Source organism: Triticum urartu, chromosome 2A (assembly GCF_056163025.1).
Source record: "Triticum urartu cultivar PI428250 chromosome 2A, HENAU_Tu73, whole genome shotgun sequence".
Lineage (NCBI taxonomy): Eukaryota > Viridiplantae > Streptophyta > Magnoliopsida > Poales > Poaceae > Triticum > Triticum urartu.
The window spans coordinates 679,981,157-680,053,245 of NC_141874.1; the positions used below are offsets into that span (position 1 = coordinate 679,981,157).

At 41.3% G+C, this 72,089-nt stretch overlaps 2 protein-coding genes and 1 non-coding gene across 3 annotated transcripts; 2 read left to right on the forward strand and 1 right to left on the reverse strand.

The window, feature by feature from the left end:
* Positions 1-28,870: 28,870 nt before the first annotated feature.
* LOC125531532 (receptor-like protein kinase FERONIA) lies at positions 28,871-30,553 on the reverse strand. The gene has a single exon (XM_048695909.2). It carries the CDS (start codon positions 30,443-30,445, stop codon positions 28,934-28,936), a length of 1,512 nt encoding a protein of 503 aa, XP_048551866.2. The 5' UTR covers positions 30,446-30,553; the 3' UTR covers positions 28,871-28,933.
* A 2,181-nt stretch (positions 30,554-32,734) lies between these two features.
* Positions 32,735-32,840, forward strand: LOC125531533 (U6 spliceosomal RNA). Its single transcript, XR_007293311.2, has one exon. It is a non-coding gene; the product is annotated as a U6 spliceosomal RNA (small nuclear RNA).
* An 8,247-nt stretch (positions 32,841-41,087) lies between these two features.
* LOC147986672 (uncharacterized) lies at positions 41,088-42,440 on the forward strand. Its single transcript, XM_087540116.1, has 4 exons — positions 41,088-41,283; positions 41,404-41,486; positions 41,572-41,704; positions 41,800-42,440. Exons 1-4 carry the CDS (start codon positions 41,100-41,102, stop codon positions 42,438-42,440), a joined length of 1,041 nt encoding a protein of 346 aa, XP_087396242.1. The 5' UTR covers positions 41,088-41,099.
* Positions 42,441-72,089: the final 29,649 nt, after the last annotated feature.

Here is a 72,089-nt window from a genome sequence, read left to right on the forward strand (position 1 = left end):
ATATCATATCACTTATTTTGATTGCATGTGATGTTTATCTTTTATGCATCTTATTTTTCATAGTACAGCGGTAGCATTATAAGATGATCTCTCACTAAATTTCAAGGTATAAGTGTTCTCCCTGAGTATGCACCGTTGCTACAGTTCATCATGCCGAGACACCACGTGATGATCGGGTGTGATAAGCTCTACGTTCACATACAACGGGTGCAAGCCAGTTTTGCAGACGCAGAATACTCGGGTTAAACTTGACAAGCCTAGCATATGCAGATATGGCCTCGGAACACTGAGACCGAAAGGTCGAATGTGAATCATATAGTAGATATGATCAACATAGTGATGTTCACCATTGAAAGCTACTCCATCTCACGTGATGATCGGACATGATTTAGTTGATATGGATCACGTGATCATTTAGATGACTAGAGGGATGTCTATCTAAGTGGGAGTTCTTAAGTAATATGATAAATTGAACTTTAATTTATCATGAACTTAGTCCTGATAGTATTTACAAATTATGTTGTAGATCAATAGCTCGCGTTATAGCTCCCCGTTTATTTTTGATATGTTCCTAGAGAAAAATAATTTGAAAGATGATAGTAGCAATGATGCAGACTGGGTCCGTGATCTGAGGATTATCCTCATTGCTACACAGAAGAATTAAGTCCTTGATGCACTGCTAGGTGACAGACCTATTGTAGGAGCAGATGCAGACGTTATGAACGTTTGGCAAGCTCGGTATGATGGCTACTTGATAGTTTAGTGCGCCATACTTTACGGCTTAGAACCGGGACTTCAAAAACATTTTGAACGCCACAGAGCATATAAGATGTTCCAAGAGCTAAAATTGGTATTTCAGACTCATGCCCAAGTCGAGAGGTATGAGACCTCTCACAAGTATTTTGCCTACAAGATGGAGGAGAATAACTCAACCAGTGAGCATGTGCACAAAACGTCTGAGTACTACAATCGCTTGAATCAAGTGGGAGTTAATATTCCAGATAAGATAGTGATTGACGGAGTTCTTGATACGTCTCCAACGTATCTATAATTTTTAAGTGTTACATGCTATTATATTATCTGTTTTGGATGTTTAATGGGCTTTAATATGCACTTTTATATTATTTTTGGGACTAACCTATTAACCGAAGGCCCAGTGCAAATTGCTGTTTTTTGCCTATTTCGGTATTTCGCACAAAAGGATAATCAAACGGAACGAAACCTTCACGAGGATCTTTCTTGGAACAAATGCAACCTAGCAGACTTGGAGTGGAAGTTAGAGGCGCAACAAGGCGGCCACGAGGCAGGAGGGCGCGCCCCCACCCTCGTGGGCCCCTCGTAGCTCCACCGACCTACTTATTTCGCCTATATATACTCTTATACCCTGAAAACATCCAGGGGAGCCACAAAACCACTTTTCCACTGCCGCAACCTTCTGTATCCGTGAGATCCCATCTTGGGGCCTTTTCCGGCGATCCACCGGAGGGGGATTCGATCATGGAGGGCTTCTACATCAACACCATAGCCTCTCTGATGATGCGTGAGTAGTTTACCACAGACCTTCGGGTCCATAGTTATTAGCTAGATGGCTTCTTCTCTCTCTTTGGTTCTCAATACAAAGTTCTCCTCGATGTTCTTGGAGATCTATTTGATGTAATACTTTTTGCGGTGTGTTTGCCAAGATCCGATGAATTGTGGGTTTATGATCAAGATTATCTATGAACAATATTTGGTTCTTCTCTGAATTCTTATATGCATGACTTGATATCTTTGCAAGTATCTTCGAATTATCGGTTTAGTTTAGTTTGGCCTACTAGATTGATCTTTCTTGCAATGGGAGAAGAGCTTAGCTTTGGGTTCAATCTTGCTGTGTCCTTTCCCAGTGACAGCAGGGGCAGCAAGGCACGTATTGTATTGTTGCCATCGAGGATAAAAAGATGGTGTTTATATCATATTGCTTGAGTTTATCCCTCTACATCATGTCATCTTGCCTAATGTGTTACTCTGTTCTTATGAACTTAATACTCTAGATGCATGCTGGATAGCGGTCGATGTGTGGAATAATAGTAGTAGATGCAGAATCGTTTCGGTCTACTTGACACGGACGTGATGCCTATGTTCATGATCATGCCTAGATATTCTCATAACTATGCGCTTTTCTATCAATTGCTCGGCAGTAATTTGTTCACCCACCGTAATATATGCTTATCATGAGAGAAGCCACTAGTGAAACCTATGGCCCCCGGGTCTATTTTACATCATATTAGTTTCCCGTCAACTTGCCAATTTCTATCGCCATTTATTTTGCAATCTTTACTTTCCAATCTATATAGTAAAAATACCAAAAATATTTATCTTATTATCTTTATCAGATCTCACTTTTGCAAGTGGCCGTGAAGGGATTGACAACCCCTTTATCGCGTTGGTTGCAAGGTTCTTAATTGTTTGTGCAGGCACTAGGCGATTTGCATGTAGTCTCCTACTGGATTGATACCTTGGTTCTCAAAAACTGAGGGAAATACCTATGCTACTTTGCTGCATCACCCTTTCCTCTTCAAGGGAAAACCAATGCATGCTCAAGAGGTAGCAAGAAGGATTTCGGGCGTCGTTGCCGGGGAGATCTACGCTCAAGTCAAGACATACCAAGTACCCATCACAAACTCTTATCCCTCGCATTACATTATTTTCCATTTGCCTCTCATTTTCCTCTCCCCCACTTCACCTTTGCCGTTTTATTCGCCTTTTTTCATTCGTCTCTTTTCGCTCGCCTCTTGTGTGCTTGTGTGTTGGATTGATTGTTTGTCACGATGGCTCAAGATAATACTAAATTATGTGACTTTTCCAATACCAACAACAATGATTTTTTAGCACTCTGGTTGCTCCTATTACCGATGTTGAATCTTGTGAAATTAATGCTCCTTTGTTGAATCTTGTCATGAAAGATCAATTTTCCGGCCTTCCTAGTGAAGATGCCTCTACCCATCTAAACAACTTTGTTGATTTGTGCAATATGCAAAAGAAGAAAGATGTGGATAATGATATTGTTAAATTGAAGCTATTTCCGTTTTTGCTTAGAGATCGTGCTAAAACTAGGTTCTCTTCTTTGCCTAAAAATAGTATTGATTCATGGAATAAGTGCAAAGATGATTTTATCCCTAAGTATTTTCCTCCCGCTAAGATCATCTCTCTTAGAAACGATATTATGAATTTTAAGCAACTTGATCATGAGCATGTTTCACAAGCTTGGGAGAGGATGAAATTAATGATACGTAATTGCCCTACACATGGTTTGAATTTATGGATGATTATACAGAATTTTTATGCTGGATTGAATTTTGCTTCTAGAAATCTTTTAGATTCGGCCGTGGGAGGCACTTTTATGGAAATCACTTTAGGAGAAGCTACTAAACTCCTAGATAATATTATGGTTAATTATTCTCAATGGCATACCGAAAGATCCACTAGTAAAAAAGTTCATGCTATTGAAGAGATTAATGTGTTGAGTGGAAAGATGGATGAACTTATGAAATTGTTTGCTAATAAGAGTGTTTCTTCTGATCCTAATGATATGCCTTTGTCCACTTTGATTGATAATAATGAATCTATGGATGTGAATTTTGTTGGTAGGAACAACTTTGATAATAATGCGTATAGAGGAAACTTTAATTCTAGGCCGTTCCCTAGTAATTCCTCTAATAATTATGGTAATTTCTAAAACAACTCTTATGGAAATTTTAATAAGATGCCCTATGATTTTGAGACTAGTATTAAAGAATTTATGAATTCGCAAAAGAATTTCAATGCTTTGCTTCAAGAAAAATTGCTTAAGATTGATGAGTTGGCTAGGAACGTGGATAGAATTGCTCTTGATGTTGATTCTTTGAAGCTTAGATCTATTACACCTAAGCATGACATCAATGAGTCTCTCAAAACCATGAGAATTTCCATTGATGAGTGCAAAGAAAGAACCGCTAGGATGCGTGCTAAAAAGGATTGCTTTGTGAAAGCGTGTTCTTCTAGTTTTCATGATAATAATGATGAAGATCTAAAAGTGATTGATGTGTCTCCTATTAAATATTTGTTTTCCAATTTGAATCTTTATAAATATGGGACTGGAGATGAGTCAAATTTAGTTAAAAGCCATCCCAATGATTCGGAGTTTTTAGATCTTGATGCTAAAATTAATAAAACTGGGATTGAAGAGGTCAAAACTTTACTTAGCGATGAACCCACTATTTTGGATTTCAAGGAATTTAATTATGATAATTGCTATTTGATAGATTGTATTTCCTTGTTGCAACACGTGTTAAATTCTCCTCATGCTTATGATCAAAATAAGGCCTTTACTAAACATATCGTTGATACTTTAATGCAATCTTATGAAGAAAAGCTTGAATTATAAGTTTCTATTCCTAGAAAACTTTATGATGAGTGGGAACCTACTATTAAAATTAAGATTAAATATCATGAATGTTATGCTTTATGTGATTTGGGTGCTAGTGTTTCCACAATTCCAAAAACTTTGTGTGATGTGCTAGGTTTCCGTGAATTTGATGATTGTTCTTTAAATTTGCATCTTGCGGATTCCACCATTAAGAAAACTATGGGAAGGATTAATGTTGTTCTTATTGTTGCAAATAGGAATTATGTGCCCGTAGATTTCATTGTTCTTTATATAGATTGCAATACTACATGTCCTATTATTCTTGGTAGACCTTTCCTTAGAACGATTGGTGCAAATATTGACATGAAAGAAGGAAATATTATATTCCAATTTCTGTTAAGGAAAGGCATGGAACACTTTCCTAGAAAGAAAATTAAATTACCTTATGAATCTATTATGAGAGCCACATATGGATTGCATACCAAAGATGATAATACCTAGATCTATTCTTGTTTTTATGCCTAGCTAGGGGCATTAAACGATACCGCTTGTTGGGAGGCAACCCAATTTTATTTTTGTTCCTTGATTTTTGTTCCTGTTTAGTAATAAATAAATCATCTATCCTCTGTTATGATTGTGTGTTTTATGTTTTAATTAGTGTTTGTGCCAAGTAAAGCCTTTAGGATCTTCTTGGGTGATTGTTATTTGATCTTGCTGATAAAAACAGAAAGTATGCGCTCACGAGAATAATTTCCATTTTTTACCAGAGAGTGATAAAGTACCAATTAAAAATTCAGTAGATCAATATACAAATTATTTAGGTCGTCCTAATTTTTCAGAATTTTTGGAGATACAGAAATATTCGAAACCTCCATACTGCTACAGTCTGTTCTGTTTTTGACAGATTCTGTTTTTCGTGTGTTGTTTGCTTATTTTGATGAATCTATGGCTAGTATCGGGGGGTATGAACCATAGAGAAGTTGGAATACAGTAGGTTTAACACCAATATAAATAAAGAATGATTTCATTACAGTACATTAAAGTGGTGGTTTGTTTTCTTATACTAACGGAGCTCATGAGATTTTCTGTTGAGTTTTGTGTTGTGAAGTTTTCAAATTTTGGGGTAAAGATTTGATAGATTTTGGAACAAGTACTAGCAAGAGCCTAAGCTTGGGGATGCCCAAGGCAACCCAAGGTAAAATTCAAGGACAACCAAAAGCCTAAGCTTGGGGATGCCCCGAAATCCATCCCCTCTTTCGTCTTCGTCTATCGGTAACTTTACTTGAGGCTATATTTTTATTCACCACATGATATGTGTTCTTCTTGGAGCGTCTTGTATGACTTGAGTCTTTGATTTTTAGTTTACCACAATCATCCTTTTTGTACACACCTTTTTGAGAGACACACATGAATCGGAATTTATTAGAATACTCTATGTGCTTCACTTATATCTTTTGAGCTAGATAATTTTGCTCTAGTGCTTCACTTATATCTTTTAGAGCACGGTGGTGGTTTTATTTTATAGAAATTATTGATCTCTCATGCTTCACTTACATTATTTTGAGAGTCTTTTAGAACATCATGGTAATTTTCTTTGGCTATAAAATTAGTCCTAATACGATAGGCATCTAAGATGGGTATAATAAAAACTTTCATATAGAGTGCATTAAATACTATGAGAAGTTGGATACTTGATAATTGTTTCGAGATATAAAGATGGTAATATTAGAGTCGTGCTAGTTGAGTAATTGTGAAATTGATAAATACTTATGTTGACGTTTGCGAGTCCCTTAGCATGCACATATGGTAACCGTTGTGTGACAAATTTGAAGCATGAGGTGTTCTTTGATTGCTTTCCTTATGAGTGGCGGTCGGGGACGAGCGATGGTCTTTTCCTACCAATCTATTCCCCTAGGAGCATGCGCGTAGTGCTTTGGGTTTTATGACTTGTAGACTTTTGCAATAAGTATGTGAGTTCTTTATGACTAATGTTGAGTCCATGGATTATACGCACTCTCACCCTTCCATCATTGCTAGCCTCTTCAGTACCGTGCATTGCCCTTTCTCACCTCGAGAGTTGGTGCAAACTTCTCCGGTGCATCCAAACCCCGTGATATGATACGCTCTATCACACACAAGCCTCCTTATATCTTCCTCAAAAGAGCCACCATACCTACCTATTATGGCATTTCCATAGCCATTCCGAGATATATTGCCATGCAACTTTCCACCATTCCGTTTATTATGACACGCTCCATCATTGTCATCTTGCCTTGCATGATCATGTAGTTGACATCGTATTTGTGGCAAGGCCACCATTCATTTTTCATACATGTCACTCTTGATTCATTGCATATCCCGGTACACCGCCAGAGGCATTCACATAGAGTCATATTTTCTTCTAAGTATCGAGTTGTAATCCTTGAGTTATAAGTAAATAAAAGTGTGATGATCTTCATTATTAGAGCATTGTCCCATGTGAGGAAAGGATGATTGAGACTATGATTCCCCCATAAGTCGGGATGAGACTCCGGACAAAAAAATAAAAGAGGCCAAAGAAGCCCGAATAAAAAAAAGAGGCCAAAGAAGCCCACCAAAAAATGAGAGAAAAAGAGAGAAGGGACAATGTTACTATCCTTTTTCCACACTTGTGCTTCAAACTAGCACCATGATCTTCATAATAGAGAGTCTCCTATTTTTTCACTTTCATATACTAGTGGGATTTTTTATTATAGAACTTGGCTTGTATATTCCTATGATGGGCTTCCTCAAAATGCCCTAGGTCTTCGTCAGCAAGCGAGTTGGATGCGCACCCACTTAGTTTATTTTGTTGAGCTTTCATACATTTATAGCTCTAGTGCATCTATTGCATGGCAATCCCTACTCCTTGCATTGACATCAATTGATGGGCATCTCCATAGCCTGTTGATTAGCCGCGTCGATGTGAGACTTTCTCCCTTTTTGTCTTCTCCACACAACCTCCATCATCATATTCTATTCCACCCATAGTGCTATGTCCATGGCTCGCGCTCATATATTGCGTGAAAGTTAAAAAAAGTTTGAGTGTAGCGACCCGACCTCAATTGGTCAAGCCTCTGTGTATCCGTGCCATCCCTGGATCGGTATGCTGGCACACACAGTACATCAATGTATATATCAAAGTGCAATCACATGTATAAATAACGTAAAACTGATATATACCTCATAAGTCTCAGCGAAAACAAACATAAGGGTGTGGAGTCCATCAACGCCAACGGCAAGTTGAGTGTAGACCGTAACCCTACAACATAACTCTTACTCGTCGTAGAAAATTCCTGCAACATAACACGTTGCATCCCTGTAGGTCAGTACATTGATTGTACTGGCAAGTCACATCATAAGAATAATGAACCTATTTTTACATGCAATTTGGCTATTGGAAAGCTCTAAGTTTAGTTTTTTTTTGCATAACGCTAGTTTTTTCCCTAGAATAAAAGATATAATTCTACCACTACTGTATAGCATAGGATGAGTTGGTAAACCCAACTTAATCCATTCCCAAAGTTTCATTTAAAACCCAACTATTTAATTAAAAGTGATGAGATCTCCCAACATTTCCACTACTAGATGCTCAAGTTGTCCGTAACCGGGGACACGACTAATCGATTAGGTTTTAACACTCTGCAGAGGTTTGCGCACTTTTCCCCACAAGACTGGATCGCCTCCCTTGAAGTTCTCGCACTGCCTGGCGTTTGAGAACAGGATGACCGAGACATAGTCTTTCAAAAATGTTCCCCCTTAACCCACGGATAGGCCGGTACACCTACATCATTCTACATCTGCTAGCCCATCCCAGAAGGGGTCACACTAACTACTCAACTAAGCCAGAGCCCATATTGGCTTGTGGCTGCACACGTAAGCTTCTAGACATGAGAATACGATTGATCTCTTTGAGCCTGGGCGGCCGACCACTAGTGGTGCACCACCATGGATTAACCATGCATGCTCCCACTGTACTTCGCCACCATTCAAACCAAATACCGCCCAGGTAGTTCATTTACAAATCTTGGTCCTGATTACTACTTTGTCACTCATGTCTCACCATGTTCGCTTCCCAAACCACGTCTACATTTAGCGAGGCAAGAATAAACTTACATGACGGTGACAAGGATGTATAGATCAGACCTACCTCAAATGAACTACTAGGTAACGGCATAGCCATCTGGCAACAATAAATCCTACCATGCAATCCTACCACAAAAGGACTAGGTGGATAATATAAAACATAGGTAATTGGAAGAATGGTCAAATGTGAACTTGCCTGGTAATAGTTGATGAAGATTATATCACTCTCAGAAATTTACTTAATAGAACTATTCGTCACTCTCCGATGAAAATCTATAAAGTCAACATTGCATTCACATAAGCAATCATTTCAAAGAACCAAGAAGAACATGCAAAGTAAAAAGTCTTGGAAAAACCAAATGAACATACAACACACTTAACTATCACAAAATACTCTAAGTGCAACATAACCTAGGCATGTGGTTCAGAATTTGTGACGTGAAGCATAGTGCATACAAGGCATACGAGTAAAACTACTATGGACAGATCCTAAGTGTGTGAAAATTAGTGTGACAATGGTCCAGGTGATAGGGTTTGGCAACGGTGACACGATGCAAAAAGAATCACATCAATTGGAGCTACGGTTTAGGAGATATGGCCATTTGAAGTTCGAATTCAAATCTGAATAAAGTTCAAATTTTAAATTGGCCAAAAGTTTTCAAAGTTGGTTCTCTGGATAAAGCTATTCGAGACGAACATTTTGCCGCTGGTTTCGTCGAATTTGGAGTTACGGTTAAAAAGATACGGCTATCCAAAGTTCAGCGACTAATCTGTAAAACTCAGGGACTAAACAGAAAAAGAAATAACTACAAACAGGCCCTTGGCCACGTGGCGGCTGGTGGCTGGCTGAGCAGCGTTCGTTGCGGTGGCTATACGGCAAACGACCACTAAATAGGAAAAACAGCTACCGTGGCTAAAATAAAAAAACCGGAGACCGGTTTAACTAAAACCACGGTTAACTGAACTAAAACAAACCTATCTATAAATACAAAAAAACTAAACGAACGGGGAGGGGTCGCCTTACCGAAGCGACGACGACGAGCAGGAGACGGCGGCGCTGGCTTTAGGTGGCGGACGGCGGACTGGGCGGCGTCTCCGGCGGTCCTCAGCGGCGGCGAAGGGGTCGGGGAGACCGGGCGCGGCGTGGGCGGCGTGCTGGTGGGGTCGACGGGCAGTGGGGTGGCCAGCGATGAGCGGAGGGAGGCGGCGGAGCTCCGGTGCTCCGGCAAGAGCGTGACGTGTTGGGGCGGCGTCTCCGGTGACCTAGAAGGTAAAAGAAGGTGTCAAATCGACGCGTGCGGACTCGGGCAACAAAAATACGTAGTCGATGGAGGCCGGGGTGGCTCACGGGCGATGAAATCCTCCGGTGAACTAGCACGGCTCCGGCGAGATCCAAGTGGCTACGGCGAGCGATGCGAGGGGCGTGGTGACGAACGGGTTAGCTGAATGGAGGGAGGGGTTCGAGGGCTTCTTATAGGCGCGGAAAGAGGGCCCGGGAGTGAGGGATAAGCTCTATCCCTAGAGCTTCGGCCAGCGGTTGCGTGCGCGTGCTCATCCAGCGGGACGAGCGGGAGGTTGGGGACGACGGGGTGGGGCCCTCTTGGCAGCTGTGTGCGAGCGAGATGGAGACGTCGGGCGTGCGAGGGCGCTCGGGCGCTTGCCCTGGGCCGAATTGGCCACCAGCTGGCTGGGCCGCGGGGTGCTCCTGGGCCGAGCTGGCCACGGTCCAGCTGGTGTGTGTGTGTGTGTGTGTGTGTTTAGGAAAAACACAAAGGAACTATAGCAGAATAAAAAAACATAGGCATATTATATACCGAAATGTTCAGAAAATTGCCAAGAATAAGATGAACTATTTTTAAAGTTCAAATAAATTCCATAAAATTCATAAAAGTCAAACAGTGCTACTATTGCATTTAAAATCAATAAAAAACATTTTTAAAATAGCAAAATGATATCAAATTTATTTTCTCCTAATTTTCCATTGAAGGGAATCATTTTACCCTTATTTCCATTTATTTATTTTTAGGAGAAAAATAATTTGAATTAAAACTAAATAACTCCCAAAAGGATTTGAAATTTGGAAATTCAAATAACTTCAAAGTGACTTCAAATTATCCCTTTGAAACTTCCAATTCTCTTTCTTCAAATATGAAGAAGTCATTTTATGAACTCATTGAGTTGCTTAAAGTTTCTAAATTTGAAATTTTTCAAATGGAATTCAAATCATTTTCAAACCCCTTTTCGTTTCTTTAAATGGAAGAAGTCATATTATCTTCACTCTAGGGTTTTGTGATGAAATGAATTTGAATTATTGGAGATCAAAATGCAAGATGAAAGTTTTGGGAAAGTCCTTTTATTCCCTCTCATTCGACTTTCAAAAAGTTTCAATTTCCACTCAGTTTCACACAATCAATCACACAAAAATCAAGCAAACAATCACAATTATTTATTTAATATAACATTCCAAAATTTAGAATTTTGGGATGTTACAAACTACCACCCTTAAAATGAATCCCGTCCTCGAGATTCGGAGAGGCTAGAAAGAAGGTTAGGTTTGGGGGGTCTCCTTGAAAATCCATTAATTAACACATGGTATGGGTTGCTACCACCCTTAGAATCATGGTTACGGTTCCGACAAAACTCATGCACTCCATCCTTGGTGTTAACGGTGTCGGTCTTCTCATATTCTCTGAGATAACTCCTTCACTTTTGCTCTTCTGGTAAGGGCATGGCCTTTTCCTCAAAATCTGGAGTCCTTGCATCAAATAAGATCCTTCCGGGTCGGGGTCTTATTTGCTGTCAGGCCGTTGCCAGTGCTAAACAATTATCGAAAACCTCATGGTGGTCAACAGTTACTGGTTCCTCCTGCAGGAAATGGGTCTGGGTTGAATGTCACCGTAGAACCTACAATGGGCAACGATTGCTTGTAAAGGGTTCCATCGTCCTACCATTCTAAGGCTTTTGGTTTATCGTGTCAACACTTCTAGGGTTTTAAGGCTCTCTGATTTTCCATCAACATATGATAGTTCATGATAGAAGTCTCCAGTATGGGGGCCAATCCATCCCGTACTTGAATCATTACCACATACGCAGATAGTGAATCACGTATTCTAACACTTGGGCATCCTCACAAGCATTGCAGAACTTCTCTTCTCCACGAACTGGGTTCGGGTAAATCCATTTGTCCTGCAAGCCAAACAAAACCTCTATCGTTTCTTCACAACTCTCGGGTTTACGTAACCTCCTATGGAACGTCTGCTGATGAACTCACAGCTTCCTTCAGAATTCTTTTCATCAACAAGATTGTGCATGTTTCCTTATCAAATCCTGGGTCCTGTGGGTTATGAGCCCACTTAAAACTTGTATATCCTTAACTCATCCTTGGAGTTACTATTGCTCCATATTCCAACATTACATCTCCTTTAAATCCAATAGTACTTCATTACTTCATACTCTTGGGTAACCATCATAACTAAAACCAAACTCCAACTCATTTGTCCAAACTCCACTCTATGGAATACATTTTCCTTTCTAATGGTCTAGTGTTCACACAGACAAGTATCGCCAAAAAAATGCACTGGTTCATTCATAATTCTCTTCATATCAAATCCTTTATTACACCCGTAACCACTACTCAAAATTCAAATTTCACAAGTACTGTATTACAGAAGCTGCCATCCACAAGTTTGGTATGGTCAAGCATTACATCCATCTTTATTCATTTGCCCTTCTTGAAGATACTTTAGTCCCACTAGAATTGTGCGATGTGATCCTTCAAATCATCGATGTTTTGCTTCATCGTGGTGGCTATGAGCTTCATCTCCATCATCTCTGCATGCACCTCCCTCAGGAATTCTTGAGTGTGACGGAGTCTTGCTTCTAGTATTTCCCCAATCTGACGTATGGCTTCCATAGCAGCTTCACGAACAGAGTCGAAGAATGTTGCTCGTGGTACTTGAGAGATGAAAAAGTATTGACCCATAGTCTTTGGGCAAACTCCCTTCACACGGTGGAGGTGTACCTCCACGTACCAAAGTTCAACTCCATTCTCCATGAAAGGATAACCCTTGTAGACTGCATCTCCTTCAAGATGAATATGCTTCATCATGTCCTTTAGGATTTTTGGGTAATCCTGATCACTGGTCAGGGTCATGATCGTTTCTGGGCCCTTCAGAAAAGACTCCTAAAAGGTTGTCATCTGCAGGCATAAGATAGAAGGGGTACTCAGGATACTGTATGTATTTCCTTTGGTGAAATGTGGTTGTTTTTCTGGGAAAAGTTTGGGGTCAGCTTGTCCATGGGTTCGAGGTTTTAGTCTGGGTGAGATAATGAGAGAGGCATTCACAATCAACAACAACTCATTTCACATGAGATTCCAACACCTCAACTTTTATTGCTTCACGAGCTATTACAATTTCCATTTCATAACTCAACTCAACATCCCCAACGAAAATAAAAGTGCATTCCAACTTTATTACATGCTTTATTCCAATATCAAGATCTCAACTACTCTGCTCAAGCTCTCCTCGGGTCTGAACATTCTCTGGCAAAATTTCCTACTCCTTTGCACCATAAACAAATGACTTCAGACAAACCCAGGGGCTTCCTGGTGGTTATCTTGCCTCCTTGGGTTCTTGGCTTCCTTGCTGGGCATTTGCTAGCGTAATGACCTAAATCCTTGCACCTGTAACAAGTGATTTGACTCGGGTCCTTTTCTGCAGAAATCGGGTTGTTCTGGGGATACATGCTCTTTCTCTTCCTGGACTTCTTCGTTCTGATCAATTCTTCTATCTCATGTGGATCAAACTCCACTTCTTCTATCGGGAAGTCTCCCAGATACTCTTGGTTTTCCTTCATGCAATATTGTGAAAAATGTCCTTCTTCTCCACATGAATAGCAAGCATTGGAGTAAAATCGGTTTAGGCTTTCTCCATCAGGGTCTTCAACATCTTCATCACATGTTCTTTCAAACTTTCCCTGAGGGCTTCTTTCATTGCTCCCTTCTGCTACTTGGTAATTTCTTGTACCTTGGGGTAAATATGACACTGGGAAGGGTAGTGCGTAGTTCCTTCCCGCAAGAAACAAGTAACCTGCCTAGTTGGACATTCTTCACCTTGGTGATTTCCTTCACAATGAGGGCATCCATCCTTGTGTTCTTCATGGGTATGTCCTATCTCACCACAAATCTTGCATGCACAAGGTTTCTTCATTTTATTGCCATAGGGCTTCTGAATAAGACGAGACCTCAGTAGAGTCATCTTGAATTCCTCCCAAGTTTTTGCTCCATTACATCCTTGTATGGCCTGATGCATTTTCCACTAGGTTGCGGCACTTTTTGTGAAGTACTGAAGAGCGTATTGAACCTCATACTTCCTTGCAACCAAATTGCTCCTGAAATGATTCTCCATGCTTTGAATCCATAGCTCTGCCTCCAACTGAGTGATCGGTTCAGAGAATGCAAGTCCATCTTCATTCATCATCTATTGGGTCCAAGGGTTTCGGGATGAGATACGAGAGATAGAGATATACACACAATATAGTTTTGAAAATAAGTTTTATTTGTGGATGTCAGGAAAACATCAAACAATGACAGCTCACAAACATCGCATCTAACGTAAGTATACAACAGGGGTTTGGTCCTCTAAAGTTCATATAAATCTTGGAATTCTTCCGTGTCTTCAAATTCTTCAATTCTTCGGAGGCTTCGACTATTGTAGCTTCAACTCTCCTAGTGTATGGTGAAGTCTGATATCTTGTCCGTTCTCGGAGTGGCTTCAATTCATCCTCCGTGTGGTCCAAAGGGAACGGGGTTTGTCTAACTAAAAGGGAATATTTGATAAAGCTCAGAAAAGAAGAGAGGTAAAGGATCTTTTTGAAAATAAAGTTTTAGAGAAATCCTTTCCTAAGGGCTTTCCAGTTTCTAGGGTTACGTCCTACAGTCAACCTGGCTCTGATACCATCTCTGTAGCGACCCGACCTCAATCGGTCAAGCCTCTGTGTATCCGTGCCATCCCTGGATCGGTATGCTGGCACACACAGTACATCAATGTATATATCAAAGTGCAATCACATGTATAAATAACGTAAAACTGATATATACCTCATAAGTCTCAGCGGAAACAAACATAAGGGTGTGGAGTCCATCAACGCCAACGGCAAGTTGAGTGTAGACTGTAACCCTACAACGTAACTCTTACTCGTCGTAGAAAATTCCTGCAACATAACACGTTGCAGCCCTGTAGGTTAGTACATTGATTGTATTGGCAAGTCACATCATAAGAATAATGAACCTATTTGTACATGCAATTTGGTTGTTGGAAAGCTCTAAGTTTAGTTTTTTTTGCATAAAGCTAGTTTTTTCCCTAGAATAAAAGATATTATTCTACCACTACTGTATAGCATAGGATGAGTTGGTAAACCCAACTTAATCCATTCCCAAAGTTTCATTTAAAACCCAACTGTTTAATTAAAAGTGATGAGATCTCCCAGCATTTCCACTACTAGATGCTCAAGTTGTCCGTAACCGGGGACATGGCTAATCGATTAGGTTTTAACACTCTGCAGAGGTTTGCGCACTTTTCCCCACAAGACTCGATCGCCTCCCATGAAGTTCTCGCACTGCCTGGCATTTGAGAACAGGATGACCGAGACATAGTCTTTCAAAAATGTTCCCCCTTAACCCACGGATAGGCCGGTACACCTACATCATTCTACATCTGCTAGCCCATCCAAGAAGGGGTCACACTAACTACTCAACTAAGCCAGAGCCCATATTGGCTTGTGGCTGCACACGTAAGCTTCTAGACATGAGAATACGATTGATCTCTTTGAGCCTGGGCGGCCGACCACTAGTGGTGCACCACCATGGATTAACCATGCATGCTCCCACTGTACTTCGCCACCATTCAAACCAAATACCGCCCAGGTAGTTCATTTACAAATCTTGGTCCTGATTACTACTTTGTCACTCATGTCTCACCATGTTCACTTCTCAAACCACGTCTACATTTAGCGAGGCAAGAATAAACTTACATGACGGTGACAAGGATGTATAGATCAGACCTACCTCAAATGAACTACTAGGTAATGGCATAGCCATCTAGCAACAATAAATCCTACCATGCAATCCTACCACAAAAGGACTAAGTGCATAATATAAAACATAGGTAATTGGAAGAATGGTCAAATGTGAACTTGCCTGGTAATAGTTGATGAAGATTATATCACTCTCAGAAATTTACTTAATAGAACTATTCGTCACTCTCCGATGAAAATCTATAAAGTCAACATTGCATTCACATAAGCAATCATTTCAAAGAACCAAGAAGAACATGCAAAGTAAAAAGTCTTGGAAAAACCAAATGAACATACAACACACTTAACTATCACAAAATACTCTAAGTGCAACACAACCTAGGCATGTGGTTCAGAATTTGTGACGTGAAGCATAGTGCATACAAGGCATACGAGTAAAACTACTATGGACAGATCCTAAGTGTGTGAAAATTAGTGTGACAATGGTCCAGGTGATAGGGTTTGGCAACGGTGACACGGTGCAAAAAGAATCACATCAATCGGAGCTACGGTTTAGGAGATATGGCCATTTGAAGTTCGAATTCAAATCTGAATAAAGTTCAAATTTGAAATTGGCCAAAAGTTTTCAAAGTTGGTTCTCTGGATAAAGCTATTCGAGACGAACATTTTGCCGCTGGTTTCATCGAATTTGGAGTTACGGTTAAAAAGATACGGCTATCCAAAGTTCAGCGACTAATCTGTAAAACTCAGGGACTAAACAGAAAAAGAAATAACTGCAAACAGGCCCTTGGCCACGTGGCGGCTGGTGGCTGGCTGAGCAGCGTTCATTGCGGTGGCTATACGGCAAACGACCACTAAATAGGAAAAACAGCTACCGTGGCTAAAATAAAAAAACCGGAGACCGGTTTAACTAAAACCACGATTAACCAAACTAAAACAAACCGATCTATAAATACAAAAAACTAAACAAACGGGGAGGGGTCGCCTTACAGAAGCGACGACGACGAGCAGGAGACGGCGGCGCTGGCTTCAGGCGGCGGACTGGGCGGCGTCTCCGGCGGTCCTCAGCGGCGGCGAAGGGGTCGGGGAGACCGGGCGCGGCATGGGCGGCGTGCTGGTGGGGTCGGCGGGCAGTGGGGTGGCCAGCGACGAGCGGAGGGAGGTCAAAATGCAAGATGAAAGTTTTGGGAAAGTCCTTTTATTCCCTCTCATTCGACTTTCAAAAAGTTTCAATTTCCACTCAGTTTCACACAATCAATCACACAAAAATTAAACAAACAATCACAATTATTTATTTAATATAACATTCCAAAATTTAGAATTTTGGGATGTTACATTGAGAATACTGAAGTATGAAACAATTGCTTGGCTTGTCATCGGGGTTGTGCATGATGAGAGCATTTTGTGTAACGAAAATGAAGCATGGCCAAACTATATGATTTTGTAGGGATGAGCTTTCTTTGGCTATGTTATTTTGAGGAGACATAATTGCTTGGTTAGTATGCTTGAAGTATTATTATTTTTATGTCAATATTAAACTTTTGTCTTGAATCTTTTGGATCTGAACATTCATGCCACAATAAAGAAAATTACATTGTAAATTATGTTAGGTAGCATTCCACATCAAAAATTCTGTTTTTTATCTTTTACCTACTCGAGGACGAGCATGAATTAAGCTTGGGGATGCTGATACGTCTCCAACGTATCTATAATTTTTTATTGTTCCATGCTATTATATTATCTATTTTGGATGTTTAATGGGCTTTAATATGCACTTTTATATTATTTTTGGGACTAACCTATTAACTGAAGGCCCAGTGCAAATTGTTGTTTTTTGCCTATTTCAGTGTTTCACAGAAAAGAAATATCAAACAGAACGAAACCTTTGCGAGGATCTTTCTTGGAACAAACGCAATCCAGGAGATTTGGAGTCGAAGTCAGAGATGCAGCGAGGCGGCCACGAGGCAGGAGGGCGCGCCCAGGGGGTAGGCGCGCCCCCACCCTCATGGGCCCCTTGTAGCTCCAGTGGCCTACTTCTTTCGCCTATATATACTCTTATACCCTGAAAACATCCAGAGGAGCCACGAAACCACTTTTCCACTGCCGCAACCTTCTGTACTCATGAGATCCCATCTTGGGGCCTTTTCCGACGATCTGCCATAGGGGGACTTAATCACGGAGGGCTTCTACATCAACACCATAGTCTCTTCGATGATGTGTGAGTAGTTTACCACAGACCTTCGGGTCCATAGCTATTAGCTAGATGGCTTCTTCTCTCTCTTTGGTTCTCAATACAAAGTTCTCCTCGATGTTCTTGGAGATCTATTCGATGTAATACTTTTTGCGGTGTGTTTGCTGAGATCCGATGAATTGTGGGTTTATGATCAAGATTATCTATGAACAATATTTGGTTCTTCTCTGAATTCTTATATGCATGATTTGATATATTTGCAAGTCTCTTCGAATTATCGGTTTAGTTTGGCCTACTAGATTGATCTTTCTTGCAACGGGAGAAGTGCTTAGCGTTGGGTTCAATCTTGCGGTGTCCTTTCCTAGTGACAGCAGGTGCAGCAAGGCACGTATTGTATTGTTGCCATCGAGGATAAAAAGATGGGGCTTATATCATATTGCTTGAGTTTATCCCTCTACATCCTGTCATCTTGCCTAATGTGTTACTCTGTTCTTATGAACTTAATACTCTAGATGCATGCTGGATAGCGGTCGATATGTGGAGTAATAGTAGTAGATGCAGAATCGTTTCGGTCTACTTGACACAGACGTGATGCCTATGTTCATGATCATGCCTAGATATTCTCATAACTATGCGCTTTTCTATAAATTGCTCGGCAGTAATTTGTTCACCCACCATAATATATGCTATCATGGGAGAATCCACTAGTGAAACCTATGGCCCCCGGGTCTATTTTACATCATATTAGTTTCCCGTCAACTTGCCAATTTCTATCGCCGTTTATTTTGCAATCTTTACTTTCCAATCTATACAACAAAAATACCAAAAATATTTATCTTATTATCTTTATCAGATCTCACTTTCGCAAGTGGCCGTGAAGGGATTGACAACCCCTTTATCGCGTTGATTGCAAGGTTCTTAATTGTTTGTGTAGGTACTAGGCAATTTGCGTGTAGTCTCCTACTGGATTGATACCTTGGTTCTCAAAAACCGAGGGAAATACTTACGCTACTTTGCTGCATCACCCTTTCCTCTTCAAGGGAAAACCAACGCATGTTGAAGAGGTAGCAGTTCTCTAGTCACTATCACCAAGTTACTGGAACTTCGTGATGAACTATCATACGCAAGGGATGACGAAAACAATTCCCGAGCTCTGCGTGATGCTAAAAGCGGCGAAGGTAGAAATCAAGAAAGAGCATCAAGTGTTGATGGTTAACAAGACCACTAGTTTCACATAAAAGAGCGAGGGAAAGAAATGGAACTTCAAGAAGAATGGCAAGCAAGTTGCCACTCCCGTGAAGAAGCCCAAAGCTAGACATAAGCCTGAAACTGAGTGCTTCTACTACAAAGGGTATGGTCACTGAAGCGAAACTACCCCAAACATTTGGCGGATAAGAAGGATGGCAAAGAGAACAAAGGTAAATTTGATATACAGATTATTGATGTGTACTTTACTAGTGTTCATAGTAACCCCTAGGTATTTGATACCGGTTCAGTTGCTAAGATTAGTAACTCAAAATAGGAGTTGCAAAATGAATAGAGGCTAGTTAAGGGCAAGGTCACGATGTGTGTTGGAAATTATTCCAAGGTTGATACGATCACCATCGCACACTCCTTTTACCTTTGGGATTAGTGTTGAACCTAAAATAAATGTTATCTGGTGTTTGTGTTGAGCATGAATATGATTGGATCATGTTTATTGCAATACAGTTATTCATTTAACTCAAAGAATAATTGTTGTTCTGTTTACATCAATAAAACCTTCTATGGTCATACACTTAATATAAATGGTTTGTTGAGTCTTGATCGTAGTGAAACACATATTCATAATATTGATAACAAAAGATGCAAAGTTGATAATGATATTGCAACATACTTGTGGCACTACCGTTTAGGTCATATTGGTATAAAGCGCATGAAGAAACTCCATGCGGATGGACTTTTCGAATCACTTGATTATGAATCATTTGATGCTTGCGAACCATGCCTCATGGGAAAGATGACTAAAACTCCGTTCTCCGGAACAATGGAGCGAGCCACTAACTTATTGGAAATAATACATACTGATGTATGCGGTCCGATGAGTGTTGAGGCTTGCGACGAGTATCGTTACTTTCTGACCTTCACAGATGATTTGAACAGATATGGGTATATCTACTTGATGAAACATACGTCTGAAACATTTGAAAAGTTCAAAGAATTTCATAGTGAAGTGGAAAATCATCATAATAAGAAAATAAAGTTTCTACGATCTGATCGTGGAGGTGAATATTTGAGTTACGAGTTTGGCCTTCATTTAAAACAATGTGGAATAGTTTCACAATTCACGCCACTTGGAACACCACAACATAATGGTGTGTCCGAACGTCGTAACCGTACTTTATTAGATATGGTGCGATCTATGATGTCTCTTACCGATTTACCACTATCATTTTGGGGTTATGCATTAGAGATAGTTGCATTCACGTTAAATAGGGCACCATCTAAATCCACTGAGACGACACCGTATGAACTATGGTTTGGCAAGAAACCAAAGCTGTCGTTTCTTAAAGTTTGGGGTTGCAATGCTTATGTGAAAAAGTTTCAGCCTGATAAGCTCGAACCCAAATTGGAGAAATGCGTATTCATAGGATACCCAAAGGAAACTATTGGGTACACCTTCTATCACAGATCCAAAAGCAAGATATTTGTTGCTAAGAATGGATACTTTCTAGAGAAGGAGTTTCTCTCGAATGAAGTGAGTGAGAGGAAAGTAGAACTTGATGAGGTAATTTTACCTTCTCTCGAATTGGAAAATAGCTCATCACTGAAATCAGTTCTAGTGATGCCTACACCAATTAGTGAGGAAGTTAATGATGATGATCATGAAACTTCAGATCAAGTTACTACCGAACCTCGTAGGTCAACCAGAGTATGATCCGCACGAGAGTGGTACGGTAATCCTGTTCTGGAAGTCGTGTTACTAGACCATGATGAACCTACGAACTATGAGGAAGCGATGATGAGCCCAGATTCTGACAGATGGCTTGAGGCCATGAAATCTGAGATAGAATCCATGTATGAGAACAAAGTATGGACTTTGGTGGACTTGCCCGATGATCAGCAAGCCATTGAGAATAAATGGATCTTCAAGAGGAAGACGGACACTGATGGTAGTGTTACTGTCTACAAAGCTCGACTTATCGCAAAATGTTTTCAACAAGTTCAAGGTGTTGACTACAATGAGATTATCTCACTTGTAGCAATGCTTAAGTCTGTCTGAATCATGTTAGCAATTGCCACATTTTATGAAATCTATCAAATGGATGTCAAAACTGAATTCCTTAATGGATTTATTAAAGAAGAGTTGTATATGATACAACCAGAAGGTTTTTTGTCGATCCTAAAGGTGCTAACAAAATGTGCAAGCTCCAGCGATCCATCTATGGACTGGTGCAAGCGTCTCGGAGTTGGAATATACGCTTTGATGAGTTGATCAAAGCATATAGTGCTATACAAACTTGCGGTGAAGCCTGTATTTACAAGAAAGTGAGTGGGAGGACTACAGCCTTTCTGATAAGTATATGTGAATGATATATTGTTGATCGGAAATGATGTAGAATTTTCTGGAAAGCATAAAGGAGTGTTTGAAAGGAGTTTTTCAAAGAAAGACATCGGTGAAGCTGCTTACATATTGAGCATCAAGATCTATAGAGATAGATCAAGATGCTTGATAATATTTTTCAATGAGTATATACCTTGACAAGATTTTGTAGTTCAAAATGGAACAGTCAAAGAAGGAGTTCTTGCCTGTGTTGCAAGGTTGAGTAAAGACTCAAAACCCGACCACGGCAGAAAATAGAAAGAGAATGAAAAATCATTCCCTGTGCCTCGGTCATAGGTTCTATAAAGTATGCTATGTTGTGTACCAGACCTATTGTGTACCTCACCATGAGTTTGGCAAGAGGGTACAGTAGTGGAATAAGGACATGTTTCTCGGTTATGGAGGTGACAAAAAGTTCATCGTAAAGGGTTACGTCGATGCAAGCTTTGACACTGATCCGGATGACTCTATTTCTCAATCTGGATACATATTGAAAGTGGGAGCAATTAGCTAGAGTAGCTCCGTGCAGGGCATTGTAGACGTAGAAAAATTGCAAAATACATACGGCTCTGAATGTGGCAGACCCGTTGACTAAACTTCTCTCACAAGCAAAACATGATCACACCTTAGTACTCTTTGGGTGTTAATCACATGGTGCTGTGAACTAGATTATTGACTCTAGTAAACCCTTTGGGTGTTGGTCACATGGTGATGTGAACTATTGGTGTTAAATCACATGGCGATGTGAACTAGATTATTGACTCTAGTGCAAGTGGGAGACTGAAGGAAATATGCCCTAGAGGCAATAATAAAGTTTTTATTTATATTTCCTTATATCATGATAAATGTTTATTATTCATGCTAGAATTGTATTAACCGGAAACTTAGTACATGTGTAGATATATAGAAAAACAAAGTGTCCCTAGTATGCCTCTACTTAACTAGCTCATTAATCAAAGATGGTCAAGTTTCCTAGCCATAGACATGTGTTGTCATTTGATGAACGGGGTCACATCATTAGAGAATGATGTGATGGACAAGACCCATCCATTAGCTTAGCACTATGATTGTTTAGTTTATTGCTATTGGATTATTCATGACTTATACATGTTCCTATAACTATGAGATTATGCAACTCCCGAATATCGGAGGAACACCTTGTGTGCTATCAAACATCACAACATAACCGGGTGATTATAAAGATGCTCTACAGGTGTCTCCGATGGTGTTTGTTGGGTTGGCATAGATCGAGATTAGGATTTGTCACTCCGTGTATCGGAGAGGTATCTCTGCGCCCTCTCGGTAATGCACATCACTATAAGCCTTGCAAGCAATGTGACTAATGAGTTAGTGACGGGATGATGCATTATAGAATGAGTAAAGAGACTTGCCGGTGACGAGATTGAACTAGGTATGATGATACCGATGATCGAAAATCGGGCAAGTCACATACCAATGACAAAGGGAACAATGTATGTTGTTATGCGGTTTGACCGACAAAGATCTTCATAGAATATGTAGGAACCAATATGAGCACCCAGGTTCCGCTATTGGTTATTGACCGGAGATGTGTCTCGATCATGTCTACATAGTTCTCGAACCCGTAGGGTCCCACGCTTAACGTTCGATGATGATTTCTATTCTGAGTTATGTGTTTTGATGAACCGAAGTTTGTTCAAAGTCCCGGATGAGATCATAGACATGACGAGGAGTCTCGAAATGGTCGAGACATGAATAATTATATATTGGACGATGTTATTCAGACACCGGATGAGTTCCGAGGGGTACCGGATGACTACCGTAGTGCCGGGGGGTTATCAGAACCCCCAGGGGAACTAATGGGCTTTCACGGGCCTTATGGGAGAGAGAGGAAGGTCCACAAGGGCAAGCCACGCACACCCCCCATGGGCTAGTCCGAATTGGACTAGGGAGGGGGCGGCGCCCCCTCCTTCCTTCTCCTTCTCTCTCTCTCTCCTTCCTTCCCCCTCTCTCCCTTTTGGTGGAATCCTACTAGGACTAGGAGTCCTAGTAGGACTCCCCTCTTGGGTGCGCCCTAGGGGCCGGACGGCCCTTCCCTCCTCCCTCCTTTATATACATGGGGAGGGGGCACCCCAGAACACACAAGTTGATCTTTTAGCCGTGTGCGGTGCCCCCCTCCGCAGTTACACAGCTCGGTCATATCGTCGTAGTGCTTAGGCGAAGTGCTGCACCGGTAACTTCATCATCACCGTCGCCACGCCGTCGTGCTGATGGAACTCTCCCTCGTCGTCAACTGGATCAAGAGATCGAGGGACGTCACTGAGCTGAACGTGTGTTGAACGCGGAGGTCCCGTGCGTTCGGTGCTTGGATCGGTTGGATCGCGAAGACGTTCAACTACATCAACTGCGTTAATAAATGCTTCCGCTTTCGGTCTACGAGGGTACGTAGACACGCTCTCCTCTCTCGTTGTTATGCATCTCCTAGATAGATCTTGCATGATCGTAGGAATTGTTTTTGAAATACTGTGTTCCCCAACATATACTTGTTGCTCTAGAATGAATGCTCCACATCTTCCCTTTTCATGCAAATTTAATGATAATGAAACCTTAGCTTCTTATGCTAATGGTATATATGATTACTATGATGTGGAACGAATAGAATAATTTGTTGCTTTTAAGGGTGCGTATGAAATTGAATCTTTGTTTGAAAAGTTTGAAGATTTTGATGATTCAGTTTATAGACCTGAAAATCTTGCTATCCTTAAATATTGCTATGATAATTAAATACAATTACGATATTGATGTATTTATTGAGAATAACTCCGTTGTCCAAGAAAAGACTCATATTTTGGAGGAGTATGGAAGAAGAAATTGATGAAACTGCGAGCTCATTGGATGAAAAAGATGATGAGTGGAGCGAAGAACAAATGGAGGAAGAGCGGATTGATCACCTGTTCCCACCTTCTAATGAGAGTAACTCTTCAACTCATACATTGTTTAATTTCCCTTCATTCTTACCGAAGGATGAATGCCATGATAATTGCTATGATCATGTTGATTCGTTTGAAATATCCCTTTTTGATGAACTTGATGCTTGCTATGCTTGTGGCCAAGATGCCAATATTAATTATGCTTATGGAGATGAACTTGCTATAGTTCCTTATGTTAAGAATGAAATTATTGCTATTGCACCCATACATGATAGTCCTATTATCTTTTTGAATTCTCCAGACTACACTATATCGGAGAAGTTTGCACTTATTAAGGATTATATTGATGGGTTGCATTTTGCTACTACACATGGTGATTTTGATGAATATAATATGCATGTGCTTGATGCTCCTACTTGCAATTATTATGAGAGAGAAACTACATCTTTGCTTCTCTATGTTTCCAACATGATAAAATTGCAAGAAACCGCTTATGCTATGTATTGGCCTTTACTTGATGTGCATGAATTGTTCTTGTATGACATGCCGATGCATAGGAAGAGAGTTAGACTTTGTCATTGCATGATATATGTTGCTTTGTGCTCAGTTCTAAATGCCAAATCATTGTTAATTAAAATTGGCTTTGATATACCTTGGGATCCGGGTGGATCCATTACTTAAGCACTTTGTGCCTAGCTTAATGGCTTTAAAAAAAGCGCTGCCAAGGAGATAACTCGGAAGTTTTAGAGAGTCATTTATTTCTGTTGAGTGCTTTTATAAAGTTTAAAAACAAAAACACCTAGAGGGGAACATAAAACTTTTCAAAAAGGAAAGTGAAAGTGAGAGAGACAAGCATTGTTGAAGTGGGGGAGCTCCTTGAACTTTGTTCATGCTCACGAAAACTTTGTGAATCTTAAATTACAGAAACTTTTCAACAAAAATAATTATCCTCTTGTACAATTCCATTGTATTATGAAAATAATGTGTCAAGGTTTTCCTTTCGGATGATTAAATTGCTTGTTGGTTTGTGCGGTGCAAAACAGAAACTTTGGCTGTAGTGCTCGATTTTACATTTTTTACTGGAACGTCAAACGGTTCCGAAACTTTTTGCACACTCCTTCTATACAAAATGTTTATTTTTTCCTAATTTTTCAGAATTTTACTAAACACCTAACTTTTATTATCTTGCAAAGTACTTCTAGTTTTATTCTTGCAAAGTAGTTCTAGCATCACACCTACAAATTAGATTCATACTTGTTTTCGGTAAAGCAGACGTCAAGTGTGCGTAGAGTTGTATCGGTGGTCGATACAACTTGAGAGAATATTTGTTCTGCCTTTAGCTCCTCGTTGGGTCCGACACTCTTATTTATCAAAAAAGGCTACAAACGATCCCCTATACTTGTGGGTTATCACTTAACTTTCAGGTTCTATCTCCCCTAGTTTCCAAGTCTGCACTTGTTATTTTCCTTACAACAGTAAGCTATCAATCCTGTTAACCCTTAGGTCTTGATGTCACATGATTTATTTATTTTTGAATTCCAAACAATTATTAAAATAAACAACAATGATTAACAAACAACAATGATTAATTTAAAACTTCAAAAAGGAAAAAATTACAAAAAAATCAAAAATTCTCAAAGAAATAAATCCAAAATAATACAAAAAGTTCAAAAACGACATAAGTAATAATAATATTGAATTTCAATGAAAATAAAATAAGTAATATTATTATTATGCCATTTATTCATTTAATATCTTTAAATCTGTAAATCAAAATTCGACAAATAATATATCCATTATTATCAGAAAAATGGGACCATGATGTCACACCTTCACTATTTGAGTTTGAAATTATTATTATAAAAACAATAATTATTTAGTAACACTAATATTTATTGAATAAGTTGTTTGACCAGAGTTTGACCATATTTCATTTTTTTAAACTTATATTAACTAAAGAATTTTTGTGTGTTCAATATGAACCATTCAAAGCCATATCCTTAAATTTCAACCATTTTTGACTTCATTTGTTATTTTTTCATGCATTTAATGATTCTTTGAGCTAAATTAGTCTGAAATTGAAAAGCACTACAAATGAACTTTGAAACCCTAAACCCGGGACATAAAACATTTGAAACTCTATTCTAAACAGAAAACACTAAAGGTTCAAACCCTAAAACCTAACGCTAAACTTGGAAATCTAAACCCTAGCCCTAAACCCTAAAACGTCTAAAACGTCCAAAAACTCTATTTTCCCTTTGGAATTTTGTGATTTAAAAAAATTGTCCTAAACCCTAAACCCAGGACTTAAAACGTCTGAAACTCTATTCTAAACAGTAAACACTAAAGGTTCAAACCATAAAACCTAACCCTAAACTCTGAAATCTAAACCCTAGCCCTAAACCCTAAAAACATCTAAAACGTCCAAAAACACTATTTTCCCTTTGGAATTTTGTGATTTTAAAAAATTGTCGAAACGGAAAACTTGATATATTATTTGTATTTTTCTGAATTAGGATGATTTAGTTATGATTTTTCCAAGTTTAATGTGGTAAAAGGCTTTAGTCCCGGTTGGTGTCTCTAACCGGGACTAAAGATAGACCTTTAGTCCCGGTTAAAGACACCAACCTGGACTAAAGGGCCGGCAGAAAAAAAAATTAAAAAAAATTAAAATTTTTCCCGGTTGGAGATACCAACCGGGACTAAAAGGGCTTGCACCGTTCGAAGCCGGTCGCAAACCCTTTAGTCCCTGTTGGTGTCTCCAACTGGGACTAAAGGTCCCGTTCGAACTGGGACTAATGCGGACACCAATAGGGACTAAAGGGTTTACGACCGGCTTCGAACGGTGCGAGCCCTTTTAGTCCCGGTTCGTAACGCGGCCGGGACTATTGCTCCGATCCGTCTGGGACGAAAGACATGTTTTGTACTAGTGAAGGCAGGTGAGGTTAGTTCATCGCTGCTCGGTGATCCAAACGTTGTCACTTCTAAATTAGTCCTGCCATAAAACAAAGCGGCTGGACAAATTTGGAATATACATGAATGACTCACGTACACCCCCCCCCCCCCCCCCCTCCCCCGGTTTGGCACATCTATAATGATTATTTTAGAGAGCATAGATTAGGGGGGATGGTGTTTTTTCCCACAACATCAAACTCAACTTTTTTTTGTTGTGAAGCTCCAACGCTGATAAAAAAAAAGCACCACATGTGTATGTATCAACTAAACCGATGATCTGGAGATGGTTGTCCATTGTCGTCAACTCTTTAGTGAAGTCTTAAAGCACTTACCAAGAAGTTGAAGAAAGCTTGGGCAAGCAATAGTGAAGGAAATAAGAAGACTTCAGGACGTGCATCCTACTTGCAACGCACGGGAATGAGAAATCTAGATACATGGACCACTCCTAGCTTATTCCAAGATTTGCGATGAGTCCATAAAAACATCATCGCATGACCCAACACATGGAGCCGGCGAGTCGGTGTATGTGGGTGTTGGGCCTGTTTGGTTGCAGCCCTGGGTTAGATTTGCCCGCCTGAAACTTGCCTGGGATCTACCTGAGATGTGTTTGGTTTGCTTCCTGAATAATCTAACGCTGCCTGGCCTGAGAAATCTCATAGTGTCATTCGCCTGGTACAAAACCGTGGAGGGCCATTAGCCTGGCCCAGGCTAAGCGGATAGGACGCTTGGACTGCTGCCTGGCTTGCTATTTTGTTGTCCTATCCGAACTGAAGAAGGCATGCATGATGTGACATGCTTTATTAAACATAACCTGTGGCCAGGCGTGGCCATGAACCAAACGACACTAGCCTGATTAGGCGCTCGATTTTGTCAGGCACAATGTTGATGACATGAACCAAACAGGCCTGTTATCTTGGAAAAAATGACAGCACACTATGCACACTACTCCCTTCGTTTTAAATTACTCGTAGTAGAAATAAATGTATCTAGAACTAAAATATATTTAGATACATTCATTTCCACGACGAGTAATTCGGAAGGGAGGGAGTACTTGTGGTGACAGTAGTCATGTGGGTCGACTTGCCAGTGCCATGTCAAGTGTATCATATTTCTTCCTCCATTCTATTTGTTCTTTCTTCGATGTACTCTATTTGATGATTATTTTGTAAGGTTTAGTCTATTTGATGCCTATACTGTAAAGTTTACACTTCACGTACCCTCATCAATGACTACCAGAAAACCAAATAGGGACTAAATGTACAGGTTTTATAGTTGTGGCACTTTTGAATAATATACCTAACAGCTGCGAGAATGATTTCATATTTTGTCTATTATTTTCTTTTCTACCTACTTTTTCTTCATTTATTTATTTTTTTTCCGCTGTGATCTATCCAAAATTACATAAAATATTTAATACACGATATAATATATGATATACATTTTTATTAAACATAAGACAGTTATTTTATAAAATATGTAAAATAATTATAACACATGGATTTAACTGTGTACATGAACTTTTTTTTAATAAAAATACGATCTTTTAAAGAAAATATATACATAAAAAGTTTAATGCGTGAATATATTTTTATAGATTTTTTAGGGGACTATATGTTTATAGATAAACAAAAAAATTAGATGAATAAATTACTTTATATATATGCAATGAGCCTTTTCTGAGATGCACGAACTTTTGTATTCCCGCAGCGTAAATAAAGGAACTTTATTTCTCACAATATGGGTGCATTTATAACTTCATTGGGAAGGCCCATTTATGTCTGGCCCGACTTAAACAAAGCAGAGCTTTTTGTTGAGCTAAGGAGACCATGGTGGGCTGGTTGCTCAGGAACGGCTTCTGGCTCGCACACGACCACCGACGTGGCCTTTCTGCCCCGTCTGCAAATGCCGCACGCGCATAGGCAGCCGATCAGCACCGCAAGGAGGCCACCGGCGACCGCTCCACCCACGGCCGCGGCGACGGCACTCTTCCTCTTGAACTCTCCTTGGTAGGGCTGCTTCTGTGGGATCGGCAGGTTGGCCCCGGCGAGGTTGTTGCTGCCGTACGTCTGGAGCTTGAACACCTCGAGGCCGTTGAGTATCGCGTCGAAGTACTCCGGCCTGCTGCTGAGGTCCGGGTGCAGCGCGACCCACATGTCCGTCTGGCCGGAGCCCGTCGTGACGACTAGGTAGTCGGTGTACACCGGAACCCCGATCCCCCCGCTCCGCCCGATAACGTCCATCTGCTCCTGCGCCGTCTGGTTGTTGATGTAGATGAAGAAGGAGCGCTGGTTCACCTTGGTGATCGGGTACAGGACCTCGCAGAAGTGGAACCTCAGGAGGTAGTAGAACCCCGCGTCCACGGGCAGGATCCAGGTGAGGTTGTAGTTCAGGTTGATCTGCGCATACGGGCCCATGGACCTCGCCGACGCGTACACGCCCTCCGGCGCGATGTGCGGCGGCACGGACGGCGGGTACCGGATGGTGACGTTGCTGTCCTTCTCGAAAGAGACCCCGACGGCCGCGCCGAATATGTAAGGGATGTCGGTGTTCCAGGTGCGGTAGAAGCGGCCGGAGTCGTCAGCCGGGGAGACGGCCTCGCCGCCGACGTTGAGACGGTACATGGTCTGGAAGGCCGTGTCGGCGCGGATGGGCATCCGGTCAGGGCGCCCCCCGTTGGCGAAGGTCGGCACCGGCGCCGTGAAGACGTCCGGCGTGGGCACGATCTCGATGCCGTTCACGAACGCGTAGTGGGAGGAGGCGCCGGGGGACGGGGCGAACGTGACGTCGAGCTTCCCGCCCGAGCTGACGTTGAGGGAGAACTCGCGGACGAGGTAGGCGGCGTCGAGCGCGAGCGCGGCCTGGGACGCGTTGAAGTCGCGCAGCAGCGTGACGCCGCCGGCCGTGACGCCGAAGAGGGCGCCGGAGGCGCTGCGGTTGCCGTAGTCGGCCGGGTAGAAGTAGAGGCGGAGGAACACGCGGCCTGGGCTGACGAGGAAGGTGTACGTGTGGCTCGACGCGAACACGCGCGCCGTCACGTAAGGCACGGAAGAAGGCAGCGATGGGTCTTGATACGACGCACGGGCCGCGACGCCGGCGTTCGTCGATGCCAAGAACTTGGACGTCGAGTCACCTTCCCACGCACGGCCGTCGGAGTCGGTGGCCGGGGCGGACGCGCCGCAGCTCAGGCGGACCTGCCCGGCAGAGTCGGTGGAGTTGTTTCCGCCGCCTTCCGCGGCGGCAAGGGACACGATGGCTAGCAGCAAGAGGCATCTGGCCATGGCCATGGGACTACTAGCTCCTAGGAAAGCTAGTGCAGTGGGGTGGCTGGCTGGTCGGCCCGTCAGTTCGAATCACGATTCTTTGGCGTGTAATGGGCTGTGCAGAGCGTGGTGGTGGTGGGGGGCGATATTTATGGGCTGTGGAGCACAAATGATTTCTGTCGCTGTCCATGTCTAGTGTCTACTGCCCTGCTGAACACGGTGTGATAATGGTAGTATCATGCGTTTTTACCCGCGAATGACACACTGAAAATGTTCTGTTTCCTCTCACAGGTGGAAGTGGAGCGGGAGGAGAGGAGGAAAACGTGTTCGGCCTCGGTGGATCCAAGCTGGCTGGCGGCCTATTTCTCCAACGCGCTATGGGCAATGGCAAGCAACCAGCTCCAGACGCGAACCACCGACCGACGCCCGCTCTCGTCGAATCTCGAATGGGTCAAAGACGCCTCCAATCCTCGACGAAAACAACAGCCCACCCGCCCCGCAGTCACCATGTCAATTCACGTCATACAGGATTCGGCTATTTACAGGTCATCTCCAGCGCTTCAAACGATCTCCTCTCATGGTCGCCGAGCTTGACTGCTCTGCTCTAGTGCTCCTAAGCGTTCAGCGTTTGAAGCCACGTCGGGGGGTTTTTGCTTGCCGACTTCGATCGCCGTCACTTAATTATCGCGTCATCTTTTCCGGTAAAACAAATGCTTTGCTAAGAATGGTGGGTGCGTCAGCCGGAGCCAAGCTCATTTAGGTAACAAGGGTGCAAACGCAAGAATCTACCGTATTAATTAAGAACACACGCATCAAACAGAGGACTGGAAAACATATCGGTTGTGCTAATTCTCAGTCGACTAAGAATTAGCTATGTCTCAGTCGACGAGTTTTTTTTGGGTACACTTTGATTGATCAGTGATTTGTGGCTGAGGTAGGTATTCCTCTCGTCCAAAAACGTACTGGGCTTTGTCCACTGGGCAGAGCGTACCTTCAGGGGCTTTGCTCTGTATCTAGCCGTGGGCTGCGGCTTGAGGTCCTTTCCAAATTCTCTTTTTTGTTTTTTTATTTTCTCACTCATAGGTCTCCCATGCCAACATTTTGTATTTTTCTTTTTTGATGTTGGGCTTGTGTGTACAGTACGAATCACACTGGTGCAGCTCACTGTGTGTATACATGTACCTTTTTCTTTTTTATATTTCCTTTTTCCTTTTGTATTTTAGTGTTGTTTTATTTATCATTTTATTTGTATAAAACTGTTTTCACTTGTATTTCTATTTTTATTTTTTTAATTTCTTATTTTATAAAAAATGGAAGAACTAATTTCTTTTAGAATGGACATTTTGACAAGCATTTTGCATTTTTTAAGTTTCGGTACTGTTAAATCTCAAACGGCTTAGACTTCACAAAGTCGTCAACCGTCTGCGTTACTTGCTTTAAGAATCGCATTGGATTGTGAGTTTTCTCATTTTGGCATGCTAAGGCGTGCGACCAACTCGCTTTTTTTCTGTTTCTTTTCGGCTTGGGCTCTTTCTTTTTTGTTCTTTTAGATTCTTTTTTTTTTGTCGGGCCTGTTGTTGGTTGGGGCGTGCTGGACGGGCCTAAAGTTTTTTTTGCCTTTTGTTCCTTCCATTTTTGCATTTTTTCCCTTTATTTGTTGTTGACTGCCTTTTGTAGTAAACCGGGGTTGTTTGACTGCAAGGAGTTAGGGGGCTGGGGGTTGAACATGTGGATTCTCTTACAATGTGCAATAGTTTTAACATATGTAGACTTTTTTATTGGACATTTTTTGTGCATAATTTATTTTAATATGGGATAATATGTTTATTTCACACGTATGTATGTACATATGCAAATATATTTTCCATTTTGGTATATCCTTCCTCCATACACTTTTTTAAATTTGTTTCGTTCATATCGTTTGACATGATATTTTTCAAAATATTCGTTTTTGTTCGTTACTGTTGTCAATTCATCTTCCCTATTTTTTATATTCATTTATTTTGTTCCCTTTTATATTCTGTTTTCGCGTATTCTTATTTTTTATTCCAATTATATGTTCCTTTTATTTTCTTCACATTTACTTTTTTTTGTGATAGTTTTCTCCATTTTATGTAAAACTATTTTTTATTTTGTCGTCTTTTCGGTAGATGGAGAATTAGTGATATCTCGGTTGATTCGGTAGCCATGCATTCTAGACACTAAGATGACGTGTCGTCGTGTGTATTTGTTTTTATGGTCTTGTTTGTCTTTATATATACTATCACCTCTTTCTTTTATTATCTTTTTAGTTAAACTGAAACGGATATTGTTGTCCCCTCGGGGACATCTGATAAAATTGTAACAATATAGAGAAGTTTAATATGGCCCCTGTGTAAGGATGACACACACAAATTTGGAAAGAAAGAAAAAGATATTTGGACTAGTAGGGGGGTGCCGGCTAGTTGCATGTTCATCACTATACATGCAACTGCAAGTGTTGAAATTGGACTGCAACTGCATGCCCCCCAAGGCGACTGTAACTAGGCTAGTAGGGGGTGTCGACCAATTGCATGTCCATCACTAGACATGCAACTGCAAGTATTGGAACCAGACTGCATGTGCGTGGCCCCAACGCGATTGCAGCTGGGCTAGTTGGGAGGTTGTCGGCTAGTTGCATGCCCATCACTAGACATATAACTCCAAGTGTTAGAACCGGATCACAATTGCATGCCTCCAACCCGACTTCAACTACACTAGTAGGGGTTGTTGACCAATTGCTTGTCCATCACTACACATGCAACTGCAAGTGTGAACCAGATTGCAACTACATGCCCCCAATCTGACTGCAACCGGGCTAGTAGGGGGGTTGTCGGCCAGTTGCATGTCCATCACAAGACATGCGATTACAAGCGTTGAAACATGAATGTGATTGCATGCCCCTCAACGCATCTGCAACTGGGCTAGTAGGGGGTTATCGTCCAGTTGCATGTCCATCACTAGTCATTGCAACTACAAGTGTTGGGACCGGACTCAACTACATGGCCCCCAACACGACTGCAACTGAGCTAGTAGGGGGTTATCGTCCAGTTGCATGCCAATCAATGGACATGCAACTGCATGGACCCCAATGCGGTTGCAACTGGGATAGTAGGGGAGTTATCAACCAGTTGCCTGTCCATCACTAGACATGCAACTGCAAGTGTTGGAACCCAATTGCAACCGCATGCCCCCAACGTGACTGCAAATGGGCTAGTAGGGGGGTTGTCGACCAGTTGATGTCCATCACTAGGCGATGCAAATTCAAGTGTTGAAACCCGGCTGCAACTGCATGGCCCTCAATGTGACTCTAACTGAGCTAGTAGGGGGTTGTCGGCCAATTGCATGTCCAACATGAGACATGCAACTATACGACCCTAGTGCGACAGCAACTGCATATCCCACAGTGCGACAACAACTAGGTCGATATGTGGTTTATCAGCCAATCGCATGTCCATCCCTAGACATGCAATTAGAAGTGTTGTAACCCGACAACAATTGTATGACTCCCAAAGCAACTGCAACTCATGGTGAGAGGGGATTGTCTTCAGTTACCTTTTCACAACATTTTTAAATATTCATGCGTTTTCTTTCTTTTTATTTTCATTTTTTGTTCTCAATTTTTAAGACAAAAACATGAATTTTATTTAAATTGTGATCTTTTTAAAAACATGTAATATTTGTCAAATTTTAAAAATTGTGAACTCTTTTCAAATTTGCGATCAACTTTTGAATTCATGAGCAATTTTTCAAATTCATAAATATTTCTTAACTTTTTTTGTGCAATCAGTACATACAAACACCACATACACCATGCGTGCAATATGTCTTCTTGTTTTTTTATACATCTTATTTTTTAAAGTATCACCACTCGGTTACGCGCGCGCACACACACACATACACATAGACTAACCCACGTTGTTGCATTTCCATTGTTAGGGCGTAACTTAATTTAGAAAAACAGTGTACATGGTTTTCTTTTTTACTATCTATTGTTTGTTTTTTTACTCGTTTGTTAGATAAATGATTTTTTAATGATACAGAATGATTCAACTCGTACATCCTTTTCCTCTAGTTTTTTCTCCATTGTTTACCTTTTTCTTCAGCTTCTATGTAGTGAGCGAATATTTTGTGGTCCTCCGATGGTTTGTCAACAAAACAAGAAAAATCACAAAGAAAAATACAAGAAAACCCAACAAATAGACAAAACAGCCTAAAGAAACTATGCAGCGAGACAAGTCCATTGAAAAAATAAAAGAAGAAAAAGGTAGAGAGAGAGACGAGCCCAGCTCAAGACAAGAATTGAAAGCAACGGGCAGTACAGGTGCATGGATAATACGCTGCTTACAAAGGTGGAGGGCGCTGCTATGGAAAAAAAAGATGGACGACGTCATCGACTTAAACTTCGTGAAGTCTAAGTCGACTGAGATCTAGACACACCCAAAACATATAGGCTATTATAATTTGGGTCTCTCGGTCATAGGCATGGGACAAAACATAAAAATCCTAACTAACATAGTCAAATAAGAACCAAGCTGTATTAAAAAAAGGAAAAATAGAAGAGTCATTAATGTTATCGTGCTGTTAAGGACCTTGGTCTCAGTTTTCATGTGTAGGGTAATTTGAAAACAAAGGTTCAAGTGGATTGTAAAACTTCTGCATTTTTTCCGTTGGAATTGAGATTAGCAGAATTTTTCACACTCTCCATTCCTTTGAACCAAACATATGAATAGCCCCAACATATAATAGTTTCCTATTCCTGTGTTTTTTTTTCACTTTTTCATTGAACAAAAGATACCCTTGGTTGTCACATATTTTTTTAAAGAGCTTCCTCTTCGATTTTAACGAAACCATCATGTCTTATCTTACAAGCTACCGAAAGAAAGCAACAAGTAGCAGGTACCTAGAGCAAATGAGGAACTTGTGCTTTTGGGCATCCACAGACTGGATCCTCAACAACATGAGCACAGACTGCCTATTAACATGCAATAATTTAAGCACACGCTGCCTATTAACAACCCTGTGAAAGGTTCAACACACAACAAAAGGAACTTCAACACATCGGGGTGTTGTGGCAAACCAAGCACGAAGAGACAACAACACAATCACCCCCTTACCATGTTCATCTCTATCCGCCAACACTTTGAAGACTTCGTTTGCTATCATTTGAACATTTTTACCCCACATCGCAGTGTTTCTTGTCTTTCCAATTTATGCAAAAGGACCCAATCGTTAAGCCATCGAGCAATCATATAACATGAACACATGGATCAATACTATTTTTGTTTTCGAACACAATACTATTCCTTAGTTTCTAGATTGTCTCGATCAAAGCAGAAACGCCAACTATCATCCAATGTTTCTCAAAAAAATTCAAATTTTAACAATCCAGACATAAAATAAGTCATGGATGTTATTAGGCACATCCAACGAATTGAAGACACATTTGAAAATGTTTCAAAACATCCTAGAAATAGAACATTGCATGAAAAGATGGTCAATTGACTCATCTCTTCTACAAAAGGGACAAGTTTTGTTACCAACCCACTCCCTTCTACTCAAATTGTCTTTAGTTAGGACACTTTTCCTAAGTACTAGCCATGCGAATACCTTAATCCTAGGCGGCATCTTAACCCTCCACAGAAACCTATGAGGGAACATGACTCCATTCTAAAATCTTATTTCTATAGTAAGATTTGATTAAATATACAAATCACCTTTGTCATCAAAAAAGGTTTTTTTATCAAAATTTGATCAGATCATAGAAATATTGATAGAATTCATCTCTAAATCCATCTGTGCCTAGGGATTTATTATGGTCCATAGTAGAAACAACATTTTTTCCTCCAGGGAGAAGTCTGCAGTTAATTTACTTGCAACTTCAACAAGTTTAGTCTTGGGTCATCAGTATCTAAAGAGCTATTTTGAGACCTTGGGGTGTCCAAAGAGCCTTTTATAAAAGGCAATAATACAAGTGACTAGTTCCTTTTGTCACCCTCAACGTTCACCTCATATGATCCATATAATTCATGGTATTTTTTCTATGTCTCCATTAGCTTTAGTATGAAAGTATCTAGGTTTGATATCTCCCTCAAGGAATTCTTTAATTTTCACCCTCATGTTAGTTCCTCGTGTTTCATAAGCATGTCTAGTTGTGATCTCAATTCTTTTTGTTCATGTCTCGTCTCAGTCGTAAGCCCATGTATCTCACAATTTTATCAATGTTATCAAGTTTGATCAGGATATCCTTATTCATGTCCCTACATCAAGCATTCATGTTTCTATGCCATCCTTTCGGCTTAGCCCTGAGTTTTCTCAATTTATTTTTCCATCTATCTAGGTTAGATCCCCTCAAAGCAGGCCCTAACCAGGTTTCATAGACGACCTTCTGAATACCCTACATTAGAAACTAGGAGTTTTCAAATCTAAAGATAGGATAAATACTGGCATATTCCCTAAGTCTTCATGACTAATGATAACAATGGTTATTTTCTTGTTTTCTTTAGCAACCTTTTTATTATTAGCATATTTTCTCCACGCATGTTTCTTTACAACATAGATATGTTTATACTCGATGTACATGCCAAAATTGTGAACTTATTTATGGTTGTATCACTAAGATACATTTTCAAAAATGAGTAATATACAACTTGCACTGCAAAAAAAGAGCAATCAAACCACGGGGTGTTCGATGATCGTCGACTTACATTTGATTTATGGTAAATGATTTAGAACAATATTCACATGTGCTCGCGTATTTCAATTTCTTCCTTTTTGTTAAGTCTGTAACGACCTTATGCTTCCCTCCATTGTATCTATCTTCCCATGTTCCACCAGAAGCATCTACTTCATCTTTAACACCCTCCCTCCACAAAATTTCTCTACTAAACAAAAAGGGTGATGCTTTCTCCACGTCTACCACCCCATTCTATCTCTCTTAAGCATTACAATGTTCTCTCTTTCTCTACCTTGCAAGCTCCTACATATACGTTGTTGCCTGTCTAAGATGTCTCATCATACCTCCCGAAGTGATGTGGCACCGAGGAAAAATATGCAGAGCCTCTTCAATCCATGTGATTTTAAGAACACGGAATAGAAAAATGTTGAATTGCGGTGGTGTGCCCACTTGAATCCTACATGGTTGTATTTCTCCCAAAAAAATCGGATGCACTACATGAAAAACAAATGATCTTTCCTCATAAGGTTTGAGCGCACATACAATTTTCTCTAAGTAATAGTGCAAGGGAATCCTTAACAACATTATGCGGGGTTCGATAAAAAAGGACAACCATGTCGAAAAATTCCCTAAGGACTATAATTCTCCAAAATTTCAATGGGGATCCTCTGAATCAAATAGGCTCTATATTTATCACTAACCATCCTAGATCATAGTGTAATCTATGAATCAAATTCTGCCCGAAAAGGGAAGGTGCTCATGACTAGTGAAAGATGACTATGAAGGGTCTACTTCCAACCATGCAGAATGGTAAATACGGACTAAAGGATGCCAAAATGAATTCGGTTACAAGTTCCGACAAGACACTTGGGAAAGCAAGCATCAACAAGAAGTTGAAGTACTCGCTTTTATCAAGGGATCTAAACTGCCACTAGAGTGGATTTATATACCAATCCTATTGGACTTAGAATGTGTTCTTGTGTTGAAATATGTTCAGGCCATATGGCACAGGCCCAGGGGTCCTCATAGCCTGGATTATGGGGATATATTTGTTGGGACTGATACCAAGATTTTTTTTATCTCACATGAGAGAGTGTGATACGGTGAATCACAAACTTGAACAATTAGGCCAACAATCTTTACATAATCTCTCCCGGTCATGGAAGAAAAAAAAGATACATGTAAGACCACATAGTCAAGAAAGTGTCAAATGGATGGTGCTCTACATGGCCATTTCAACTGGTGAAACGACTGTCATGGGAAATCTAATGAAATTAGGGTAACATTCATCTCTCTTACACCAATATACAGTTTTATTGCGACCATGCTTAGACTGTTGGATTCGTCATTTTTTTGCTCTAACTGTGTTACTTTTTATATTGTTGTGTTGCAACGGTCAGTGTATAATGCGCAAGCTTGTGTCACAAACTCACATCACATTTTTGGCAGGAGTGTGTATGTGGTTGATAACTCCAAAATTTATGTTATTTTTACCTCTTGTTTTGTGCTCCAGCATTAGCCTTTGTCCGATTTTACTCCGTTGGAGCACCTCTTTTTGCCTGTTAGAATGCCAATTATAGACGTCTTTGGGAGTTTAAGAAATAAACGCCAAGATATGGTGATAAAATCGCTTCAATTAACGTGATATAATATTACCATAAAAGAACAAAGCAAAAGGAAGAAGAGAGAGGCTTCACGGAGGAGTCTAGAGCGCTTGACGAGGCATAGTACGAGTGTGTGCTCGTACCGCACGTCACCGTCTGGTCCAGTATTTCACCCCTGTGAGGTCATATCAATCGTCAGATGTTCATAGCCACCAGAAACCACTCCAGAACGTAAAATCTTAGCTCTCGGAAGGCATCCAAAGGTTGAATCGGCAAGGACTCTGTCATCGCCATCATCGTGTGCAAGGAGGTGACGACACCAACCATCTTCATCACCATACCATCTCCATTTTGTTGTAATATAGAACCCTAGTGAATCCCTATGTGTATTGCTCTAATTTATCATCCATGCTTGTCACTGCTATTCATGTGATGTTCGTCATCTCCATGTGTGAATAGTTCCCTTAGTTATCGGGATATGGATGAACCTTGGTATGTATAGGTGTTGAACGCTTATAAGGATATGATATTCCATGTTGAATGTCTGATTTATTAGCCTTCGTGAATGTCGTGAAGGAGCCCCACTCAAACATTTTCGGCTTGTATGGCCACAAAGCATATTACTATCATTGTAAAGGTTAGGATGTTGAGTTAATTCAAGGTGACAGTAAAATACTCTCTACCTCGTCTTTGCAATTTTGATAGGGGAATAACAAAGATCCCTTAGTATGGCCGCGTCCACGGGGAAACCCTTAATTACTTTAGTGAGAATCGAAGTTGGGGAAACTATGGTAGTGGCATGCGTGGTACGGACTACCTCGAGTAGACCGTATATTATGACCGGACCCGCCCAATTACAAACATCAAGAGCAGCTCAAGTATCCAACCTAGAACTATGCAATAGCATACATTATATTGGACACCTACCGATGGGAATTCTAGACTCCCTGGGAACGGTTTAATCCTTTTGTTGGTTTCATCGGTTTATTCACCTCACTATGTTCTTTTATTTCTTTTATGCTATTTACTTTTGTCAGTGCTATGCTCAAAATCCTTACAACCTTTCGCCTTTATTTTGCTTTGCATCTACCATTAACTTACAGGCACATATATACCACTATATAGTGTCACAATAACTTTGAAAATCAGCCATTGGGTATGCTCCGTCCAAGAGTTGAGAGACGATAAATCCAAACAATATCATCCGTTGAATAAAGTTTTCATATCACTAGGAATGTCATGTGGCTTTTTAATCGAATCCCCACTAGCGTCTCATATTATTCTAGAAGTATCTTTTTCCCATCCCAGGAATTTGATTCTCTAATAAAAAGAAAGTAATCGAACAATCTAGATTCTATAGAGTAGGGACATGTCTAATATGATTCGTATGGAAGGAAATAAAATTTCGAGAATGCCTTTCACCCTGCTATTATATATGTCCTGATGTGAAAAGCACATATAATTTACTAGTTCCAATAAGTCTCTATAAGGGGCAAATTCCAATTCATGCACTCCCTGTGGGATTGATACTCCTACTTCGAGAATGCCACAACTAAACTCTATCCACTTGCAGACCATTGTTGGTGTTGTAATTTGCAAATAAATGATTATGTTACTTAAGATCTTGATATGTTGCGATCCTGTAAATTTTCAATAGAAGTGTTCGAAGAGTTGCATTGGTGCGCAAGTGTTTGGGTTCTATTACAACAACACACACAATATGTTACAAGCCTAAAGACAACAGAGTTGACATCTTAGTGGGAGCAGCTGTGCTTGGAAGAATAACTAGAAAAAAACACAATATAACATTGATGCAGACGAAGAGATCGAACATATCAACATGATGAATGCAGCGCGCAAAAAAAACATGACGAATACAGAAAACAAGATTAGATGGTCAAATATGTTGTATCACACAACAGGGTCTGTCCAAATGATCACCAATGCCACGTACATGAACATGGTACTCACAAGCTGAAGTTTGTATCTTATTTTCAATTTTTCGAGGGAAGAGGGGAATAAGCAGCTTTATTCATGAATTTCCTTTATTCCGAGAGAGTCTGTTCTCCCATCAGAAAAAAAAGACTCTGTCCTAACAGGCCGGCTCCGCGACCCAAGGTAACTGGATCTCTCCGGGTAGGCTCGTACCGCAAAGCCATTCTGGGCCGACCCCTAAAAAAAAGCCATTCTGGGCCGTAATTGGCCCAGTCTAAGTCAAATAAATAGAACAACGGCTCTCCATCCACAACTTCCCCAAATCCAGCTTCTCTGCTTCTCGCGAGCACAAAGGTTGGGGGCGCACGGCCAGCATATATACACCGGCGACGTTCGATCGTTGGCCTCGTAGCATCTTGGCGTGCGGTGTTCCCGGAGACGCGAGATGGGCGACTGGAAGAGGAAGTCCATTGCTGGCGGACCGTCGCCGTCGATGGGCGACTGGAAAAGGAGGTCCATTGCTGGCGGACCGTCGCCGGAGACGCCCAACGAAATCATCTCCGGCGCCTTGCACCTGGATTTCTTCTACCGCCCCGGCGCCGCCCGCGTCGCCTTCCCCATCGGCAGAGGTAGATGACCAAGAAGACAGCACGCCCTGTTCTTTACTTCTTTCAGGCCCGCACGGTTCTTGATTTAGGCCGCGGTTCTTGAATTCTGCTCTGAAAGTTTCCGTTCTTGGTTTCTTGCAGCCGATCAGAACGGTGGCCAAAGGAGGATGGCGGTGACGCCGCCGGCGACCATGGCGCCACCGTCGCAGGCGCAGCAATGCCAAGTTAGCGCTCCGTGCTCGTCGTCTACTCAGCTACCGCCGCCTTCTGAATTGCTGCGTTGAAATTGGATTTCTTGGTTTCTTTCAGCCGGCTGGAACGGCGCCGACAGGAGGGAGCGGGTTGCGCCCTGGTGGCCGCCGGCTCAGAATCAAGGTCCGGTCGGCTTCTCAGCTACCTCCCCTTCCCGAGGATCTCGCTTACCTCTTCACCAACGTTGAATGTAGGTTCCCGCTGCCCAGGAAATATTCATGTTTCTGTCATTGGCTTAAGGTTCTTTGATTGGTGATGGAAGCTTGGCTTGGTTGTTTCTTGCAGTCTACAGCGATGACGGCGAGGAGGCCGGCGAGGACGAGGATGAGGCCATGTTGTTATGGAGCAGCGAGGAGGAGGAGGATGGGGAGACCATGTCGTCAGGGCGCAGCGATGAGGAGGGGGAGGAAGATGGGGAGGACATGTCGTCAGGGCGCAGCGGGGAGGGGGAGGATTTGGAGGACATGTCGTCAGGGCGCAGTGAGGAGGAGGGGGGTGGGGAGGCCATGTCGTCAGGGCGCAGTGAGGAGGAGGAGGCCGGCCAGGAGGAGATGGAGGAGGAGGCCGGCCAGGACGAGATGGAGCAGGAGGCCGGCCAGGAGGAGGCCATGTTGTCAGGGCACAACGAGGATGATCAGGTGAACGTGGACGCCATGCTGTATTGCCATGAAGCATTTCTGTCACAGAGGGAGGAAGAGGAGGAGGAGCCTGAAGAAGTCCAGGCCATGTGCGTGCGATGCGACTCCCTGGAGAGGTTGGTGACGCTCTTACCGTGCAGGCACGCCTCCTACTGCGAACGCTGCTTCGCCATCGTCGACCGCCGCCAGGGAGCAGGGCGGCTGTGCGCGGTTTGCTGGCAGCCCTATGCGCGGGGGCACCCTCAGTCCGGAGGTCTGCAGCCCAAGCCGAAGAAGAGCTCCAAGTAAGGCAAGCGCCACTGTCGCCTGTTCGAACGTCGAACTCCTCTGTTCCTGTTTCAGTTCGGGCAGTCTCCTGTTTCATTCATCTCGGGTGCAGTAACAGGTCGCCTAAATCGATCCCAGTTCTCATTCTTTTGTGTTTGGTTGATGGGGAATTATACTTGCAGTTTTTCGTTGCTTGTATGATGCACAGTTCTCACATGTGTTGGTACTCCATCACTTGTGGAGTTATGGTTGATTGGTAACTGTGTAAAGTTCTGTTCTAGCTTTTGATGAATTCATAGCAATTCTGAATTTCTGATGATTTATCTGCAAATAAATGCTAGCCAGTTCTGTCATTTCAGTTTTGATGGTCAGGTTTAAATTGCTGCTTGCTGCCTGCTGATGATCAGATTGAAGATCTCGATTTTCAATTTAAGCAAACAGAGCCATTTTTAGCTTGGAGATATGAATCAGAGAAATTTTGTCGTGGCGAATTATACTTGCAGTTTTTCATTGCGTGAATAATTCACAGTTCTCATATGTGATAGTATTCCATCACTTGTGGAGTTATGGTTGATTGGTAACTGTGTAAACTTCTGTTCTAGCTTTTGATGAATGGATAGCAATTCTGCATTTCTGATGATTTATCTGAAAATAAATGCTAGAAAGTTCTGTCATTTCAGTTCTGATGGTTAGGTGAAAATAAATGCTAGAAAGTTCTGTCATTTCACCAGACGGGTCATACGTACGAGTATTTGGTTTTATTTTTCAATGATTGAAGAACTGTAGTTCAAGTTTACGCAGACAGAGCCATTTTTAGGTTGGAGATATGAATCAGAGAAACTAGTTTGGCCAGATTTAGAAAATAGTACTGATGTCCAGTTTTCAGTTCAGACAAAAAGGGCAGTTTTACATACTGGATTTGACTGAAATTCAATCGATTTTTGGGGAATTTTGACGGAAAATGAAGTATTTTCGAATTTGGCTTGAGTTGAGGTTTCACTATTTTTTCACTAAATGTAAATACCTAGGTAATAACGGAAATCATAGGAATTTCTTATTCTCTTGAATAAAGTTTCTGGGCAAAAGAGACCCCTGGTTCAGTCCAGTTCAGCATCCAGAAAGACAGGGCAATGTTCAGAGTTCAGTGAAAATGGTACCGAACATAGCAATGTGAGTTCAATGTTCAGATTTTGGCACTAGGATCTCCAAATGGGATGACGCCCCTCTGCACATGGCAACAATTGCCAAGATCCCATGACAGTATCTAGGGTCTACGATAGTAACCTAATTTTTCTGTAATGCACAAAAACCTATATTTTAATTAGTTGCGTGGTCTGCAGACAGTACGATTTATCAAAAGACCAACATTGCTTCGAGGTGTAGTACTAACTAATAAGGTGTTGTCAATTAAACCGGGAGACTGAAGGCCTAGCTCTGTTCTGAGAACACCCCAAAACATCAACTCAGAACGACTAGCCTTGGAACGGATAACTGATTAACTATTGGTCTTGGAACGACCATGAGATGCTGAGTCTTGGAACGGATAACGGCTAAGAGAATTTGAGTCCGGAGTGACCATGCGAACTTAAGCATTATAATCATGAGCTATACTTGAACTATCCTCGCCCCTTTCGACAGGTAAGGATGGGGAAGTTTATCTGGTATAGTTTGCAGTTTGCACTTGGCTCAGTATCAGCAAGCCTTACACCCCGTGATGCCCCTTTTTTTGCTTATGTTGTTGATGACTTTTGAGTAGATTCACAATACTTACTTAACATATTATGTGGCCAGATGTAGGAGCTGATCTTTGTGACGTATCCCAGCAGTATCCCCGTGGGCTTGGAGTCAAACCTTTGTTATGTTTCCCGCATAAGCATTATATTTCGTCGCTTGTTTTTAGGCATTTGTTTGATAAATAGTGTAAGATAGCCGCTACACTAGATATGTCGATCACGACCTCATCGTCATTGTAATAACCGAGGGCCACTATGTTTTTGTAGGCTAGTCTAACCTATAAAAACGTTTTACATTTTGAGACAGAGGTAGTAATATATTGTGAAATATTTTTTTTTAATTTGGCGGCTTTATTTAAACAATAATAATGCCTTTTTCAATAATGGGAACCAGGAACTGAGGCGGCTAATCCATCCATAGCTCATCTGTCCTTAGTCTGGCGCTATAGCGAGGAGCTTGTAATATTAAGTTGCACCATGGGACTGGAAAAATTTAATTCTAGGTCTTTTTTTAGGCAATTGTAATTCTAGGTTGGTTCATTAGGTGTCTTTATTATTTTTGAGTCAAAGACTCAAAGTGCCGCAGCTCTTCGGTATGGCCCGCTTTGGTCGTGGGCTAGGCTCCCGAGGGCCGAGCCGAGCCCGAGCCTTCTTTTTAGAATTTTTTTTAAGATCATGTTCCGAGCAAGGCCGCAAGAGCTATACGTCGCCGGTACAGATTCCTATTAGTGCTCGACTACGGCTCACTTTCACGCGTTTGTTCCCTCGCTCGCTGTCGCTGGCTGCATTCGCTTCACTCGGTTGCTTGTTCGTTCGGTTTTTCAGAAGCCCCTCCGGTTTTGGGGAACTTCTAGAAGCTTCCCAATCAGTTTTTTCTTTATGTGTTTTTGTTTTCTAGTTTCACTCAGTTTGGTTTTCCTTTTTCTTTTATTTCCTTTTTGTTCCCTTTTACTTTTTTGTTTCTTCCCGTTTTTCATTTCTTTTTTTCCAAATGCGTGATTTTTTTTCAAATTTTTATACATTTCATGAATTCGTGAACATTTTTCATCAGGAAAATTTTCCAAATTTCGTGAACGAACTTTTACCCCAATTACATTTTTCCCTAAAACAGGTGCGAACTTTTTTTCAAATTCGTGATTTTTTTCCAATTTGTGAACTTTTCAGATCTTGAACTTTTTCATAAATAGTAAACTTTATCTAAAATTCGTGAACTTTTTCCACAAATTTCATGAACTTTTAAGCCACCCCCCACCCCCCGCGCGGTAAGAAAGCTATGGATGGCACATTCATGGAAGTCGAGGCTCCGTACATGGGCCCCTTTTGTCACCCTTTCTTGGGCATAGAGGGCCCAAATAGGAAGGCACATTACAACAAAGTGGGGACGACGTGTATAGCCATGGCGCCGGTCACGCAGCGATGTGACCTTCTCTATCTTTGGCTGTGTTCACCGTCGGTCCAAAGGGATCTAGTCGGTGGGTGTTGCCTCGCGGTGGCTTCCCGACGGCTGATCAACTTGAGGAGGAGATGGTGGCCTAGCTGCTGAAGTGGGTGAGGATGCCACCGCCGTCGGCGGCACCCGTGGGTGTTGTTTTCCTCGTTGGAGGCAATGGTGGGGTGTCCCTCGCTCCATTGTTTCCTGGGGAAACCTCAGATCCGGAGGAGACTACCATTGATGGCGGCGCATGTGGGCATCATAGCCCTAGTTGGAGGCGTTAAGGGGCCCTCCTGGATCGGATGATGACGACGTCTTCATCGTCACCCCCGTTGGGGCATCATCTTTGGAGACATTCATCGGCTCGACGGACATGTGGACGGCTTGGTGGTTGGGCGTTGGTAGGTGGTTGAGTGGTGCTTCATCGTACACATCGATGGCGGCGGATCTCGGCGGCGTGGCGCGGCGGAGACTCGGCGTCCGCTGGGTGGCGATGGACTTGTGTAGGAGTGCTACCTCTTGGGCACTGTGTTGGTTTTTCCTTGAAGAGAAAAGGGTGGTGCAGTAAAGCAGCGTAAGTATTTCCCTTAGTTTTTGAGAACCAAGGTATCAATCCAGTAGGAGACCACGCGCGAGTCACCTCGTACCTACACAAACAAATAAGAACCTCGCAACCAGCGCGATAAAGGGGTTGTCAAGTCCTTCATGGCCAGTTGCAAGAGTGAGATCTGATAGAGATGAAATATTTTTGGTATTTTTATGATATAGATTGAAAGTAAAAGATAGCAAAATAAAGTAGATTGGAAACTTATATGATGGAGAATAGACCCGGGGGCCATAGGTTTCACTAGTGGCTTCTCTCAAGATAGCATAAGTATTACGGTGGGTGAACAAATTATTATCGAGCAATTGATAGAAAAGCGAATAATTATGAGAATATCTAGGCATGATCATGTATATAGGCATCACGTCCGAGACAAGTAGACCAAAATGATTATGCATCTACTACTATTACTCCACACATCGACCGCTATCCAGCATGCATGTAGAGTATTAAGTTCATAAGAACAGAGTAACGCCTTAAGCAAGATGACATGATGTAGAGGGATAAACTCATGCAATATGATATGAACCCTATCTTTTTATCCTCGATGGCAACAATACAATACAATACAATACATGTCGTTTCCCTTTCTGTCACTGGGATCGAGCACCGCAAGATTGAACCCAAAGCTAAGCACTTCTCCCATTGCAAGAAAGATCAATCTAGTAGGTCAAACCAAACTGATAATTCGAAGAGACTTGCAAAGATAAACCAATCATACATAAAAGAATTCAGAGAAGATTCAAATATTGTTCATAGATAAACTTGATCATAAACCCACAATTCATCGGATCTCGACAAACACACCGCAAAAGAAGATTACATCGAATAGATCTCCAAGAGAATCGAGGAGAACTTTGTATTGAGATCCAAAGAGAGAGAAGAAGCCATCTAGCTACTAGCTATGGACCCGAAGGTCTGAAGTAAACTACTCACACATCATCGGAGGGGCCATGGAGTTGATGTAGAGGCCCTCCGTGATCAATGCCCCCTCCGACGGAGCTCCGGAAAAGGCCCCAAGATGGGATCTCTTGGGTACAGAAGGATGCGGCGGTGGAATTAGGTTTCCGTGGTGCTCCTGGATGTTTGCGGGGTACATGGATATATATAGGAGGAGGAAGTAGGTTGGTGGAGCAACGTGGTGCCCACGAGGGTGGAGGGCGTGCCCAGGGGGGTGGGCGCGCCCCCCTGCCTCGTGGCCTCCTCGATTGATTCTTGACGTCCACTCCAAGTCTCCTGGATCACGTTTGTTTCAAAAATAACGCTCCCGAAGGTTTCATTCCGTTTGGACTCCGTTTGATATTCCTTTTCGGCAAAACTCTAAAATAGGCAAAAAAACATCAATTTGGGTTGGGCCTCCGGTCAATAGGTTAGTCCCAAAAATAATATAAAAGTGTAAAAATAAGCCCATTAACATCCAAAATAGATAATATAGTAGCATGGAACAATCAAAAATTATAGATACGTTGGAGACGTATCAAGGAGGACGACACTGTCTGGCGTCGTGGTGGCGTTGATGGCAGAGAGTCCTGGCAAGGTCGATGCGTCAGTATCTGATCTAAGGATGGATCGATGGATGAAGGAGGAGATGACCCTTGCAGCGTGTGCATGTGGTGCCCACTGAAAGTGTGTTGGGCCAGTTTGTAACCCAGTCCAAGTATTGTGGCTTGGATGGGGCATTCAGCATTGGATGTTAGGTGTTGGTGCGATGTCTGTTTGGTATTAGGCTCGGACATTCGGCACCCCTTCATCATGGGGATAGGAGTGGTGACATGTGTTACCAAGATGGTGGCTTCAGGCTTACTGATGTATTACCTTGTAAGGACTTTGTCAATAATTAATAAAATGGATGCATGCATTGCCCATATGCAGAGGCCGGGGGTACATCCTCCTTTTCAAAAAACAAAGTGGGGAAAACAACTCCCTCGACACATGTGAAACATAGAATATTCTCCTAAGAGGTTTGTGCAAATAGAAAATTTTCTCTATAATGTAGTACAACGGGATCTTTTAAAAACATACGGGGTCCAATCTTACAAATTAAGAACACACACTAACCAAATTTCTTAAGGATTATAATCCTCTAAAATTCGTATGTAAATCCTTCTAAATTAGATAGGTCATGAATTGTGGGTTGTCTATCACTAACTATGGGAGATCATCGTGTAGTCTATCGTATGAACCTCATTCTACCTCAAAATGGAATGTGCTTGTGGCTAGTAAAAGCCGACTGCCAGGGGGACACTTCAAGTCCTTGCGAAATGACTGACACTATCAAAAGGATTGGAGAAAATGAAGTTGGACACAAGTTCAAACAAAATGTCTTAGAAGGCGAGCTTCAACGTGGTTGGGCACAGTTGTCACGCGGAAGTTCTCTCGGCTTGGCACTAAGATGACTCTATGTGAATGCCTCCGGTGGTGTACCAGGAAATTCAATGAATCAAGAGTGACATGTATGAAAAAATTATGAACGGTGGCTTTGCCACAAATACGATGTCAACTACATGATCATGCAAAGCAATATGACAATGATGAAGCGTGTCATAGCAAACGAAACGGCGGAAAGTTGTATGGCAATATATCTCGGAATGACTATGGAAATGCCATAATAGGTAGGTATGGTGGCTGTTTTGAGGAAGGTATATGATGGGTTTATGGTACCGGCGGAAGTTGCGTGGTACTAGAGAGGTTAGCAATTGTGGAAGGGTGAGGGTGCGTGTAATCCATGGACTCAACATTAGTCATAAAGAACTCACATACTTATTGCAAAAATCTATTAGTTATCGAAACAAAGTACTACACGCATGCTCCTAGGGGGATAGATTGGTAGGAAAAGACCACCGCTCGTCCCCGACCACCACTCATAAGGAAGGCAATAAATAAATAAATCATGCTCCGACTTCATCACATAACGGTTCACCATACATGCATGCTACGGGAATCACAAACTTCAACACAAGTATTTCTCAAATTCACAACTACTCAACTAGCATGACTCTAATATCACCATCTCCATATCTCAAAACAATCATCAAGTATCAAACTTCTCTTAGTATTCAATGCACTTATATGAAAGTTTTTATTATGCCTAAAAGAAAATTGCCATGTTGTTCTAAAGGAATCTCAAAATAATATAAGTGAGTCATGAGAGATTAATTATTTCTATAAAATAAAACCACTGCGGTGCTCTAAAAGATATAAGTGAAGCACTAGAGCAAAAACTATATAGCTCAAAAGATATAAGTGAAGCACATAGAGTATTCTAATAAGTTCTAATTCATGTGTGTCTCTCTCAAAAGGTGTGTACAGCAAGGATGATTGTGGTAAATTAAAAAGCAAAGACTCAAATCATACAAGACGCTCCAAGAAAAACACATATCATGTGGCGAATACAAATATAGTTCCAAGTAAAGTTACCGATGAACGAAGGCAAAAGAGGGGATGTCTTCCGGGGCATCCCCAAGCTTAGGATTTTTGGTGTCCTTGTATTTTACCTTGGGGTTCCATGGGCATACCCAAGCTTAGGCTCTTGCCACTCTTTGTTCCATAATCCATCAAATCTTTACCCAAAACTTGAAAACTTCACAACACAAAACTTAACAAGAGAATCTCGTGAGCTCCGTTAGCGAAAGAAAACAAAAGACCACTTCAGGGTACTATAATGAACTCATTATCTATTTATATTGGTGTTAAAACTACTGTATTCCAACATCTCTATGGTTTATAAACTCTTTTACTAGCCATAGATTCATTAAAATAAGCAAACAACACACGAAAAACAGAATTTGTCAAAAACAGAACAGTTTGTAGTTATCTGTAACTAACGCAAACTTCTGGGACCCCAAAAATTCTAAAATAAATTTCTGTATGTGAGTAATTTATCTATTAATCATATTCAAAAAGAATTAACTAAATATCACTCTCCAATAAAAATGTCGGCAATTCTTGTGAGTGCTAAAGTTCCTGTTTTTACAGCAAGATCAAAAAGACTTTCCCCAAGTCTTCCAACGGTTCTACTTGGCACAAACACTAATTAAACACAAAAAACACAACCAAAACAGAGGATATATAAATTTTTCATTACTAAACAGGAGAAAAAAGCAAAAAATAAAAATAAAATTGGGTTGCCTCCCAACAAGCGCTATCGTTTAACGCCCTTAGCTAGGCATAAAAGCAAGGATAGATCTAGGTATTGCCATCTTTGGTAGGCAATCCATAAGTGGCTCTCATAATAGATTCATATGGTAATTTAACTTTCTTTCTAGGGAAGTGTTCCATGCATTTCCTTAATGGAAATTGGAATTTAATATTCCCTTCCTTCATATCAATAATTGCACCAATCGTTCTAAGGAAAGGTCTACCAAGGATAATAGGACACGAAGGATTGCAATCTATATCAAGAACAATGAAATCTATGGGCACATAATTCCTGAACATCATTAATCTTTCCCATAGGTTTCTTAATAGTGGAATCCGCAAGGTGCAAGTTTAGAGAACAATCATCAAATTCACGGAAACCTAGCAAATCACACAAAGTTTTTGGAATCGTGGAAACACTAGCACCCTGCTACCTCTTTTAGCACTGCGTTGGTTTTCCCCGAAGAGGAAGGGATGATGCAGCAAAGTAGCGTAAGTATTTCCTCAGTTTTTAAGAACCAAGGTATCAATCCAGTAGGAGGCTACGCGCGAGTCCCCCGTACCTGCACAAAACAAATAAATCCTCGCAACCAACGCAAATAGGGGTTGTCAATCCCTATAGGGCCACTTACGAGAGTGAGATCTGATAGATATGATAAGATAATACTTTCGGTATTTTTATGATAAAGATGCACAGTAAAATAAAGGCCAAGTAAAATAGCAAAGTAAATAACTAAGTAGTAGGAGATTTATATGATAAAGATAGACCCGGGGGCCATAGGTTTCACTAGTGGCTTCTCTCGAGAGCATAAGTATTCTACGGTGGGTGAACAAATTACTGTTGAGCAATTGACAGAATTAAGCATAGTTATGAGAATATCTAGGTATGATCATGTATATAGGCATCACGTCCGAGACAAGTAGACCGACTCATGCCTGCATCTACTACTATTACTCCACTCATCGACCGCTATCCAGCATGCATCTAGAGTATTAAGTTAAAAAGAGAGTAACGCCTTAAGCAAGATGACATGATGTAGAGGGATAGGCTCATGCAATATGAAGAAAACCCCATCTTGTTATCCTCGATGGCAACAATACAATACGTGCCTTGCTGCCCTTACTGTCACCGGGAAAGGACACCGCAAGATTGAACCCAAAGCTAAGCACTTCTCCCATTGCAAGAAAGATCAATCTAGTAGGCCAACCAAACTGATAATTCGAAGAGACTTGCAAAGATAACCAATCATACATAAAAGAATTCAGAGAAGATTCAAATATTATTCATAGATAGACTTGATCATAAACCCACAATTCATCGGTCTCAACAAGCACACCCCAAAAAGAAGATTACATCGAATAGATCTCCACAAGAGAGGGGGAGAACATTGTATTGAGATCTAAAAAGAGAGAAGAAGCCATCTAGATACTAACTATGGACCCGTAGGTCTGAAGTAAACTACTCACACTTCATCGGAGAGGCTATGGTGTTGATGTAGAAGCCCTCCGTGATCGATGCCCCCTCCGGCGGAGCTCCGGAACAGGCCCCAATATGGGATCTCGTGGATACAGAAAATTACGGCGGTGGAATTAGGGTTTTGGCTCCTGGTCTGATCGTTTGGGGGTACGTGGATATATATAGGAGGAAGAAGTACGTCGGTGGAGCAACAGGGGCCCCACGAGGGTGGAGGGCGCGCCTGGGGAGGGGGGGGTAGGCGTGCCCCCTACCTCGTGGGCTCCTGTTACGTTTCTTGACGTAGGGTCCAAGTCTCCTGAGTCTTATCTGATGAGAAAATCACATTCCCGAAGGTTTCATTCCGTTTGGACTCCGTTTGATATTCCTTTTCTTCGAAACCCTAAAACAGGCAAAAAAATAGCAATTCTGGGCTGGGCCTCCGGTTAATAGGTTAGTCCCAAAAATAATATAAAAGTGGATAATAAAGCCCAATAATGTCCAAAACAGTAGATAATATAGCATGGAGCAATCAAAAATTATAGATACGTTGGAGACGTATCAAGCATCCCCAAGCTTAATTCTTGCTCGTCCTCGAGTAGGTAAATGATAAAAACAGAATTTTTGATGCGGAGTGCTACTTGGCATAATTTTAATGTAATTCTTCTTAATTGTGGTATGAATATTCAGATCCGAAAGATTCAAGACAAAAGTTCATATTTGACATAAAAATGATAATACTTCAAGCATACTAAATAAGCAATTATGTCTTCTCAAAATAACATGGCCAAAGAAAGTTCATCCCTACAAAATCATATGGTTTAGTCATGTTTCATTTTCGTCACACAAGAATGCTATCATCATGCACAACCCCGATGACAAGCCAAGCAATTGTTTCATACTTTAGTAATCTCTAACCTATAAACTTTCACGCAATATATGAGCGCGAGCCATGGACATAGCACTATAGGTGGAATAGAATATAATGAGGGGGGTTATGTGGAGAAGACAAAAAGGAGAAAGTCTCACATCAACGAGGATAATCAATGGGCTATGGAGATGCCCACCGATTGATGTTAATGTAAGGAGTAGGGATTGCCATGCAACGGATGCACTAGAGCTATAAATGTATGAAAGCTCAACAAAAGAAACTAGTGGGTGTGCATCCAACTTGCTTGCTCACGAAGACCTAGGGCACTTGAGGAGGCCCATTGTTGGAATATACAGGCCAAGTTCTATAATGAAAAATTCCCACTAGTATATGAAAGTGATAACATGAGAGACTCTCTACTATGAAGATCATGGTGCTACTTTGAAGCACAAGTGTGACAAAGGATAGTAACATTGTCCCTTCTCTCTTTTTCTCTCATTTTTTTTCTTTTTTGGGCCTTTTCTATCTTTTTTATGGCCTTTCTCTTTTTTGGGCTTTCCTCATATATATATATATATATATATATATATATATATTCCTCACTTGGGAAAATGCTCTAGAAAATGATGATAATCACACTTCTATTTATTTACAACTCAATGATTACAACTCGATACTAGAACAAAGATGACTCTATATGAATGCCTCCGGCGGTGTACCGGGATATGCAATGAACCAAGAGTGACATGTATGAAAGAATTATGAACAGTGGCTTTGCCATAAATACTATGTCAACTACATGATCATGCTAAGCAATATGACAATGATGAATGTGTCATGATGAACGGAATGATGGAAAGTTGCATGGCAATATATCTCGGAATGGCTATGGAAATGCCATAATAGGTAGGTATGGTGGCTGTTTTGAGGAAGATATAAGGAGGTTTATGTGTGAAAGAGTGTATCATATCACGGGGTATGGATGCACCGGCGAAATTTGCGCCAACTCTCAATGTGAGAAAGGGCAATGCACGGTACCGAAGAGGCTAGCAAGGATGGAAGGGTGAGAGTGCGTATAATCCATGGACTCAACATTAGTCATAAAGAACTCACATACTTATTGCAAAAATCTACAAGTCATCAAAAACCTCGGTACTACGCGCATGCTCCTAGGAGGATAGATTGGTAGGAAAAGACCATCGCTCGTCCCCGACCGCCACTCATAAGGAAGACAATCAAATAACACCTCATGTTTCAAATTTGTTGCATAACGTTTACCATACGTGCATGCTACGGGACTTGCAAACTTCAACACAAGTATTTCTCAATTTCACAAGTACTCAACTAGCACGACTTTGATATTATTACCTCCATGTCTCAAAACAATCATCAAGCATCAAACTTCTCTTAGTATTCAACACACTCATGAGAACGTTTTATTATTAATCTTGCATACCAAGCATATTAGGATTTTAAGCAAATTACCATGCTATTAAGACTCTCAAAATAATCTAAGTGAAGCATGAGAGATCAATAGTTTCTATAAAACAAATCCACCACCGTGCTCTAAAAGAAGTGAAGCACTAGAGCAAAATATAACTCAAAAGAAATAAGCGAAGCACATAAAGTATTCTAACAAATTCCAAATCATGTATGGCCCTCTCAAAAGGTGTGTACAGCAAGGATGATTGTGAAGGAAATATGCCCTAGAGGCAATAATAAAGCTATTATTTATTTCCTTATATCATGATAAATGTTTATTATTCATGCTAGAATTGTATTAATCGGAAACATAATACATGTGTGAATACATAGACAAACAGAGTGTCACTAGTATGCCTCTACTTGACTAGCTCGTTGATCAAAGATGGTTATGTTTCCTAACCATAGACATGAGTTGTCATGTGATTAACGGGATCACATCATTAGGAGAATGATGTGATTGACTTGACCCATTCCGTTAGCATAGCACTTGATCATTTAGTTTGTTGCTATTGCTTTCTTCATGACTTATACATGTTCCTATGACTATGAGATTATGCAACTCCCGTTTACCGGAGGAACACTTTGTGTGCCACCAAACGTCACAACATAACTGGGTGATTATAAAGGTGCTCTACAGGTTTCTCCGAAGGTACTTGTTGGGTTGGCGTATTTTGAGATTAGGATTTGTCACTCCGATTGTCGGAGAAGTATCTCTGGGCCCTCTCGGTAATGCACATCACTTAAGCCTTGCAAGCATTGCAATTAATGAGTTAGTTGCAGGATGATGTATTACGGAACGAGTAAAGAGACTTGCCGGTAACGATATTGAACTAGGTATTGAGATACCGATGATCGAATCTCGGGCAAGTAACATACCGATGACAAAGGGAACAACATATGTTGTTATGCGGTCTGACCGATAAAGATCTTCGTAGAATATGTGGGAGCCAATATGAGCATCCAGGTTCCGCTATTGGTTATTGACCGGAGACGTGTCTCGGTCATGTCTACATTGTTCTCGAACCCGTAGGGTCCGCACGCTTAAGGTTTCGATGACAGTTATATTATGTGTTTATGAGTTTTGATGTACCGAAGGAGTTCAGAATCCCGGATGAGATCGGGGACATGACGAGGAGTCTCGAAATGGTCGAGACATAAAGATCGATATATTGGACGACTATATTCGGACATCGGAAAGGTTCCGAGTGATTCGGGTATTTTTCGGAGTACCGGAGAGTTACGGGAATACGTATTGGGCCTTATTGGGCCATACGGGAAAGAAGGAAAAGGGCCTCAAGGGTGGCCGCGCCCCTCCCCTTGGTCTGGTCCGAATTGGACTAGGGAAGGGGGGCGCCCCCTTCCTTCCTTCTCCTTTTCCCTTCCTCTTTTCCTATTCCATATGGGAGGTGGAATCCTACTAGGACTAGGGAGTCCTAGTAGGACTCCACACTTGGCGCGCCCCCTCCTAGGGCCGGCCTCCTCCTCCCTTGCTCCTTTATATACGGGTGCAAGGGGCACCCCAAAGACACAACAATTGATCATTGATCTCTTAGCCGTGTGCGGTGCCCCCTTCCACCATAATCCTCGATAATATTGTAGTGGTGCTTAGACGAAGCCCTGCGACAGTAGAACATCAAGATCATCACCACGCCGCCGTGCTGACAGAACTCTTCCCCGACATTCTGCTGGATCGGAGTCCGGGGATCGTCATCGAGCTGAACGTGTGCTAGAACTCGGAGGTGTCATAGTTTCGGTGCTTGATCGGTCAGGCCATGAAGACGTACGACTACATCAACCACGTTGTGCTAACGCTTCCGCTTTCGGTCTACGAGGTACGCAGACAACACTCTCCTCTCTCGTTGCTATGCATCACCATGATCTTGCGTGTGCATAGGAAAATTTTGAAATTACTACGTTCCCCAACAGTGGTATCAGAGCCTAGGTTTTATGCGTTGATGTTATGCAAGAGTAGAACACAAGTGAGTTATGGGCGATATAAGTCATACTGCTTACCAGCATGTCATACTTTGGTTCAGCGGTATTGTTGGATGAAGCGGCCCGGACCGACATTACGCGTACGCTTACGCGAGACTGGTTCTACCGACGTGCTTTGCACATAGGTGGCTGGGCGGGTGTCAGTTTCTCCAACTTTAGTTGAACCGAGTGTGGCTACGCCCGGTCCTTGCGAAGGTTAAAACAACACCAACTTGACAAACTATCGTTGTGGTTTTGATGCGTAGGTAAGAACGGTTCTTGCTAAGCCCGTAGCAGCCACGTAAAACTTGCAACAACAAAGTAGAGGACGTCTAACTTGTTTTTGCAGGGCACGTTGTGATGTGATATGGTCAAGACATGATGCTAAATTTTATTGTACGAGATGATCATGTTTTGTAACCGAGTTATCGGCAACTGGCAGGAGCCATGTGGTTGTCGCTTTATTGTATGCAATGCAATCGTGCTGTAATGCTTTACTTTATCACTAAGCAGTAGCGATAGTCGTGGAAGCATAAGATTGGCGAGACGACAACAATGCTACAATGGAGATCAAGGTGTCACACCGGTGACGATGGTGATCATGATGGTACTTCGGAGATGGAGATCACAAGTACAAGATGATGATGGCCATATCATATCACTTATATTGATTGCATGTGATGTTTATCTTTTATGCATCTTATCTTGCTTTGATTGATGGTAGCATTATAAGATGATCCCTCACTAAAATTATCAAAGTATAAGTGTTCTCCCTGAGTATGCACCGTTGCCAAAGTTCTTCGTGCTGAGACACCACGTGATGATCGGGTGTGATAGGCTCTACGTTCAAATACAACGGGTGCAAAACAGGTGCACACGCGGAATACTCAGGTTAAAATTGACGAGCCTAACATATAACAGATATGGCCTCGGAACACGGAGACCGAAAGGTCGAGCGTGAATCATATAGTAGATATGATCAACATAGTGATGTTCACCATTGAAACTACTCCATCTCACGTGATGATCGGACATGGTTTAGTTGATTTGGATCACGTGATCACTTAGAGGATTAGAGGGATGTCTATCTAAGTGGGAGTTCTTAAGTAATATGATTAATTGAACTTTAATTTATCATGAACTTAGTCCTGGTAGTATTAGCATATCTATGTTGTAGATCAATAGCTCGCGTTTGGCTACCCTGTTTTATTTTTGATATGTTCCTAGAGAAAACTAAGTTGAAAGATGTTAGTAGCAATGATGCGGATTGGATCCGTGATCTGAGGTTTATCCTCATTGCTGCACAGAAGAATTATGTCTTTGATGCACCGCTACGTGACAAACCTATTGCAGGAGCATATGCAGATGTTATGAACATTTGTCTAGCTCAATATGATGACTACTTGATAGTTTAGTGCACCATGCTTAAACGGCTTAGAATCGGGACTTCAAAGACGTTTTGAACGTCATGGACCATATGAGATGTTTCAGGAGTTGAAGTTAATATTTCAAGCAAATACCCGAGTTGAGAGATATGAAGTCTCCAACAAGTTCTATAGCTAAAAGATGGAGGAGAATAGCTCAAGCAGTGAGCATGTGCTCAGATTGTCTAGGTACTACAATCGCTTGAATCAAGTGGGAGTTAATCTTCTAGATAAAATAGTGATTGGCAGAATTCTCTAGTCACCATCACCAAGTTAGTAGAACTTCGTGATGAACTATAATATGCAAGGGATAACGGAAACGATTCCAAGCTCTTCGTGATGCTGAAATCAACGAAGGTAGAAATCAAGAAAAGCATCAAGTGTTGATGGTAAACAAAACCACTAGTTTCAAGTAAAGGGACAAAGGGAAGAAAGGGGAACTTCAAGAAGAACGGCAAGCAAGTTGCTGCTCAAGTGAAAAACCCAAGTCTGGACCTAAGCCTGAAACTGAGTGCTTCTACTGCAAAGGGACTGGTCACTGGAAGCGGAACTACCCCAAGTAATTGGCGGATAAGAAGGATGGCAAAGTGAACATAGGTATATTTGATATCCATGTTATTGATGTGTACTTTACTAGTGTTTATAGCAACCCCTCAGTATTTGATACTAGTTCAGTTGCTAAGAGTAGTAACTCGAAACGGGAGTTGCAGAATGAACTGAGACTAGTTAAGGGTGAAGTGACGATGTGTGTTGGAAGTGGTTCCAAGATTGATATGATCATCATCGCACACTCCCTATACTTTCTGGATTAGTGTTGAACCTAAATAAGTGTTATTTGGTGTTTGCGTTGAGCATAAATATGATTGGATCATGTTTATTGCAATACGGTTATTCATGTAAGTTAGAGAATAATTGTTGTTCTATTTACATGAATAAAACCTTCTATGGTCATACACCCAATGAAAATGGTTTGTTGGATCTCGATCGTGGTGATACACATATTCATAATATTGAAGCCAAAAGATGCAAAGTTAATAATGTTAGTGCAACTTATTTGTGGCACTGCCGTTTAGGTCATATTGGTGTAAAGCGCATGAAGAAAATCCATGCTGATGGGTTTTTGGAATCACTTGGTTATGAATCAGTTGATGCTTGCGAACCATGCCTCATGGGCAAGATGACTAAGACTCCGTTCTCCGGAACAATGGAGCGAGCAACAGATTTGTTGGAAATCATACATACTGATGTATGTGGTCCGATGAATATTGAGGCTCGTGGCAGGTATCATTATTTTCTGATCTTCACAGATGATTTGAGCAGATATGAGTATATCTACTTGATGAAACACAAGTCTGAAATATTCGAAAAGTTCAAAGAATTTCAGAGTGATGTGGAGAATCATCGTAACAAAAATAAAAGTTTCTACAATATGATCGCAGAAGTAAAATATTTGAATTACGAGTTTTGCCTTCAGTTGAAACAATGTGAAATAGTTTCACTACTCACGCCACCTGGAACACCACAGTGTAATGGTGTGTCCGAACGTCATAACCGTACTTTATTAGATATAGTGCGATCTATGATGTCTCTTACCGATCTACCACTATCGTTTTGGGGTTATGCATTAGAGACAGCTACATTCACGTTAAAAAGGGCACCATAAAAATCCGTTGAGACGACACTGTATGAACTGTAGTTTGGCGAGAAACCTAAGTTGTCGTTTCTTAAAGTTTGGGACTGCAATGCTTATGTGAAAAAGTTTCAACATGATAAGCTCGAACCCAAATCGGAGAAGTAAATCTTCATAGGATACCCAAAAGAAAATGGTGGGTACACCTTCTATCACAGATTCGAAGGCAAGTTATTCATTGTTGAGAATGGATCCTTTCTAGAGAAGGAGTTTCTCTCGAAAGAAGTGAGTGGGAGGAAAGTAGAACTTGATGAGGTAACTGTACCTGCTCCCTTATTGGAAAGAAGTTCATCACGGAAATCTGTTCCTATGACTACTACACCGATTAGTGAGGAAGCTAATGATGATGATCATGTAACTTCAGATCAAGTTACTACTGAACCTCATAGGTAAACCAGAATGAGATCCACACCAGAGTGGTACGGTAATCCAGTTCTGGAGGTCATGTTACTTGACCATGACGAGCCTACGAACTATGAGGAAGCGATGATGAGCCCAGATTCCGCGAAATGGCTTGAGGCCATGAAATCTGAGATGAGATCCATGTATGAGAACAAAGTATGTACTTTGATTAACTTGCCCAATGATCGGCGAGCCATTGAGATTAAATGGATCTTCAAGAGGAAGACGGACGCTGATAGTAGTGTTACTATCTACAAAGCTAGAATTGTCGCAAAAAGATTTTCGACAAGTTCAAGGTGTTGACTACGATGAGAGTTTCTCACTCGTATTTATGCTTAAGTCTGTCCGAATCATGTTAGCAATTGCCGCATTTTATGAAATCTGGCAAATGGATAAACAAAACTACATTCCTTAATGGGTTTATTAAAGAAGAGTTGTATATGATGCAACCGGGAGGTTTTGTCAATCCTAAAGGTACTAACAAAATATGCAAGCTCCAGCGATCCATCTATGGACTGGTGCAAGCATCTCGGAGTTGGAATATACGCTTTGATAAGTTGATCAAAGCATATAGTTTTATACAGACTTGCGGTGAAGCCTGTATTTACAAGAAAGTGAGTGGGAGCACTACAGCATTTCTGATAAGTATATGTGAAAGACATATTGTTGATCGGAGATAATGTAGAATTATTCTGCAAAGCATAAAGGAATATTTGAAAGGAGTTTTTCAAAGAAAGACCTCGGTGAAGCTGCTTACATATTGAGCATCAAGATCTATAGAGATAGATCAAGATGCTTGATAAGTTTTTCAATGAGTACATACCTTGACAAGATTTTGAAGTAGTTCAAAATGGAACAGTCAAAGAAGAAGTTCTTGCCTGTGTTACAAGGTGTGAAGTTGAGTAAGACTCAAAACCCGACCACGGCAGAAGATAGAGAGAGAATGAAAGTCATTCCCTATGCCTTAGACATAGGTTCTATAAAGTATGTCATGCTGTGTTCCAGACCTATTGTATACCCTGCCCTGAGTTTGGCAAGGGAGTACAATAGTGATCTAGGAGTAGATCACTAGACATTGGTCAAAATTATCCTTAGTGGAATAAGGATATGTTTCTCGATTATGGAGGTGAGAAAAGGTTCGTCGTAAAGGGTTACGTCGATGCAAGTTTTGACGCTGATCCAGATGACTCTAAGTCTCAATCTGGATACATATTGAAAGTGGGAGCAATTAGCTAGAATAGCTCCATGCAAAGCATTGTTGACATAGAAATTTGCAAAATACTTACGAATCTGAATGTGGCAGACCCGTTGACTAAACTTCTCTCACAAGCAAAACATGATCACACCTCAGTACTCTTTGGGTGTTAATCACATAGCGAAGTGAACTAGATTATTGACTCTAGTAAACCCTTTGGGTGTTGGTCACATGTCGATGTGAACTATGGGTGTTAATCACATGGTGATGTGAACTATTGATGTTAAATCACATGGCGATGTGAACTAGATTATTGACTCTAGTGCAAGTGGGAGACTGAAGAAAATATGCCCTAGAGGCAATAATAAAGCTATTATTTATTTCCTTATATCATGATAAATGTTTATTATTCATGCTAGAATTGTATTAATCGGAAACATAATACATGTGTGAATACATAGACAAACAGAGTGTCACTAGTATGCCTCTACTTGACTAGCTCGTTGATCAAAGATGGTTATGTTTCCTAACCATAGACATGAGTTGTCATTTCATTAACGAGATCACATCATTAGGAGAATGATGTGATTGACTTGACCCATTCCGCTAGCATAGCACTTGATCATTTAGTTTGTTGCTATTGCTTTCTTCATGACTTATACATGTTCCTATGACTATGAGATTATGCAACTCCCGTTTACCGGAGGAACACTTTGTGTGCCACCAAACGTCACAACGTAACTGGGTGATTATAAAGGTGCTCTACAGGTGTCTCCGAAGGTACTTGTTGGGTTGGCGTATTTCGAGATTAGGATTTGTCACTCCGATTGTCGGAGAGGTATCTCTGGGCCCTCTCGGTAATGCACATCACTTAAGCCTTGCAAGCATTGCAACTAATGAGTTAGTTGCAAGATGATGTATTACGGAACGAGTAAAGAGACTTGCCGGTAACGAGATTGAACTAGGTATTGAGATACCGACGATCGAATCTCGGGCAAGTAACATACCGATGACAAAGGGAACAACGTATGTTGTTATGCGGTCTGACCGATAAAGATCTTCGTAGAATATGTGGGAGCCAATATGAGCATCCAGGTTCCGCTATTGGTTATTGACCGGAGACGTGTCTCGGTCATGTCTACATTGTTCTCAAACCCGTAGGGTCCGCACGCTTAAGGTTTCGATGACAGTTATATTATGAGTTTATGAGTTTTGATGTACCGAAGGAGTTCGGAGTCCCGGATGAGATCGGGGACATGACGAGGAGTCTCGAAATGGTCGAGACGTAAAGATCAATATATTGGACAACTATATTCGGACATCGGAAAGGTTCCGAGTGATTCGGGTATTTTTCGGAGTACCGGAGAGTTACGAGAATACGTATTGGGCCTTATTGGGCCATGCGGGAAAGAAGGAAAAGGGCCTCAAGGGTGGCCGCACCCCTGTCCTTGGTCTGGTCCGAATTGGACTAGGGAAGGGGGACGCCCCCTTCCTTCCTTCTCCTTTTCCCTTCCTCTTTTCCTATTCCATATGGGAGGTGGAATCCTACTAGGACTAGGGAGTCCTAGTAGGACTCCACACTTGGCGCACCCCCTCCTAGGGCCGGCCTCCTCCTCCCTTGCTTCTTTATATACAGGTGCAGGGGGCACCCCAAAGACACAACAATTGATCATTGATCTCTTAGCCGTGTGCGGTGCCCCCTTCCACCATAATCCTTGATAATATTGTAGCGGTGCTTAGGCGAAGCCCTGCGACAGTAGAACATCAAGATCGTCACCACGCCATCGTGCTGAAGGAACTCTTCCCCGACATTCTGCTAGATCGGAGTCCGGGGATCGTCATCGAGCTGAACGTGTGCTAGAACTTGGAGGTGCCGTAGTTTCGGTGCTTGATCAGTCGGGCCATGAAGACGTACGACTACATCAACCGCGTTGTGCTAACGCTTCCACTTTCGGTCTACGAGGGTACGTAGACAACACTCTCCTCTCTCGTTGCTATGCATCACCATGATCTTGCGTGTGCGTAGGAAAATTTTGAAATTACTACGTTCCCCAACAGATTGTGTTAAACTAACAAGCAAATACTCAAATCATACAAGACGCTCCAAGTAAAACACATATCATGTGGTAAATAAAAATATAGCTCCAAGTAAAGTTACCGATAGAAGTACACGAAAGAGGGGATGCCTTCTGGGGCATCCCCAAGCTTTGGATTTTAGGTGTCCTTAGATTATCTTGGGGGTGCCATGGGCATCCCCAAGCTTAGGCTCTTGCCACTCCTTGTTCCATAATCCATCAAATCTTTACCCAAGACTTGAAAACTTCACAACACAAAACTTAAAGTAGAAAACTCGTGAGCTTCGTTAGTGAAAGAAAACAAAAGACCACTTCAAGGTACTGTAATGAACTCATTCTTTATTTATATGGGTGTTATACCTACTGTATTCCAACTTCTCTATGGTTCCTAAACTATTTTACTAGCCGTAGATTCATCAAAATAAGCAAACAACACACGCAAAACAGAATCTGTCAAAAACAGAACAGTCTGTAGTAATCTGTATCTAGCGCAAGATCTGGAACCCCAAAAATTCTAAAATAAATTTCTGGATGTGAGGAATTTATCTATTAATCATCTGCAAAAAGAATCAACTAAATAGCACTCTCCAAATAAAAATGGAAGCAGTTCTCGTGAGCGCTAAAGTTTCTGTTTTTTACAGCATGTTCAACAAGACTTTCCCCAAGTCTTCCCAACGGTTCTACTTGGCACAAACACTAATTAAACACAAAAAAACACAACCAAAACAGAGTCTAAATAATTTATTTATTACTAAGCAGGATCAAAAAGCAAGGAATAAAAATAAAATTGGGTTGCCTCCCAACAAGCGCTATCGTTTAACGCTCCTAGCTAGGCATAGCAAGAATAGATCTAGGTATTGCCATCTTTGGTAGGCAATTCTTCAATGAGGCATCTACCATCTTTAGGAATTTCTTTATTTTTATTAATTATCAAACTTTTAGGCACAAGATCGAAAAATTCATTTGTAACAAATGGTTCCTTAATGATAGCAAAAAGATTGGAATGAACACTTATAGATTTGAGATCCGCATTTTCCTTACTAGATGATTCACCCTTATTTTTAGGAACGTACATAAGCTTGGCAACTTTAGTGGAAGGACTTGGAGTATTCTTTATGGAAGAAAAAGTGGTTCCCAAGTTGGTAATAATATTCTCATGTTTATCGATCCTAACGGAATCATGATTTATTTTCTCATTAACTATGGGTTCCTTTTCTTTAATATCTTTCAAAGTAACTCCTACTTTAGATCCATATTGAGAGATTCGGCTGTGGATCTTTTTATCCAAATTTTCAATTAACTCTACGGTAGCAACCTTATTTTCAATAATTTCAAGCCTTTGCATTACATGCTCCAAAGTTAATATAGTTTCATTAACCAAAAGAGGGGGGAGCCAAATAAATATAACATAGCATTATAAGAATCAAAAGTATGGCTACCCAAAAAAATTCCCTCCGGTAATAGTATCAAGAACATAACGGTGCCAAGGAGTAATGCCTACATAAAAATTGCGAAGGAGAATGGTAGTAGATTGCTTCCTAGCAGATTTATTTTGAGCATTGCAAATTCTATACCAAGCATCTTTTAGATTTTCACCCTCCCTTTGCTTAAAATTTAGAATTTCATTCTCGGGAGACAACGGAGAAGATAGGAGACTAGCCATAACGACAAGCAAGCAAACTAACACACAAGCAAACAAAAAGCAAGCGGACAACAAGGGGAAAATAGAGAGGGAGGATAGAGAGAGAGAGAGGGTGAATAAAACGGCAAGGGTGAATTGGGGGGAGAGGAAAACGAGAGGCAAATGGCAAATAATGTAATGCGGGAGATAAGGGTACGTGACGGGTACTTGGTATGTTGACTTTTGCGTAGACCTCCCCGGCAACGGCGCCAGAAATCCTTCTTGCTACCTCTTTTAGCACTGCGTTGGTTTTCCCCAAAGAGGAAGGGATGATGCAGCAAAGTAGCGTAAGTATTTCCCTCAGTTTTTGAGAACCAAGGTATCAATCTAGTAGGAGGCTACGCGCGAGTCCCTCGTACCTGCACAAAACAAATAAATCCTCGCAACCAACGCAAATAAGGGTTGTCAATCCCTATAGGGCCACTTACGAGAGTGAGATCTGATAGATATGATAAGATAATATTTTTGGTATTTTTATGATAAAGATGCAAAGTAAAATAAAGGCAAAGTAAAATAGCAAAGTAAATAACTAAGTAGTAAGAGATTGATATGATAAAGATAGACCCGGGGGCCATAGGTTTCACTAGTGGCTTCTCTCGAGAGCATAAGTATTCTACGGTGGGTGAACAAATTACTATTGAGAAATTGACAGAATTGAGCATAGTTATGAGAATATCTAGGTACGATCATGTATATAGGCATCACGTCCGAGACAAGTAGACCAACTCCTGCCTGCATCTACTACTATTACTCCACTCATCGACCGCTATCCAGCATGCATCTAGAGTATTAAGTTAAAAACAGAGTAACGCCTTAAGCAAGATGACATGATGTAGAGGGATAGACTCATGCAATATGAAGAAAACCCCATCTTGTTATCCTCGATGGCAACAATACAATACGTGCCTTGCTGCCCTTACTGTCACCGGGAAAGGACACCGCAAGATTGAACCCAAAGCTAAGCACTTCTCCCATTGCAAGAAAGATCAATCTAGTAGGCCAAACCAAACTGATAATTCGAAGAGACTTGCAAAGATAACCAATCATACATAAAAGAATTCAGAGAAGATTCAAATATTATTCATAGATAGACTTGATCATAAACCCACAATTCATCGGTCTCAACAAACACACCGCAAAAAGAAGATTACATCGAATAGATCTCCACAAGAGAGGGGGAGAACATTGTATTGAGATCCAAAAAAGAGAGAAGAAGCCATGTAGCTACTAACTATGGACCCGTAGGTCTGAAGTAAACTACTCACACTTCATCGGAGAGGCTATGGTGTTGATGTAGAAGCCCTCCGTGATCGATGCCCCCTCCGGCGGAGCTCCGAAACAGGCCCCAAGATGGGATCTCGTGGATACAGAAAGTTACGGCGGTGGAATTAGTGTTTTGGCTCCTGGTCTGATCATTTGGGGGTACGTGGATATATATAGGAGGAAGAAGTACATCGGTGGAGCAACAGGGGCCCCACGAGGGTGGAGGGCGCGCCTGGGGAGGGGGGGTAGGCGCGCCCCCTACCTCGTGGGCTCCTGTTACGTTTCTTGATGTAGGGTCCAAGTCTCCTGAGTCTTATCTGATGAGAAAATCACGTTTCCGAAGGTTTCATTCCGTTTGGACTCCGTTTGATATTCCTTTTCTTCGAAACCCTAAAACAGGCAAAAAACAACAATTCTGGGCTGGGCCTCCGGTTAATAGGTTAGTCCCAAAAATAATATAGAAGTGGATAATAAAGCCCAATAATGTCCAAAACAGTAGATAATATAGCATGGAGCAATCAAAAATTATAGATACGTTGGAGACGTATCACACCCAAATCACACAAAGCATAGCGTTCATGATCTTTAATTTTAATTTTAATTGTATGTTCCCACTCATCATAAAGTTTTCTAGGGATATAAACTTCCAACTCAAGTTTTTCTTCATAAGATTGCATCAAAGCATCAACGATATGTTTAGTAAAAGCTTTATTTTGACTATAAGCATGAGGATAATTTAGCACGGATTGCAACAAGGAAATACAATCTAGCAAAGAGCAATTATCATAATTAAATTCCTTGAAATCCAAGATAGTGGGTTCATTGCTATTTAAAGTTTAACCTCCTCAATCCCACTTTTAACAATTTTTGCATCAACATCTAAAAACTCCGAATTTTTGGGACGCCTTCTAACTAAAGTTGACTCATCTCCAGTCCCATCATTATCAAGATTCATATTGCAAAACAAAGATTTAATAGGGTACACATCAATCACTTTTAGATCTTCATCATTATTATCATGAAAACTAGAAGAACACGCATTCACAAAGCAATCTTTCTTAGCACGCATCCTAGCGGTTCTTTCTTTGCACTCATTAATGGAAATTCTCATAGCTTTGAGAGACTCATTAATAGCATGCTTAGGTGGAATAGATCTAAGTTTCAAAGAATCAACATCAAGAGAAATTCTATCCACGTTCCTAGCCAACTCATCAATCTTAAGCAATTTTTCTTCAATCAAAGCATTGAAACTCTTTTGCGAACTAATAAATTCTTTATTATTAGATTCAAAATCAGAGGGCATATTATTGTAATTTTCATAATAATTGTTGTAGGAATTACCATAATTATTAGAGGAATTACTAGGAAACGGCCTAGAATTAAAATTACCTCTATACGCATTGTTACCAAAATTGTTCCTACCAAGAAAATTCACATCCATAGATTCATTATTATTCTCAATCAAAGTAGACAAAGGCATATCATTAGGATCGGTAGGAGCACTCTTATTAGCAAACAATTTCATAAGTTCATCCATCTTTCCACTCAAAACATTAATCTCTTCAATTGCATGCACCTTTTTACTAGTGGATCTTTCAGTGTGCCATTGAGAATAATTAACCATAATATTATCTAGGAGTTTGGTAGCTTCTCCTAAAGTGATTTCCATAAAAGTGCCTCCCGCGGCAGAATCTAAAAGATTTCTAGAAGCAAAATTCAATACGGCATTAATTTTTTGTATAATCATCCATAAATTCAATCCATGTGTAGGGCAATTACGTATCATTAATTTCATCCTCTCCCAAGCTTGTGCAACATGTTCATGATCAAGTTGCTTAAAATTCATAATATCGTTCCTAAGAGAGATGATCTTAGCGGGAGGAAAATACTTAGAGATAAAAGCATCTTTGCACTTATTCCATGAATCAATACTATTTTTAGGCAAAGACGAAAACCAAGCTTTAGCACGATCTCTAAGTGAAAACGGAAATAGCTTAAGTTTAACAATATCATTATCCACATCTTTCTTCTTTTGCATATCACGCAAATCAACAAAGTTATTTAGATGGGAAGCGGCATCTTCACTAGGAAGGCCAGAAAACGGATCTTTCATGACAAGATTCAGCAAAGCAGTATTAATTTCACAAGATTCAGCATCGGTAAGAGGAGCAATCAGAGTGCTAATAAAATCATTATTGTTGGTATTGGCAAAGTCACACAATTTAGGATTATCTTGTGCCATCGTGACAAGCAAGCAATCCCACACACAAGCAAACAAGAAATAGGCAAAAGAGGCAAATTGAAAAAGAGAAGGGGAACGGAAAAGGAGGGCGAATAAAATGGTAAGGGTGAAGTGGGGGAGAGGAAAACGAGAGGCAAATGGCAAATAATGTAATGCGAAGGATAAGAGTTGTGATGGGTACTTAGTATGTCTTGACTTGGCATAGATCTCCACGGCAACGGCGCCAGAAATCCTTCTTGCTACCTCTTGAGCACTGCGTTGGTTTTCCCTTGAAGAGGAAAGGGTGGTGCAGTAAAGCAGCGTAAGTATCTCCCTTAGTTTTTGAGAACCAAAGTATCAATCCAGTAGGAGACCACGCGCAAGTCACCTCGTACCTACACAAACAAATAAGAACCTCGCAACCAACGCGATAAAGGGGTTGTCAATCCCTTCACGGCCACTTGCAAGAGTGAGATCTAATAGAGATGATAATAATAAGATAATTTTTTTTGGTATTTTTATGATATAGATTGAAAGTAAAATATAGCAAAATAAAGTAGATTGGAAACTTGTATGATGGAGAATACACCCGGGGGCCATAGGTTTCACTAGTGGCTTCTCTCAAGATAGCATAAGTATTACGGTGGATGAACAAATTACTGTCGAGCAATTGATTCGGGTATTTTCGGAGGTACCGGGGAGTTACGGGAATACGAGGAAGAAGCAATGGGCTTTAGTGGGAAGGACCAGGAGGTGGCGCGCGCCCCTCCCAAGCCCAGTCCGAATTGGACAAGGGGTTTGGGGCGCGGCCCCTCTCTCCCTTCTTTCCCCTCTTTCCCCCTTTCCCCCCTTCTCCTAGTTGGACTAGGAAAGGAGGAAACCTACTCCAACTAGGAGTAGGAATCCTACTCCCCTGGCGCACCTCTCCTAGGGCCGGCCTCCTCCCCCCTTGCTCCTTTATATACGGGGGTAGGGGGCACCTCTAGACACACAAGTTGATCTTCAAGATCGTTCTCTTAGCCGTGTGTGGTGCCCCCCCTCCACCATAGTCCTCGATAATATTGTAGTGGTGCTTAGGCGAAGCCCTGCTACAGTAGAACATCAAGGTCGTCACCACGCCGTCGTGCTGACGGAAGTCTTCCCCGACACTTTGTTGGATTGGAGTCTGGGGATCGTCATTGAGTTGAACGTGTGCTAGAACTCGGAGGTGCCGTAGTTTCGGTGCTTGATCGGTCGGGCCGTGAAGACGTACGACTACATCAACCGCGTTGCTAACGCTTCCGCTTTCGGTCGACGAGGGTACGTAGACAACACTCTCCCCTCTCGTTGCTATGCATCACCATGATCTTGCGTGTGCGTAGAAATTTTTTGAAATTACTACGTTCCCCAACAGTGGTATCAGAGCCTAGGTTTTATGCGTTGATCTTGTGCACGAGTAGAACACAAGTGAGTTGTGGGCGATATAAGTCATACTGCTTACCAGCATGTCATACTTTGGTTCGGCGGTATTGTTGGATGAAGCGGCCCGGACCGACATTACGCGTACGCTTACGCGAGACTGGTTCTACCGACGTGCTTTGCACACCGGTGGCTGGCGGGTGTCGGTTTCTCCAAATTTAGTTGAACCGAGTGTGGCTACGCCCGGTCCTTGCAAAGGTTAAAACAGCACAAACTTGACAAACTATCGTTGTGGTTTGATGCGTAGGTAATAACGGTTCTTGCTCAGCTCGTAGCAGCCACGTAAAACTTGCAACAACAAAGTAGAGGACGTCTAACTTGTTTTTGCAGGGCATGTTGTGATGTGATATGGTCAAGACGTGATGAGATATAAGTTGTTGTATAAGATGATCATGTTTTGTTGAAGTTATCAGCAACTGGAAGAAGCCTTATGGTTGTCTCTTTATTGCATAAGATGCAAGCGCCAAATAATTGCTTTACTTTATCGCTATGCGATAGCAATAGTTGCAAGAGCAGTAGTTGGCGAGACGACCATGTGACGACACATTGATATAGATCAAGATGATGGAGATCATGGTGTCATGCCGGTGATGATGGAAATCATGACGATACTTTGGAGATAGAGATCAAAGGCACAAGATGATGATGGCCATATCATGTCACATATTTTGATTGCATGTGATGTTTATCTTTTATGCATCTTATCTTGCTTTGATTGACAGTAGCATTTTAAGATGATCTCTCGCTAATTATCAAGAAGTGTTCTCCCTGAGTATGCACCATTGTGAAAGTTCTTCGTGTTGAGACACCACGTGATGATCGGGTGTGATAGGCTCTAAGTTCAAATACAACGGGTGCAAAACAGTTGCACACGCGGAATACTCAGGTTATACATGACGAGCCAAGCATATACAGATATGGCCTCGGAACACGGAGACCGAAAGGTCGAGCGTGAATCATATAGTAGATATGATCAACATAGTGATGTTCACCAATAAAGCTAATCCATCTCACGTGATGATCGGACATGGTTTAGTTGATTTGGATCACGTGATCACTTAGAAGATTAGAGGGATGTCTTTCTAAGTGGGAGTTCTTAAGTAATATGATTAATTGAACTTTAATTTATCATGAATTTAGTCCTGGTAGTATTAGCATATCTATGTTGTAGATCAATAGCTCGCGTTTAGCTCCCCTGTTTTATTTTTGATATGTTCCTAGAGAAAACTAAGTTGAAAGATGTTAGTAGCAATGATGCGGATTGGATCCGTGATCTGAGGTTTATCCTCATTGCTGCACAGAAGAATTATGTCCTTGATGCACCGCTAGGTGACAGACCTATTGCAAGAGCAGATGCAGACGTTATGAACGTTTGGCTAGCTCAATATGATGACTACTTGATAGTTTAGTGCACCATGCTTAACGGCTTAAGAATCGGGACTTCAAAGACGTTTTGAACGTCATGGACCATATGAGATGTTTCAGGAATTGAAGTTAATATTTCAAGCAAATACCCGAGTTGAGAGATATGAAGTCTTCAACAAGTTCTATAGCTAAAAGATGGAGGAGAATCGCTCAAGCAGTGAGCATGTGCTCAGATTATCTGGGTACTACAATCGCTTGAATCAAGTGGGAGTTAATCTTCCAGATAAGATAGTGATTGACAGAATTCTCTAGTCACCACCACCAAGTTAGTAGAACTTCGTGATGAACTATAATATGCAAGGGATAACGGAAATGATTCCAAGCTCTTCGTGATGCTGAAATCAACGAAGGTAGAAATCAAGAAAAGCATCAAGTGTTGATGGTAAACAAAACCACTAGTTTCAAGTAAAGGGACAAAGGGAAGAAAGGGGAACTTCAAGAAGAACGGCAAGCAAGTTGTTGCTCAAGTGAAAAACCCAAGTCTGGACCTAAGCCTGAAACTGAGTGCTTCTGCTGCAAAGGGACTGGTCACTGGAAGCGGAACTACCCCCAAGTAATTGGCGGATAAGAAGGATGGCAAAGTGAACATAGGTATATTTGATATACATGTAATTGATGTGTACTTTACTAGTGTTTATAGCAACCCCTCAGTATTTGATACTGGTTTAGTTGCTAAGAGTAGTAACTCGAAACGGGAGTTGCAGAATGAACAGAGACTAGTTAAGGGCGAGGTGACAATGTGTGTTGGAAGTAGTTCCAAGATTGATATGATCATCATCGCACACTCCCTACACTTTTGGGATTAGTGTTGAACCTAAATAAGTGTTATTTGGTGTTTGTGTTGAGCATGAATATGATTTGATCATGTTTATTGCAATACGGTTATTCATTTAAGTAAGAGAATAAATTGTTGTTCTGTTTACATGAATAAAACCTTATATGGTTACACACCCAATGAAAATGGTTCGTTGGATCTCGATAGTAGTGATACACATATTCATAATGTTGAAGCCAAAAGATGCAAAGTAGATAATGATAGTGCGACTTATTTGTGGCACTGCCGTTTAGGTCATATCGGTGTAAAGCGCATGAAGAAACTCCATACTGATGGACTTTTGGAACCACTTGATTATGAATCACTTGGTAC

Coding starts and splice junctions, on each gene's coding strand:
- LOC147986672 (XM_087540116.1), top strand. CDS start 41,100: ATGGGCGACTGGAAGAGGAAGTCCATTGCTGGCGGACCGTCGCCGTCG. Junction 41,284..41,403: donor CGCCTTCCCCATCGGCAGAG/GTAGATGACCAA, acceptor GGTTTCTTGCAG/CCGATCAGAACGGTGGCCAA. Junction 41,487..41,571: donor CGCAGGCGCAGCAATGCCAA/GTTAGCGCTCCG, acceptor GGTTTCTTTCAG/CCGGCTGGAACGGCGCCGAC.
- LOC125531532 (XM_048695909.2), bottom strand. CDS start 30,445: ATGGCCATGGCCAGATGCCTCTTGCTGCTAGCCATCGTGTCCCTTGCC.